General features: G+C 38.6%; 1 protein-coding gene across 1 annotated transcript; it reads right to left on the bottom strand.

The window, feature by feature from the left end:
- Nucleotides 1-33,476: 33,476 nt before the first annotated feature.
- LOC147610493 (uncharacterized) lies at nucleotides 33,477-35,752 on the bottom strand. Its single transcript, XM_086786626.1, has 2 exons — nucleotides 35,453-35,752; nucleotides 33,477-34,074 (listed from the first exon to the last, which is right to left on the bottom strand). The coding sequence occupies exons 1-2, from the start codon at nucleotides 35,573-35,575 to the stop codon at nucleotides 33,568-33,570; spliced, it is 630 nt and encodes a 209-aa protein (XP_086642752.1). The 5' UTR covers nucleotides 35,576-35,752; the 3' UTR covers nucleotides 33,477-33,567.
- Between the last annotated feature and the right edge of the window lie 36,337 nt (nucleotides 35,753-72,089).

Genomic DNA, 72,089 nt, shown 5'->3' with positions numbered 1-72,089 from the left:
GGTAGAGCTGTATTCTATCTAAACCAGATTGTAGAGATAGAGTATTTTGAGATCTAGCTCTACCATGTGGTAGAGCTAGAATTGCAATTGAGGTCTAGCTCTACCATGTGGTGGAGCTAGAATCGGTGAGGTAGAAAGCTTCGGGGTCTAGCTCTACCATGTGGTAGAGCAAGAATGCATCGATCTAGCTGTGTTCCATACACATCAACAAAACCAATTACTCCAAGAAGAGACCTACTTCACACAACAAGAACGAAGAAGCTAGAATTGCATTTGATCTAGCTCTACCACGTGGTATTGCTGTATTCTACCTAGACCACATCATAGGGTTAGAATGCTTTGAGGTCTAGCTCTACCATGTGGTGGAGCTAGAATTGCATTCTTCTAGCTCTATGATTGTTTTTGTTTTTGAGCTGGTAGGGTTAGAATGCTTTGAGGTCTAGCTCTATCATGTGGTAGAGCTAAGCTTTAACGAATGTAACCGGCTGAGGTTGAATGTAACTGTGGTAGAGCTCTATTCTACCTAAACCACATTGTAGAGATAGAATGCTTTGAGGTCTAGCTCTACCATGTGGTGGAGCTAGAATTGCATTTGAGGTCTAGCTCTACTAGGTGGTGGAGCTAAAGTCGTAGAGGTAGAAAGCTTTGAGGTTTAGCTCTACCATGTGGTAGAGCAGAATGCATCAATCTACCTGTGTTCCATACACATACAGAAAACCAATTACTCCAAGAAGAGACCTACTTCACATGACAAGATCCAAGGAGCTAGAATTGCATTTGATCTATCTCTACCATGAGGTAGAGCTGTATTCTACCTAGGCCACATCGTAGAGCTAGAATGCTTTAAGGTCCAGCTCTACCATGTGGTGGAGCTAGAATTGCATTTGAGTTCTAGCTCTACCATGTGGTAGAGCTAGACTTCAACGAGTGTAAACGGCTAGGGTTGAATGTAACTGTGGTAGGGCTGTATTCTACCTAAACCACATTGTAGAGATAGAATGCTTTGAGGTCTAGCTCTACAATGTGGTGGAGTTAGAATTGCATTTGAGGTCTAGCTCTACCATGTGGTGGAGCTAGAATCGTAGAGGTAGAAAGCTTTGAGGTCTAGCTCTACCATGTGGTAGAGCAAGAATGCATCGATCTAGCTGTGTTCTATACACATCAACAAAACCAATTACTCCAAAAAGAGACCTACTTCACATGACAAGAACCAAGGAGCTAGAATTGCATTTGATCTAGCTCTACCACGTGGTAGAGCTGTATTCTACCTAGACCACATCGTAGAGCTAGAATGCTTTGAGGTCCAGCTCCACCATGTGGTGGAGCTAGAATGCATTCTTCTACCTCTACCATGTGGTAGAGCTAGACTTTAATGAATGTAACCGGCTGAGGTTGAATGTGACATTGGTAGAGCTGTATTCTATCTAAACCACATTGTAGAGATAGAGTATTTTGAGATCTAGCTCTACCATGTGGTAGAGCTAGAATTGCAATTGAGGTCTAGCTCTACCATGTGGTGGAGCTAGAATCGGTGAGGTAGAAAGCTTCGAGGTCTAGCTCTACCATGTCGTAGAGCAAGAATGCATCGATCTAGCTGTGTTCCATACACATCAACAAAACCAATTACTCCAAGAAGAGACCTACTTCACACAACAAGAACCAAGGAGCTAGAAATGCATTTGATCTAGCTCTACAATGTGGTATTGCTGTATTCTACCTAGACCACATCGTAGGGTTAGAATGCTTTGAGGTCTAGCTCTACCATGTGGTGGAGCTAGAATTGCATTCTTCTAGCTCTATCATGTGGTAGAGCTAAGCTTTAACGAATGTAACCGGCTGAGGTTGAATGTAACTGTGGTAGAGCTCTATTCTACCTAAACCACATTGTAGAGATAGAATGCTTTGAGGTCTAGCTCTACCATGTGGTGGAGCTAGAATTGCATTTGAGGTCTAGCTCTACTAGGTGGTGGAGCTAAAGTCATAGAGGTAGAAAGCTTTGAGGTCTAGCTCTACCATGTGGTAGAGCAGAATGCATCAATCTACCTGTGTTCCATACACATACAGAAAACCAATTACTCCAAGAAGAGACCTACTTCACATGACAAGATCCAAGGAGCTAGAATTGCATTTGATCTATCTCTGAGGTAGAGCTGTATTCTACCTAGGCCACATCGTAGAGCTAGAATGCTTTAAGGTCCAGCTCTACCATGTGGTGGAGCTAGAATTGCATTTGAGGTCTAGCTCTACCATGTGGTAGAGCTAGACTTCAACGAATGTAACCGGCTAGGGTTGAATGTAACTGTGGTAGAGCTGTATTCTACCTAAACCACATTGTAGAGATAGAATGCTTTGAGGTCTAGCTCTACAATGTAGTGGAGTTAGAATTGCATTTGAGGTCTAGCTCTACCATGTGGTGGAGCTAGAATCGTAGAGGTAGAAAGCTTTGAGGTCTAGCTCTACCATGTGGTAGAGCAAGAATGCATCGATCTAGCTGTATTCCATACACATCAACAAAACCAATTACTCCAAGAAGAGACCTACTTCACACAACAAGAACCAAGGAGCTAGAGATGCATTTGATCTAGCTCTACCACGTGGTAGAAATGTATTCTACCTAGACCACATCAAAGAGCTAGAATGCTTTGAGGTCAAGCTCCACCATGTGGTGGAGCTAGAATGCATTCTTCTAGCTCTACCATGCTGAGGTTGAATGTAACTGTGGTAGAGCTGTATTCTACCTAAACCACATGGTAGAGATAGAATGCTTTGAGGTCTAGCTCTACCATGTGGCGGAGCTAGAATTGCATTTGAGGTCTAGCTCTACCATGTGGTGGAGCTTGTAAGATTCCTCCCCCAACCCCTTTTTGATGTCTAGTATCTTCCCCTGTAATCAACCCTCTACAGAAATATAAAGACCCTGTTGCTAACTATTTTAGCCTAGAGAGAGAAAAATTATTCTAGAGAGAGAATATTCAGATTTTGAATATTTTTGGATAGAAAAATATCTCTTATAATTCAGATGAGTTCCCCTGAAACAGAAATTCAAAAAGAATTTTCCAATGTGCAATTGGAATTAATTGGAAATAGGTATAAAGAACCTTAGTCTAAGGGTCTAGATTTTCAGAAATCTTTAGACTATGGTCCAATTAAGGTTCCTATGGACCAATAGCATCAATCCATGTGTAGGGAGGAGATAAATCCAACTTGTAAAAAGAAAATACCCAAAAATGAGTAAATGCTCACATGAGGTGAAGAGTTGAAAATGTACAAGGTTTATTAGTAAAAAATTATGAGCAATATTAAAAGTATGACATATGTAAGGAAGAGGAGTTCTTTAAAGGAGGTGCATATTTCACATAAGATGAAGAGTTGAAAATGTACAAGGTTTATTAGTAAAAAATTATGAGCAATATTAAAAGTATGATATATGTAAGGAAGAGGAGTTCTTTAAAGGAGGTGCATATTTCACATAAGATGAAGAGTTGAAAATGTACAAGGTTTATTAGTAAAAAATTATGAGCAATATTAAAAGTATGACATATGTAAGGAAGGGGAGTTCTTTAAAGGAGGTGCATATTTCACATAAGATGAAGAGTTGAAAATGTACAAGGTTTATTAGTAAAAAACTATGAGCAATATTAAAAATATGACATATGTAAGGAAGGGGAGTTCTTTAAAGGAGGTGCATATTTCACATGCTTGAATGAGTTTTAAACTCATAAAAATTGAGATATTTCATCTCTCCTCTCTCCTCATTCAAGTCTAGTTCCAAAAAGTTAGCTTAACTGACCTAAAAATGGTCAAATATTGACCAAACTGATTTAGAAAATTCTAGAATCAGTTTGTTTGGTTAGGAGCTCAATTTTTCCTATAAATAGAAGCCTCACCCTTGTTGAAAGATATATAGTGTTCATGCATCGTTACTCTACTCCACCTAAGCCAAGAACTGTGAATTCATTTAATAATTCACTAGTTTTTGGAGCTTCCCTCTTTCTTCAATCCCCATTAGTGGCTCCATCAACATACTTAACCAATTGATTGGTTGGGGGCCTCTACCGTGAACAAAGAATCAAGCAAGTTGTAAGGTAATTAGTGAATATTCATCTTTCTATAATTCCTCAATGTTTCTCTCTTCTCAACCCCTCTCAAGCTTGAGAAGTTTAATTGGTATGGTTTTTTTTAAATGCTATTGAAGTTTGAATAGTAGTGAAGAGTTACATAATTTAATAAATGCTATTGAAGTTAATTTTCATTTATGTTTAAATTCTAATGATTCTTATGTAAATTCTCTCTCTCACTCAAGAAATGGTCATACTCATAACCCATTCTCAATCCAAATCAAGCTTTTCATAAAGCTTTTCCTTAACCCAAGATTAAGCTATGCTTGAGGCCAAATTAATGGCTTTTTCTTATGCTTTTAGTTTATGTATATTGATGATTCAATCCATTATGGATTAAGGATCCAATTAGAGAATCATTTTAATTATTTCCTTAATGATAAGCTTTATCCCTTAGAAAAATTGAGATTTATCAGTCATAGCAGCGGAGCTATGGCAAAATTTTTATAAAAATTATGCATAAAAAATTTTCATTCAAAGCATAAAAAGAGGACTTCCTACCATATTCTAGGAATCATCATCCTAGATTAATTGAAAGAATTTCATTATAATCATGGAGAAATTGAATTTTAATATTATGCATAAAGGATAAATTTTTATATCAAAAGTGTTATTTTTACCATTTTTATTTTCATGCATAGAAGTATGCATAATGGATAAATTTTTATATCAAAAGTGTTACTTTTATCATTTTTATTTCATACATAAAAGTATGCATAAAAGAAAATTTTTATATCAAAAGTGTTACTTTTATCATTTTTAATTTTCATGCATAGAAGTATGCATAAAGGAAAATTTTTGTATCAAAAGTGTTACTTTTATCATTTTTAATTTTCATACATAGAAGTATGCATAAAGGAAAAAATTTTATATCAAAAGTGTTACTTTTATCATATTGGATTTCATGCATATAGGTATGCATAAAAGATATTCTTTTTATACTAAAAGTATGATTTTCCTCATAAATGGATTTTATGCTTAACTTAGATGCATAAGAGAAATTCTTTTATTCTAAAAGTATAATTCCCTACCAAATTGAAATCATGCATAAGAAGATGCATAAAAGATTGATTTTAATTTCGAAAGTGTTAGTCTCCCTAAATGAAATTTATGTATAAATAAATGTGTAGAGAAATCTTATATCAAATAAAAGAATTCTTTTTTTTTTTAAGATATGAAATGTGATAAGATGTGATAAGAGGTGTATGAGATGTGATAAGAATTGATAAGATACGTATGGAAAGTGATAGGATGTGATAAGAGGTGTGATAAGAGGTGATAAGATGCTTATGAAATAAGTTAGGATGTGATAAGATGAATTAAGATGTGTATGGGGGGATGAGGTAAGAAGTGTATGTGATAGGATAAGATGTATATGGGTTGTGATAGGGCGAGAATGGATGTGATGTAAAAGATTAGATGTGAAGGTATATGGGGTTATATAAATGGGAATGTGAAAATGGATGTATGTATGTGGATGTGTGGATATGGAGATGGGAGTGTGGATGTATGAACATGAAAATGGATATATGCATGAAGATGTATATGCATAGATGTAAATGTGGATGTAGATGTGGATGTATAGATGTGAATGGATGTGGATGTATAGATGTGAATGGAAATGTGGATGTATGGATGTGTATGTATGAATGTGGATATGGGATGTGGATGTATAAATGAGGATGTGAAAATGGAGGTAAGCATGTAGATGTGGATGCATGTATGTGAATGTGAATGTAGATGTGAATGTGGAATGTGGATGTATAGATGTGGATGTATGGGAATGTGGATGTGGATGTATGTGAATGTGAATGTAGATGTGAATGTGGAATGTGGATGTATAGATGTGGATGTATGGGAATGTGGATGTGGATGTATGTGAATGTGAATGTAGATGTGGATGTATAGATGTGAATGTGGAATGTGGATGTGGATGTATGTATGTATGTGGATGTAGATGTGGATGTATGGATGTGTATGTATGAATGTGGATATGGGATGTGGATGTATAAATGAGGATGTGAAAATGGAGGTAAGCATGTAGCTGTGGATGCATGGATGTGAATGTGGATGTGGATGTGGATGTGGATATGGATGTGTATGTATGAATGTGGATATGGGATGTGGATGTATAAATGAGGATGTGAAAATGGAGATAAGCATGTAGATGTGGATGTATGGATGTGAATGTGGATGTGGATGTGGATGTATGGATGTGGATATGGATGTGAATATATGATATGTGATGTGAAGGAATCTGAAGTGAAGAGATGGAAAAGGAGGTGATTGGATGAGTACACATATACATGGAATGTGGAATAAGTAATGTGGATTAATGAGGGATAATGTGGAAAAATGAGAGTTAATATAGAAACTGTATTTGTAAACTGTTTGTAAATGCTGTTTGTAAATGGCTGTTTTATGTCAAGAATGCTGGGGAAGCATTTTGACCGTCTTGTGATTAAGGTCGTGGAGACCTAACTGATAAAGTTGCAACTCTGCTGACGGAGAGTCAATGGAGGACGTCTCGCGTAGCAAGGTCGACCGAGGTCTTGACCAGCCTCGGTTCGATTAAAATGGTGAGCTTCCGGTACGGTGGATGAGGGACCAAGGAAGCGGCCTATGAGTGAAGCGCTAGGTCACCTGCGAAGGATCCTAGAGGGTGCTGACCATACGGTGCTCGGGCTCTGGGTCGCCTAGGATACCCACGCGTGCGTCGAGGAAGATATTGGAACAAGGAGTAAGAGTTGTTTTGTGAAACCGGGCATGGATCTGGTTGACTGACCTTGCTGGTCCTCAACGGATGAGTCCATGGCTCTTTTATATGGATCTGTTGGTTGATCTTGCTGATCTTCAACGAGAGTCCATCTTGATAAGTGATTATATTGCCGAGTATTATGGGCTAGGAACTATGGAAACGGCCTCTGTGTGGACAGGTGGTGAGCGTTCTAGTTGCCAATGATGCCATAGATACTCTGATGAAGGAATGATGGGGAATTATGAATCAACTGGATAAATTGGGAGATTGTGATCAGTGGTACTATGGTTTCATTAAAGGATTGTTTTAAAGTTAGCTGATGCTAAGAAAAAGGCAATTTTCATATTGGGTGTGTAAGTGGTATGGCTAGTTTTATGTTTGCATGAAATTCCGGCTAGGGGGCCTTGGAACTCTTTTCCTTGGTACCCGGGACAAAACCTAACCAAATTCCAAATTGGATCCCATCACTACAGTGGTTGGGCGGTTGGCTAACCCATGGGATCGGATGGGGTTAGGCTGGACTGATGGATCCGTAAACCGAGACTCAAATTCTGTTATTACGATGGATGAAGTAAGTCCCGGATAGTAATTGTTCTATGGATAGGAATCAACGGCTGTGCCTCTTGATGGGAAAAAAAGCGTTGATCCCAATGATCCAAGTGCAAGTTTCTTCCTTGATCCGACCGAGTATCTTTATAGGTGCAGTTGGATCAGCGTGATCAGTAATGATCTTGACTACGTTAGAGTAAAAAAATTATCCTGGTGGAATCGCCCGTGCTTTCCGGGTAAGGGAAGTTTTTTCCGGGTTCGGTTTTGGAAAAACCGACGGATTAGTCTCTTGTCCGGATATCCGTGGACGAGGCCCCGAATGTGGGACCCCTGTCCCGTGCGAGAAGTGCTACTTCTGCTGCTAGTACCCGAATCCGTTGCTCGGTGGGAACAGGGGGATCTTACAGTTGGTATCAGAGCATTTGGTTAATAAAGATCAATTGAGAAGACAAATAGGTCAGAAATTTATCAAGAAACACAAAAAGGTTGTAATTGTGTGATATAATTCATACAATTTGATATTCAAATTGAAATTCGTAATTTGGTAATTGGGTCTTCAGATGGAAGTACCGCAATTATATAGAATCCTTGGCTTGCTTGAGGCCTAGACATGATGGTATTTACCTTATAATTCCAAGGACCGTGACTATCCGTATATACCGAGAGTATAACTGCAGCTCTTTACTGACAGTATATACGAGTAAATCTAAGACTTGAAATTATAAGCGTTAATGCTATCTAGATGATGATTTCGAATGTGATTGATATGATTTTTAATTCTGTTTTGAGAATGGATGAATTGATTTGGATTCTGATTGAAAAATTAGTTGAAATATAATGAAACCACAATGAGGGGGAATGGGACGAGTCCCTGTGATGATATTCATAACTAGAATGATGATAATGAATTCAGCAAATCACTATGAGATTAGTGGGTTGTGCTGTCAGATTGCTGCTGTTAATACTTGATCGGTAGATCAAGTTAAGGGATGTCAAATTGAGGACTTGCTTGACTGAATTTCCATGGAGGAATGTTCCGAAGGAAACTTTTCGGTCTAATGGACCATTATCATGTTAAAGATATGAATGATATAATCTGAATGGATTGTTATTTAATGATGAGTTCTATATAAGGGATATTTATCCTAGTGTTCTGTTGGGTTGACCAGAATATAAGGAACCCCAGAACAAAATTGGATCTTAAGAAAAAGAGCTGTCCTCTACCTTGCGAGATGAGGACATCTCGCACTTTTTAAGTGGGGTAAAATGTAAGATTACTCCCCAACCTTCGAGGCATACAGGAGTAAGAATCTCCCTTTCTGATCTTATAATTATTCCCTCTCTAAAATAAAAGAAAGTTCCTGTTTAAAAAAGGAAGACCCTTTTCCTAGAATACTTCTCAGGAGTCACGCCTATTTTAAGGATTCAGAACAATGAGTTCAGAAGTGAAAATCGGTGTTTTGGATACCAAGGTTTTGGTTTTTATTCGAGTACGGCCCAAAAGAAGTTCTTTATCTATTGGGGAGTTTAAGAAGTTATCCCCCAGATATTGTGAGCCTTATATCTGAATTCAATGAAAGTAGGTGACTTAGCCTACAAGCTTCTTTTATCTCTTCATCTCAAAATTCTTAATGCCTTCTATAGAAAAATGTGTCAAACCCAAATCATGGAAAGACGGTAAAACTTCAGTGGCAAGTTACCGTTGGCTTCTAAGTTACGCTAGCTCCTTCCTTTATATAAGTCGTAACTTTTACTTGTCGCTCACAGTAATCTTACTTCCATCGATCTCCTTTCTTTCTTAATCTCCTTCATGGCTTGGCAACAAGAACTAGTTTTATCCATAATGATTCCTCACCTTCAAGACGCAAGTGAATCTGTGAAGAAGGATTTTATAGAGCAGTATGAGCGCTCACTTTTCCCTCACTTGGGAACTTCTGTAGCGCAAACCAAATGGCGGACCTATCAAAACATAACTAGGGTAACACCCTGGGGTCAGCAGCACTTTCGTAACAATGTCCGCTTGGCCATGGTTATTGAAGCTTTGGGTTTGGGTCCCCGATACTACTGCGTCATGAGATCAAGGCATCCTGGGTTTCTGAGCGGGTCTTCTTACTGGCGTGTTTTCTTCCTCATGAGAAGATATGCCTTTACCCCGTTTTTCGCTTGCCTCTCAGAGGTCCTTTTGTTAGAACACCTCATACCACTGAGATAGGTGCAGCAATAACCCACAGAATCATTCCCATAGATGAGTTACCTTATACTTGTGCAGCTTGTGAGGACTGCTTTTGTGACCATATGATGGACGGGCTTATGGAAGTGTAAAGAGTTCCTCTATCTTTACTGTATAAGTTCCGAGAATGAATAAAGTTTAAATCTTGTTCGTATTTTGAATCTTGCTCTCTTTAAGACTTATCTTGGTGGTTAATCTTGATTAAATTTTTTTTTCTAAGTCTCATATTCGTGAATCTTGCGAAATTATCACAAGTTGCGAGATGAGGACATCTCGCGTTTTTTAAGTGGGGTAGAATGTAAGATTCCTCCCCCAACCCCTTTTTGATGTCTAGTATCTTCCCCTGTAATCAACCCTCTTCAGAAATATAAAGACCCTGTTGCTAACTATTTTAGCCTAGAGAGAGAAAAATTATTCTAGAGAGAGAATATTCAGATTTTGAATATTTTTGGATAGAAAAATATCTCTTATAATTCAGATGAGTTCCCCTGAAACAGAAATTCAAAAAGAATTTTCCAATGTGCAATTGGAATTAATTGGAAATAGGTATAAAGAACCTTAGTCTAAGGGTCTAGATTTTCAGAAATCTTTAGACTATGGTCCAATTAAGGTTCCTATGGACCAATAGCATCAATCCATGTGTAGGGAGGAGATAAATCCAACTTGTAAAAAGAAAATACCCAAAAATGAGTAAATGCTCACATGAGGTGAAGAGTTGAAAATGTACAAGGTTTATTAGTAAAAAATTATGAGCAATATTAAAAGTATGACATATGTAAGGAAGAGGAGTTCTTTAAAGGAGGTGCATATTTCACATAAGATGAAGAGTTGAAAATGTACAAGGTTTATTAGTAAAAAATTATGAGCAATATTAAAAGTATGACATATGTAAGGAAGAGGAGTTCTTTAAAGGAGGTGCATATTTCACATAAGATGAAGAGTTGAAAATGTACAAGGTTTATTAGTAAAAAATTATGAGCAATATTAAAAGTATGACATATGTAAGGAAGGGGAGTTCTTTAAAGGAGGTGCATATTTCACATAAGATGAAGAGTTGAAAATGTACAAGGTTTATTAGTAAAAAACTATGAGCAATATTAAAAATATGACATATGTAAGGAAGGGGAGTTCTTTAAAGGAGGTGCATATTTCACATGCTTGAATGAGTTTTAAACTCATAAAAATTGAGATATTTCATCTCTCCTCTCTCCTCATTCAAGTCTAGTTCCAAAAAGTTAGCTTAACTGACCTAAAAATGGTCAAATATTGACCAAACTGATTTAGAAAATTCTAGAATCAGTTTGTTTGGTTAGGAGCTCAATTTTTCCTATAAATAGAAGCCTCACCCTTGTTGAAAGATATATAGTGTTCATGCATCGTTACTCTACTCCACCTAAGCCAAGAACTGTGAATTCATTTAATAATTCACTAGTTTTTGGAGCTTCCCTCTTTCTTCAATCCCCATTAGTGGCTCCATCAACATACTTAACCAATTGATTGGTTGGGGGCCTCTACCGTGAACAAAGAATCAAGCAAGTTGTAAGGTAATTAGTGAATATTCATCTTTCTATAATTCCTCAATGTTTCTCTCTTCTCAACCCCTCTCAAGCTTGAGAAGTTTAATTGGTATGGTTTTTTTTAATGCTATTGAAGTTTGAATAGTAGTGAAGAGTTACATAATTTAATAAATGCTATTGAAGTTAATTTTCATTTATGTTTAAATTCTAATGATTCTTATGTAAATTCTCTCTCTCACTCAAGAAATGGTCATACTCATAACCCATTCTCAATCCAAATCAAGCTTTTCATAAAGCTTTTCCTTAACCCAAGATTAAGCTATGCTTGAGGCCAAATTAATGGCTTTTTCTTATGCTTTTAGTTTATGTATATTGATGATTCAATCCATTATGGATTAAGGATCCAATTAGAGAATCATTTTAATTATTTCCTTAATGATAAGCTTTATCCCTTAGAAAAATTGAGATTTATCAGTCATAGCAGCGGAGCTATGGCAAAATTTTTATAAAAATTATGCATAAAAAATTTTCATTCAAAGCATAAAAAGAGGACTTCCTACCATATTCTAGGAATCATCATCCTAGATTAATTGAAAGAATTTCATTATAATCATGGAGAAATTGAATTTTAATATTATGCATAAAGGATAAATTTTTATATCAAAAGTGTTATTTTTACCATTTTTATTTTCATGCATAGAAGTATGCATAATGGATAAATTTTTATATCAAAAGTGTTACTTTTATCATTTTTATTTCATACATAAAAGTATGCATAAAAGAAAATTTTTATATCAAAAGTGTTACTTTTATCATTTTTAATTTTCATGCATAGAAGTATGCATAAAGGAAAATTTTTGTATCAAAAGTGTTACTTTTATCATTTTTAATTTTCATACATAGAAGTATGCATAAAGGAAAAAATTTTATATCAAAAGTGTTACTTTTATCATATTGGATTTCATGCATATAGGTATGCATAAAAGATATTCTTTTTATACTAAAAGTATGATTTTCCTCATAAATGGATTTTATGCTTAACTTAGATGCATAAGAGAAATTCTTTTATTCTAAAAGTATAATTCCCTACCAAATTGAAATCATGCATAAGAAGATGCATAAAAGATTGATTTTAATTTCGAAAGTGTTAGTCTCCCTAAATGAAATTTATGTATAAATAAATGTGTAGAGAAATCTTATATCAAATAAAAGAATTCTTTTTTTTTTTAAGATATGAAATGTGATAAGATGTGATAAGAGGTGTATGAGATGTGATAAGAATTGATAAGATACGTATGGAAAGTGATAGGATGTGATAAGAGGTGTGATAAGAGGTGATAAGATGCTTATGAAATAAGTTAGGATGTGATAAGATGAATTAAGATGTGTATGGGGGGATGAGGTAAGAAGTGTATGTGATAGGATAAGATGTATATGGGTTGTGATAGGGCGAGAATGGATGTGATGTAAAAGATTAGATGTGAAGGTATATGGGGTTATATAAATGGGAATGTGAAAATGGATGTATGTATGTGGATGTGTGGATATGGAGATGGGAGTGTGGATGTATGAACATGAAAATGGATATATGCATGAAGATGTATATGCATAGATGTAAATGTGGATGTAGATGTGGATGTATAGATGTGAATGGATGTGGATGTATAGATGTGAATGGAAATGTGGATGTATGGATGTGTATGTATGAATGTGGATATGGGATGTGGATGTATAAATGAGGATGTGAAAATGGAGGTAAGCATGTAGATGTGGATGCATGTATGTGAATGTGAATGTAGATGTGAATGTGGAATGTGGATGTATAGATGTGGATGTATGGGAATGTGGATGTGGATGTATGTGAATGTGAATGTAGATGTGAATGTGGAATGTGGATGTATAGATGTGGATGTATGGGAATGTGGATGTGGATGTATGTGAATGTGAATGTAGATATGGATGTATAGATGTGAATGTGGAATGTGGATGTGGATGTATGTATGTATGTGGATGTAGATGTGGATGTATGGATGTGTATGTATGAATGTGGATATGGGATGTGGATGTATAAATGAGGATGTGAAAATGGAGGTAAGCATGTAGATGTGGATGCATGGATGTGAATGTGGATGTGGATGTGGATGTGGATATGGATGTGTATGTATGAATGTGGATATGGGATGTGGATGTATAAATGAGGATGTGAAAATGGAGATAAGCATGTAGATGTGGATGTATGGATGTGAATGTGGATGTGGATGTGGATGTATGGATGTGGATATGGATGTGAATATATGATATGTGATGTGAAGGAATCTGAAGTGAAGAGATGGAAAAGGAGGTGATTGGATGAGTACACATATACATGGAATGTGGAATAAGTAATGTGGATTAATGAGGGATAATGTGGAAAAATGAGAGTTAATATAGAAACTGTATTTGTAAACTGTTTGTAAATGCTGTTTGTAAATGGCTGTTTTATGTCAAGAATGCTGGGGAAGCATTTTGACCGTCTTGTGATTAAGGTCGTGGAGACCTAACTGATAAAGTTGCAACTCTGCTGACGGAGAGTCAATGGAGGACGTCTCGCGTAGCAAGGTCGACCGAGGTCTTGACCAGCCTCGGTTCGATTAAAATGGTGAGCTTCCGGTACGGTGGATGAGGGACCAAGGAAGCGGCCTATGAGTGAAGCGCTAGGTCACCTGCGAAGGATCCTAGAGGGTGCTGACCATACGGTGCTCGGGCTCTGGGTCGCCTAGGATACCCACGCGTGCGTCGAGGAAGATATTGGAACAAGGAGTAAGAGTTGTTTTGTGAAACCGGGCATGGATCTGGTTGACTGACCTTGCTGGTCCTCAACGGATGAGTCCATGGCTCTTTTATATGGATCTGTTGGTTGATCTTGCTGATCTTCAACGAGAGTCCATCTTGATAAGTGATTATATTGCCGAGTATTATGGGCTAGGAACTATGGAAACGGCCTCTGTGTGGACAGGTGGTGAGCGTTCTAGTTGCCAATGATGCCATAGATACTCTGATGAAGGAATGATGGGGAATTATGAATCAACCGGATAAATTGGGAGATTGTGATCAGTGGTACTATGGTTTCATTGAAGGATTGTTTTAAAGTTAGCTGATGCTAAGAAAAAGGCAATTTTCATATTGGGTGTGTAAGTGGTATGGCTAGTTTTATGTTTGCATGAAATTCCGGCTAGGGGGCCTTGGAACTCTTTTCCTTGGTACCCGGGACAAAACCTAACCAAATTCCAAATTGGATCCCATCACTACAGTGGTTGGGCGGTTGGCTAACCCATGGGATCGGATGGGGTTAGGCTGGACTGATGGATCCGTAAATCGAGACTCAAATTCTGTTATTACGATGGATGAAGTAAGTCCCGGATAGTAATTGTTCTATGGATAGGAATCAACGGCTGTGCCTCTTGATGGGGAAAAAAGCGTTGATCCCAATGATCCAAGTGCAAGTTTCTTCCTTGATCCGACCGAGTATCTTTATAGGTGCAGTTGGATCAGCGTGATCAGTAATGATCTTGACTACGTTAGAGTAAAAAAATTATCCTGGTGGAATCGCCCGTGCTTTCCGGGTAAGGGAAGTTTTTTCCGGGTTCGGTTTTGGAAAAACCGACGGATTAGTCTCTTGTCCGGATATCCGTGGACGAGGCCCCGAATGTGGGACCCCTGTCCCATGCGAGAAGTGCTACTTCTGCTGCTAGTACCCGAATCCGTTGCTCGGTGGGAACAGGGGGATCTTACAGAGCTAGAATTGCATTTAAGGTATAAAGCTTTAAGGTATAGCTCTACCATGTGGTAGAGCAAGAATGCATCGATCTAGCTGTGTTCTATACACATCAACAAAACCAATTACTCCAAAAAGAGACCTACTTCACATGACAAGAACCAAGGAGCTAGAATTGCATTTGATCTAGCTCTACCACGTGGTAGAGCTGTATTCTACCTAGACCACATCATAGAGCTAGAATGCTTTGAGGTCCAGCTCCACCATGTGGTGGAGCTAGAATGCATTCTTATACCTCTACCATGTGGTAGAGCTAGACTTTAATTAATGTAACCAGCTGAGGTTGAATGTGACATTGGTAGAGCTGTATTCTATCTAAACCACATTGTAGAGATAGAGTATTTTGAGATCTAGCTCTACCATGTGGTAGAGCTAGAATTGCAATTGAGGTCTAGCTCTACCATGTGGTGGAGCTAGAATCGGTGAGGTAGAAAGCTTCGAGGTCTAGCTCTACCATGTGGTAGAGCAAGAATGCATCGATCTAGCTGTGTTCCATACACATCAACAAAACCAATTACTCCAAGAAGAGACCTACTTCGTACAACAAGAACCAAGGAGCTAGAATTGCATTTGATCTAGCTCTACCACGTGGTAGAAATGTATTCTACCTAGACCACATCAAAGACCTAGAATGCTTTGAGGTCAAGCTCGACCATGTGGTGGAGCTAGAATGCATTCTTCTAGCTCTACCATGTGGTAGAGCTAGACTTCAATGAATGTAACCGGCTGAGGTTGAATGTAACTGTGATAGAGCTGTATTCTATCTAAACCACATTGTAGAGATAGAATGCTTTGAGGTCTAGCTCTACCATGTGGTGAAGCTAGAATTGCATTTGAGGTCTAGCTCTACCATGTGGTGGAGCTGGAATTGCATTTGAGGTATAAAGCTCTAAGGTCTAGCTCTACCATGTGGTAGAGCAAGAATGCATCGATCTAGCTATGTTCTATACACATCAACAAAACCGATTACTCCAAAAAGAGACCTACTTCATATGACAAGAACCAAGGAGCTAGAATTGCATTTGATCTAGCTCTACCACGTGGTAGAGCTGTATTCTACCTAGACCACATCGTAGAGCTAGAATGCTTTGAGGTCCAGCTCCACCATGTGGTGGAGCTAGAATGCATTCTTCTACCTCTACCATGTGGTAGAGCTAGACTTTAATGAATGTAACCGGCTGAGGTTGAATGTGACATTGGTAGAGCTGTATTCTATCTAAACCACATTGTAGAGATAGAGTATTTTGAGATCTAGCTCTACCATGTGGTAGAGCTAGAATTGCAATTGAGGTCTAGCTCTACCATGTGGTGGAGCTAGAATAGGTGAGGTAGAAAGCTTCGAGGTCTAGCTCTACCATGTGGTAGAGCAAGAATGCATCGATCTAGCTGTGTTCCATACACATCAACAAAACCAATTACTCCAAGAAGAGACCTACTTCACACAACAAGAACCAAGGAGCTAGAACTGCATTTGATCTAGCTCTACCACGTGGTATTGCTGTATTCTACCTAGACCAAATCGTAGGGTTAGCATGCTTTGAGGTCTAGCTCTACCATGTGGTTGAGCTAGAATTGCATTCTTCTAGCTCTACCATGTGGTAGAGCTAAGCTTCAACGAATGTAACCGGCTGAGGTTGAATGTAGCTGTGGTAAAGCTGTATTCTACCTAAACCACATTGTAGAGATAGAATGCTTTGAGGTCTAGCTCTACCATGTGGTGGAGCTAGAATTGCATTTGAGGTCTAGCTCTACCAGGTGGTGGAGTTAAAGTCGTAGAGGTAGAAAGCTTTGAGGTCTAGCTCTACCATGTGGTAGAGCAGAATGCATCAATCTACGTGTGTTCCATACACATACACAAAACCAATTACTCCAAGAAGAGACCTACTTCACATGACAAGATCCAAGGAGCTAGAATTGCATTTGATCTAGCTCTACCATGAGGTAGAGCTGTATTCTACCTAGGCCACATCGTAGAGCTAGAATGCTTTAAGGTCCAGCTCTACCATGTGGTGGAGCTAGAATTGCATTTGAGGTCTAGCTCTACCATGTGGTAGAGCTAGACTTCAATGAATGTAACCGGCTAGGGTTGAATGTAACTGTGGTAGAGCTGTATTCTACCTAAACCACATTGTAGAGATAGAATGCTTTGAGGTCTAGCTCTACAATGTGGTGGAGTTAGAATTGCATTTGAGGTCTAGCTCTACCATGTGGTGGAGCTAGAATCGTAGAGGTAGAAAGCTTTGAGGTCTAGCTCTACCATGTGGTAGAGCAAGAATGCATCAATCTAGCTGTGTTCCATACACATCAACAAAACCAATTACTCCAAGAAGAGACCTACTTCACACAACAAGAACCAAGAAGCTAGAATTGCATTTGATCTAGCTCTACCACGTGGTAGAAATGTATTCTACCTAGACCACATCAAAGAGCTAGAATGCTTTGAGGTCAAGCTCCACCATGTGGTGGAGCTAGAATGCATTCTTCTAGTTCTACCATGTGGTAGAGCTAGACTTCAATGAATGTAACTGGCTGAGGTTGAATGTAACTGTGATAGAGCTGTATTCTATCTAAACCACATTGTAGAGATAGAATTCTTTGAGGTCTAGCTCTACCATGTGGTGAAGCTAGAATTGCATTTGAGGTCTAGCTCTACCATGTGGTGAAGCTAGAATTGCATTTGAGGTCTAGCTCTACCATGTGGTGGAGCTAGAATTGCATTTGAGGTATACAGCTTTAAGGTCTAGCTCTACCATGTGGTAGAGCAAGAATGCATCGATCTAGCTGTGTTCTATACACATCAACAAAACCAATTACTCCAAAAAGAGAATTACTTCACATGACAAGAACCAAGGAGCTAGAATTGCATTTGATCTAGCTCTACCATGAGGTAGAGCTGTATTCTACCTAGGCCACATCGTAGAGCTAGAATGCTTTAAGGTCCAGCTCTACCATGTGGTGGAGCTAGAATTGCATTTGAGGTCTAGCTCTACCATGTGGTAGAGCTAGACTTCATCGAATGTAACAGGCTAGGGTTGAATGTAACTGTGGTAGAGCTGTATTCTACCTAAACCACATTGTAGAGATAGAATGCTTTGAGGTCTAGCTCTACAATTTGGTGGAGTTAGAATTGCATTTGAGGTCTAGCTCTACCATGTAGTGGAGCTAGAATCGTAGAGGTAGAAAGCTTTGAGGTCTAGCTCTACCATGTGGTAGAGCAAGAATGCATCGATCTAGCTGTGTTCCATACACATCAACAAAACCAATTACTCCAAGAAGAGACCTACTTCACACAACAAGAACCAAGGAGCTAGAATTGCATTTGATCTAGCTCTACCACGTGGTAGAAATGTATTCTACCTAGACCACATCACAGAGCTAGAATGCTTTGAGGTCAAGCTCCACCATGTGGTGGAGCTAGAATGCATTCTTCTAGCTCTACCATGTGGTAGAGCTAGACTTCAATGAATGTAACTGTTATAGAGCTGTATTCTATCTAAACCACATTGTAGAGATAGAATTCTTTGAGGTCTAGCTCTACCATGTGGTGAAGCTAGAATTGCATTTGAGATCTAGCTCTACCATGTGGTGGAGCTAGAATTGCATTTGAGGTATACAGCTTTAAGGTCTAGCTCTACCATGTGGTAGAGCAAGAATGCATCGATCTAGCTGTGTTCTATACACATCAACAAAACCAATTACTCCAAAAAGAGACCTACTTCACATGACAAGAACCAAGGAGCTAGAATTGCATTTGATCTAGCTCTACCACGTGGTAGAGCTGTATTCTACCTAGACCACATCGTAGAGCTAGAATGCTTTGAGGTCCAGCTCCACCACGTGGTAGAGCTATATTCTACCTAGACCACATCGTAGAGCTAGAATGCTTTGAGGTCCAGCTCCACCATGTGGTGGAGCTAGAATGCATTCTTCTACCTCTACCATGTGGTAGAGCTAGACTTTAATGAATGAGGTTGAATGTGACATTGGTAGAGCTGTATTCTACCTAAACCACATTGTAGAGATAGAGTAATTTGAGATCTAGCTCTACCATGTGGTGGAGCTAGAATTGCAATTGAGGTCTAGCTCTACCATGTGGTGGAGCTAGAATCGTAGAGGTAGAAAGCTTCGAGGTCTAGCTCCACCATGTGGTAGAAGAATGCATCGATCTTGCTGTGTTCCATACACCACCAAAACCAATTACTCCAAGAAGAGACATACTTCACATGACAAGAACCAAGGAGCTATAATTGCATTTGATCTAGCTCTACCACGTGGTAGAGCTGTATTCTACCTAGACCACTTCATAGAACTGAATGCTTTGAGGTCCAGCTCTATCATGTGGTGGTTCTAGAATTGCATTTGAGGTCAGATAGCTCTACCATGTGGTAGAACTGTATTCTATCTAGACTACATCGTAGAGCTAGAATGCTTTGAGGTCCAGCTCCACCATGTGGTGGAGCTAGAATGCATTCTTCTAGCTCTACCATGTGGTAGAGCTAGACTTCAATGAATGTAACCGGCTGAGGTTGAATGTAACTGTGGTAGAGCTAGACCATAAAGCTTTCTACCTCTACGATTCTAGCTCCACCAAATGGTAGAGCTAGACCTCAAGTGCAATTCTAGCTCCACCACATGGTAAAGCTAGAACTCAAAGCATTCTATCTCAATTACTCCATCTTGGAGCTCTCAATACATTTATTAGTCTTGATCTACCACATGGTAGAGCTAGATAAATGCATTCTAGCTGGACTACTTCAAAGTATTCTAGTGCTGGTTTTTCAATGGATATTATCTCTACCAGGTGGCAGAGCAAGATTAATGAATGTATTGACCAGAATGCTATGAAATCTAGCTCTACCATGTGGTGGAGCTAGAATGCATTCTTCTAGCTCTACCATGTGGTAGAGCTAGACTTCAAGGAATGTAACCGGCTGAGGTTGAATGTAACTGTGATAGAGCTGTATTCTATCTAAACCACATTGTAGAGATAGAATGCTTTGAGGTCTAGCTCTACCATGTGGTAAAGCTAGAATTGCATTTGAGGTCTAGCTCTACCATGTGGTGGAACTAGAATTGCATTTGAGGTCTAAAGCTTTAAGGTCGAGCTCTACCATGTGGTAGAGCAAGAATGCATCGATCTAGCTGTGTTCCATACACATCAACAAAACCAATTACTCCAAAAAGAGACCTACTTCACATGACAAGAACCAAGGAACTAGAATTGCATTTGATCTAGCTCTACCACGTGGTAGAGCTGTATTCTACCTAGACCACATCGTAGAGCTAGAATGCTTTGAGGTCCAGCTCCACCATGTGGTGGAGCTAGAATGCATTCTTCTACCTCTACCATGTGGTAGAGCTAGACTTTAATGAATGTAACCGGCTGAGGTTGAATGTGACATTGGTAGAGCTGTATTCTACCTAAACCACATTGTAGAGATAGAGTAATTTGAGATCTAGCTCTACCATGTGGTGGAGCTAGAATTGCAATTGAGGTCTAGCTCTACCATGTGGTGGAGCTAGAATCATTGAGGTAGAAAGCTTCGAGGTCTAGCTCTACCATGTGGTAGAGCAAGAATGCATCAATCTAGCAATGCTCCATTCACATCAACCTGGTAGAGCTAGATAAATGCATCCTAGCTGGACTACTTCAAAGTATTCTAGTGCTGGTTTTTCAATGGATATTATCTCTACCAGGTGGCAAAGCAAGATTAATGAATGTATTGACCAGAATGCTATGAAATCTAGCTCTACCATGTGGTGGAGCTAGAATGCATTCTTCTAGCTCTACCATCATGTGGTAGAGCTACACTTCTATGAATGTAATCGGCTGAGGTTGAATGTAACCGATTGAGGTTGAATGTAACCGGCTGAGGTTGAATGTAACTGTGGTAGAGCTGTATTCTACCTAAACCAAATTGTAGAGATAGAATGCTTTGAGGTCTAGCTCTACCATGTGGTGGAGCAAGAGTCGTAGAGGTAGAAAGCTTTGAGGTCTAGCTCTACCATGTGGTAGAGCAAGAATGCATCGATCTAGCTGTGTTCCATACACATCAACAAAACCAATTACTCCAAGAAGAGCCCTACTTCACACAACAAGAACCAAGGAGCTAGAATTGCATTTGATCTAGCTCTTCCACGTGGTAGAAATGTATTCTAACTAGACCACATCGTAGAGCTCGAATGCTTTAAGGTCAAGCTCCACCATGTCGTGGAGCTAGAATGCATTCTTCTAGCTCTACCATGTGGTAGAGCTAGAATGCATTCTTCTAGCTCTACCATTCTTCTAGCTCTACCATGTGGTAGAGCTAGACTTCAAGGAATGTAACCGGCTGAGGTTGAATGTAACTGTGATAGAGCTGTATTCTATCTAAACCACATTGTAGAGATAGAATGCTTTGAGGTCTAGCTCTACCATGTGGTGAAGCTAGAATTGCATTTGAGGTCTAGCTCTACCATGTGGTGGAGCTAGAATTGCACTTGAGGTCTAAAGCTTTAAGGTCTAGCTCTACCATGTGGTAGAGCAAGAATGCATCCATCTAGCTGTGTTCCATACACATCAACAAAACCAATTACTCCAAAAAGAGACCTACTTCACATGACAAGAACCAAGGAGCTAGAATTGCATTTGATCTAGCTCTACCACGTGGTAGAGCTGTATTCTACCTAGACCACATCGTAGAGCTAGAATGCTTTGAGGTCCAGCTCCACCATGTGGTGGAGCTAGAATGCATTCTTCTACCTCTACCATGTGGTAGAGCTAGACTTTAATTAATGTAACCAGCTGAGGTTGAATGTGACATTGGTAGAGCTGTATTCTATCTAAACCACATTGTAGAGATAGAGTATTTTGAGATCTAGCTCTACCATGTGGTAGATCTAGAATTGCAATTGAGGTCTAGCTCTACCATGTGGTGGAGCTAGAATCGGTGAGGTAGAAAGCTTCGAGGTCTAGCTCTACCATGTGGTAGAGCAAGAATGCATCGATCTAGCAGTGTTCCATACACATCAACAAAACCAATTAATCCAAGAAGAGACATACTTCACATGACAAGAACCAAGGAGCTAGAATTGCATTTGATCTAGCTCTACCACGTGGTAGAGCTGTATTCTACCTAGACTACTTCGTAGAACTGAATGCTTTGAGGTCCAGCTCTATCATGTGGTGGTTCTAGAATTGCATTTGAGGTCAGATAGCTCTACATGTGGTAGAATTGTATTCTATCTAGACTACATCGTAGAGCTAGAATGCTTTGAGGTCCAGCTCCACCATGTGGTGGAGCTAGAATGCATTCTTCTAGCTCTACCATGTGGTAGAGCTAGACTTCAATGAATGTAACCGGCTGAGGTTGAATGTAACTGTGGTAGAGCTAGACCTCAAAGCTTTCTACCTCTACGATTCTAGCTCCACCACATGGTAGAGCTAGACCTTAAATGCAATTCTAGCTCCACCACATGGTAAAGCTAGACCTCAAAACATTCTATCTCTACAATGAGGTTGAGGTAGAAAGCTTTGAGGTCTAGCTCTACCATGTGGTAGAACAAGAGTGCATCGATCTAGCTGTGTTCCATACACATCAACAAAACTAATTACTCCAAGAAGAGACATACTTCACATGACAATAACCAAGGAGCTAGAATTGCATTTGATCTAGCTCTACCACGTGGTAGAGCTGTATTCTACCAAGACCACTTCGTAGAACTGAATGCTTTGAGATCCAGCTCTACCATGTGGTGGTTCTAGAATTGCATTTGAGGTCTAGCTCTACCATGTGGTATAACTCTATTCTATCTAGACTATATCGTAGAGCTAGAATGCTTTGAGGTCCAGCTCTACCATGTGGTGGAGCTAGAATGCATTCTTCTAGCTCTACCATGTGGTAGAGCTAGACTTCAAAGAATGTAACCGGCTGAGGTTTAATGTAACTGTGGTAGAGCTAGACCATAAAGCTTTCTACCTCTACGATTCTAGCTCCACCACATGGTAGAGCTAGACCTCAAAGCATTCTATCTCAATTACTCCATCTTGGAGCACTCAATACATTTATTAGTCTTGCTCTATCACATGGTAGAGCTAGATAAATACATTCTAGCTGGACTACCTCAAAGTATTCTAGTGCTGGTTTTTCAATGGATATTATCTCTACCAGGTGGCAGAGCAAGATTAATGAATGTATTGACCAGAATGCTATGAAATCTAGCTCTACCATGTGGTGGAGCTAGAATGCATTCTTCTAGCTCTACCATGTGGTAGAGCTAGACTTCAATGAATGTAACCGGCTGAGGTTGAATGTAACTAGGTAACTAGGTAGAGATTGAATGTAACTAGATAACTAGGACACTTCTGAGTACTCTTTATTCCAAATTCTACTCCAAGATGAGTTCTACTTCACATGACAAGAACCAAAAAGCTAGATTTGCATTTGATCTAGCTCTACCACGTGGTAGAGCTGTATCCAACCTAGACCACATCGTAGATTGCTTTGAGGTCTAGCTCTACCATGTGGTGGAGCTAGAATTGCATAGATGTGGACATAGAGCAACTTCCCTAGCACAAGTCCGTGTGGTCCGTTCTCTGATGGGGTCCCGGATCCTCAACTTCTAACTGTCCGAATCAAGGTTCTCGAAAAAGATGCAAATGAGAGCTCTCATGCAAAAAGAGCTCTTAATAAATGCGAGCTCTCAATAAATGCGAGCTCTCATGGATAGGGAACTCACATGCATATAGAGATATCATGCAGTGCAAGAGAGCTCGTACACTCAATGCAAATAAATGAAAATAAGAGATCTTATGCATAGAGATCTCTTGCAGCCATGAGATATCTAATGCTCTTATAAAAAACTCCCATAGCACCCTGATGGGTTGCAACATAAAAAAGAGAGCATTGGGTTTAGAGCTTACCACAACTCGATCGGTAGGTGGTGAGGACCTAACACCAAAGCATGGTCAGGACGTGAGGTCAAGAGAATAACACAATAGAGAATTATTTACATACTTTTATTTACTGTGATGCATGTGTTATCGATTATGCATAGAGGGATCTCATGCATATAGATCTAGGATATATCTACGCAAGGTGTGAGAGCTCTCATGCATAGAGAGTTTTCATGCATTGTGAGAGATCTTACATAAAGCTCTCAAGCGTGGATCTCTTCCATGAGAGATCCATGCATATAGATCTCATAAATATAGAGCTAACATTGTGTGATTCATTGTGAGAGCTCCCATGCATATAGATCGCAAATCTCATGCAAAGAGAGCTCTAATGCATATAGATCAGCTATTATCAAGTGCGAGTCATTGTGAGAGCTCTTATGCATAGAGGGCTGTCGTGCATATATATCTCATGCATACGTGCATATATATCTCATCCATAGAGGGTTATCATGCATAGAGGGCTGTCATGCATATATATCTCATGCATGAGAGCTCTTATGCATATCGATGAGCTCTCATGCATATAGAGTTATCATACATGAGATCTTATGCATCGAGCTCTCTTGTATTCTAAGAGGTCTCATGCATGAGATCCCTCTTGCATTGTAAGATCTCTCATGCATTAATAGCTCTCATATGCATAGATCTCTCATATCATGCATGAGAGCTATAGAGATTTTGGTCTTGCACTAGAGCTCTCATGCAAAGAGCTAGGTCTTACATTAAGAGCTCTCATACATAGAGCTCCCATGCATAGAGCTTGGTCTTGCATTAGAGCGTTCATTCATAGAGATAGGTATTACATTAAGATCTCTCATACATAGAGCTCGCATGCATAGAGCTATATCTTGCATTATTATAAGAGTTCCCATGGATAGATCTCATGTATAGAGTGAAAGAGCTCTCATGCATAGAGCGAGGTCTTGCATTCAAAGCTCTCATACATTGATCTCACATGCATAGAGTTAGATCTTGCATTATTATGAGAGCTCTCTTACATACATCTCATGCATAGAGCTATAATATCTTGCATTATTATAAGAGCTCCCATGGATAGATCTCATGTATAGAGCTATAAAAGATCTCATGCATAGAGCGAGGTCTTGCATTAAGAGCTCTCATACATCGAGATCGCATGCATAGAGTTAGATCTTGCATTAATTATTATAAGAGCTCTCATACATAGAGCTATATCTTGCATTATTATAAGAGCTCCCATGGATAGATCTCATGTAAAAAGTAAAAGAGTTCTCATGCATAGTCTCATGCTTAGAGAGTAAGAGCATTAGGAGCTACATCTTGCATTATTATGAGAGCTCTCTTGCATAGATCTCATGCTTAGAGTGTAAGAGCAAGACACAGAGAGCCGTCCGCAGGAAACGATTCGCCCACGAATTGAACCCAGAACAGAGAGCCGTCCGCAGGATACGATAGGGTTGAGGATAAATTCGAGATTTTTATGAAAATAGCGTTGGTACATAAAAATTCGAGATTTTTATGAAAATAGCGTTGGTACATAAAATTAGTATTCAATTTGGTAACATACCAAATTTGAAGTTACAAAATTTTGGTAATTTTCTAGATCTTAAAGTTTCCAAAGATCTCTTCATTTCTCCATACATTTGGGATTAGGCCATCCCATCATGTACACAATTTTGAAATAAAAAATCAAGAGCAAAGATAATTTCATATAATTCTTTTTTTGCTCTTGGATTTACTTAAATTATGAAGATCAATTATTACGAATTTATCTTGACAAATCACCTTGTTTTATCTTCTGAACATGCAATGGCTGTGCAAAATCAATATTGAGGTCCCCGGCTCTTGACGCCTAATCCATAGTTTCCTACTAGACTCATCTATGCTCCTTATGGATCCATACACACGTGTGCGCGCATAGCGGACCGAGATAGCTCGGGACTAGATGTTGTATGAGTTTCAAAAAATTAAAGCTATTTCTATCAATTATTGAGAGAACTGAGAGAACTTGGAAAAAAGAGCAAGATATTATAGTGATTTCTACTTGGTGAACCTCAAGTTATCAATTTGAGCCTTGTTAAGCATGCATCATATAGGCTTATGGAAAAACCGTAATGGTAATTTTTTATAAAAGGTGATTTCTATAATTGATTTAGTGAACCTGGAGCTCCGATTGAAACTAGATAAGTTTAAGAAGGCGAGGGTTAATTTTTTTTTTTGGGATTTATGCTCGTAGGCACTTATTCCAACTCACCGTGCCTATAGGCACTTATTTCAACTCACGGGTTGCAAAAAAGGGTTGTGATAATCCTTGTAAAGCATAGGAATAATTATAACAAAAAGGTGAGGCTTGTGTCGAATATGATGTTTTTGAGGTCATGTGTTGGGCATGGGTCAAGTTGATACGTGGCCCCATCTCACCTTCTAAATCTAGAACCACCAACAAATTTATGCTTATGTGTGTATTAATTGATGATCAAGAGCCTCAGGTTAACAGGTATTGAGACTGAACATTGCCCTAGTTTTGATCATTATTTGGCATAGATATTTATAACTTTTTCAACTTAGTACCTTTTTCAAGCCTCGTTGTAAGGCCCCCGTCCCGAAGGGCGGGGGAATCCTTTTGATAGGCGGTCAAGTCTCGTGTTATTTTCCGATCGACGACACCTCGATCTCATAGAAATACGAGGTTACGAGCAAACGGACGGACCTAACTCTATCTCGCAGGGGAAACGTAGTCATCCTAAAGGAAATTCTAATCCCCAGCACGAGATGTGCGTGGAGATGGAACAAGACCCACACTTGGTTCAAGGAAGCCAACGCCTTTTTCCCCCGTATTCATGAGGCACGGCCGCTGACTCGGTCCCCTAAAACAAGTCTTGTTCGTGACTCTACTATTCCCTAAGTATCGTAGGTTACGACTAGTAGAAAGCTACCCGACTGATCGGGTCCACCCATCCTTAGAATGGTACCGTCAGGGCATCCATTCTCCCACTTTCCACACACTCACCCGTTCAATTGTTTCCTAATTAAGTCCTACCACACTGTGAAACACTTAAAAACAAATTCCTTTGTTAATTAATTACACTTGATTCCTTAAAGAAAGTCTTTCTTAGCACAACATTGAAATCAACGAGCATACTTACAGTGAAAAATATTTACAAAGACCCTGAAACCGGGCCGATATTCCAATCCAAACTCATGTCCAAACCATAACCATAACCACAACTACATCGATAATCTAGAATTCGATCTTCCAGCCTCAACCAGCTGGGTAAACCTCACGGACCGTCTCCCCTCGTCGTCAGCCAGACGATGAGGGCCAAGCCGTCCTGTCACCCCCTCAGGTACTGACGCTTGTACCAAACCCTCTCGCTCTTCGGAGGGGACGTCTCCTCATGAGGTGGGGGTTAAGTCGCCGCACTAGCCTGGACCCACAGAACTAGGCAGCATATATACATCACCCTGATGGTGAAAACCAATTCCCAGTGGCATAGGAGGGGATTGCCCTGGGCCGACTCCCGGCCTCGCTATATCCTCCGCCCGGCTACACAGGCAAGCACGGAGTTAGCTAAGGGGGGGGAGAAGCTGTACCTGCATGTTAGCAATAAACCAACAGTATATCCAATAAAAAGAGACATAGCCTTAATTCAATGAATTCACGCATTAACAAAAACCATCGTTTCGGAAAGACAATGATTCGAAAGCAAGATTACTTTCCTATAACTTTACTTAAGAGTAACCATAAGGTACTTTAGGCCATCTATACTAGGGTTTAACCTTGGTTCCTTTCTTATTATTTCGAGAATCTTTGCATTAAGCTTGATAAGAGAGAATTTTACTTAAAACTTGTTAAATGACCAACCTGGTTATCATTTTCATGCCTATCCACTTCAAGAGGGGCGAAGTCGATTGCAGGGACGCGATTTGCTTCATTCCCTCCTTGGGCAGCGCGCGGTTCTTCAATTCGGCGGCGTTTCGGCGCCATAGGAGCACTAGAGTTTTAAGAGGATAAAGAGAAAACGAGGTGAATATAAGAGGTTGGGAGCGTGGAGAGAAAAGAGAGAATTCTACTGGTTCAAACGGATTCGAAAACGGAGTCCGTTTGGGGTAGGAAAAGCTTGTTGGGCTTATGGGCAGGAACGACCTCTTAGCCTAAGTTTAAGTCGCCGCATATGGGGGGGGGGGGGAATTGAGAGGGTGTCCTTAACCTGGAGAGCTCTTGAGAAGAGTGTACGTCTAGGGAGGCCTAGGGAAGAGCAAGGCAAGGGTTGAAGGAGAGGCACACTTAAAGTCTATTCACACGGGGGGGGGGAGAAGAGTGTAGGACATGTCCTAGAGCTTGAGAGAGAGCTTGCGCGTAGGGGCTTGCTGGGGGCTTGTCTGGAGAAGGGGGCTGGGAGGGTCCTTTTATAGGTGCTGGAGGGTGGACGTCCGGGTACGGGAAGGTGACACCTGGGTGGTGTAGGTGTCCGGGAGAGGGTGTGGGCGTGAGACACCTGGGGGTGGAGGTGTCTCGAGGAGAGAGAAAGTGTGACACATGGGGGTGGAGGTGTCCCCAAGAGAGAGAGAGCGCGACACCTGTGGATAGAGGGTTCTGGGAGGAGGGGGTACGTGTAGGGGTGTGCTGGAGGGTGCGTCTAGGTCGTGTACACGCTTGGGTGTCCCGGGCGGATTGTCGGTTTTTTTCACGGGCGGCGCCCGTGTGGGGCCCACGCCGGCCGCCCGCCGTCGTCCGGGGGGGGTCAAAAAATATTTTTTGACGGAAATGTCCGGCCTTGCCCCGTGACCATGGGGGCGTATTCCGTTCGTTGATTAGACGCCTGGATAGTTACTATTTTTGGTCGGAAGTTCGCAGATTAAAGGCTTAAAAGCTTAATTAAACCCATTCCGGGTACCCGTTTTTAGTTCAGAAAAAACTATTTTAAGCGTAAAATTACGCGTAGATTCCAAATTTGGATTCAGAATTACAAATTTCTAAGCAAAAATGGCTCATTTTCCAAAAATAGAAGTTTTTTGATCGTAAAAATGACAAACTAAGTTATATTTTTCAACTCTGAAGCAAGTACATTGTTAGTTACAATGGGTATGTTACATCCTTCCCTACTAAAAGAACTCGAGATGTCCTCATCTCCGCACGAACTCTGGGTAATTCTTTTGGAGGGTTGACTCTTCCTCCCAAGTGGCATCCTCCTCAGGGTAATCTTTCCATTCCACTAAATGTTCCCTAAGGATTCTATTGCGAAGCACTCTTTCTCTAGAGTCGATGATTCTATTAGGTCTCATTTCAAGGACTCCCTGAGTTGGCATTACAATTTGTTCATCATCAAGAACATGATCAGGATGAGGCACATATGGCTTTAGTAAGCTTACATGGAATACATCATGGATCTTGAGGTGGGTTGGGAGGCGAAGTTTGTAGGCATGTTTCCCCAAACATTTGATGACTTCATAAGGCCCACAATACCTTGGACTCAGTTTCCTAAATTTTCCAAGAGATAGAGAACTTCTCTTTGGCCGCACTCGAAGAAAAACTTTGTCTCCTTGCTGAAAAATTCTGTCAGATCTTTTGGTATCAGCATAATGCTTCTGTCGATCCTGGGCGGCTTTAATATCCTTACGAATAGCTTTGGTTTGTTCTTCCATTTCTTCAAGCATTATCCTGGAGGCTTCAACCTTTAGTGTGGGGTCAGAGAAATTTAAGGGAGACAAACATTCCTGACCATAAAGAGCTTTGAATGGTGACATCCCTATGCTTTGGTGATAGGATGTATTGTAAGAGAATTCCACTAGAGGGAGATACTGAATCCACTTCTTTGGTTCACGCCCACAATAGGCTCTCAGGATGTCTTCTATAACCTGATTAACTCTCTCAGTTTGACCATCTGTTTCTGGGTGGTAAGCTGTACTGAAACAAAGTTGTGTTCCAATAGCCTGGAATAATGATGTCCAGAACTTTGAAGTGAAGTCAGAGTCCCGGTCACTGACTATTCTTTTTGGCAATCCATGAAGCCTAAAGATTTCCTTGATGAAAAGGCGGGCAATATCAGAAGATTTAAATGTCTTCTTTACTGGGATAATATGAGTGACTTTGGTAAGCATATCCACAACTACTAATATAGAATCATACCCTCCTTGTGTTGTGGGAAGACTTGTGACAAAATCCATACTGATACATTCCCACTTCATCTGAGGAATGTCCAGAGGTTGGAGTTTCCCGGGCATTTTGATTCTTTCAGCTTTAATCCTTTGACATGAAAGGCATTGTCTGATGTATTGAAGGATATCTCTCTTCATTCCAGGCCAAAAATAACTTCTCCTTAAGGCATTCAAGGTTTTTGCATAACCTGGATGTCCTGCTACTGGGCTATCATGAGCTTCATACAAGATCATCTTCTTTAGTGCAAGATCTTTGGGGATACATAACCTATGCATGAAGTAGAGGCATTCATCATCGAGGGTGTATCCCTTGATCAATATATTTTCCTTTTCTGTGGGTGCCTCCTTGTGAACCAGACTTACTAGCTTTTGGTAATCAGGGTCATGAAGTGAAACCTGCTTTACCTTCTCTAGGATGGGGTTATTTGGCATAGAGATTGCACTTAGGAAGGATTTGCGACTGAGGGCATCTGCTACAACATTATCCTTTCCAGGACGAAATTTGATATCAAAATCAAACTCTTGCAGAATCTCAATCCACCTCCTTTGCCTCATGTTGAGATTGGGCTGGGTGAAGATCCACTTTAAGCTCTGGTGGTCAGTTACAAGCAGAAACTTACGGCCTAGGAGATAGTGTCTCCATAACTTGAAACAATGAACAACTGCAAGGAGTTCCAAATCATGGGTGGCATAATTGACTTCATAGGATTTAAGCTTACGAGAAGTGTAAGCCACAGGCCTTCCTTCTTGAATTAAGACACCACCAAGTGCAAGGCCACTAGCATCAGTGACAACCTCAAACTCTTTGGTGAAGTCAGGGAGCTTCAGAACTGGTGCTGAGGTGAGGATAGCTTTAAGTTGGCTAAAACTGATTTGGTGGATTGGTAGCCATACTATCTTACATTCCTTCTTGAGGAGATCAGTTAAGGGTGCAGCTATCTTGGCATAATCCTTGATGAATATCCTATACCATCCTGTGATGCCTAGAAACCCACGGATTTCTTTGACTGTCCTAGGGGGTGGCCATTCCAATATATCCTTGACTTTGGCAGGGTCTACTGAGATGCCCTTTGAGGAGACAATGAACCCTAGATATTCAATTTGGGAAGTGAAGAAGGTACATTTGCTTTTCTTGGCATAGAGCTTATGTTCGCGCAGTATTTGCAATACTTTGCGTACATGCTCCACATGTTCCTCTTTTGACTGAGAATAGACCAAGATGTCATCGAAGAAGACAAGGACAAATTCATCCAAGTAGGGTCGGAAGATATCCTGCATCAGGCGGTTGAAGGTGGCGGGAGCATTGGTTAATCCGAATGGCATGACTGTAAATTCATAGTGGCCATAGCGGGTATTGAAAGCGGTTTTAGAGATATCTGATTCCTTGATCCTAATTTGATAGTAGCCAGACCTTAAATCCATCTTGGAGAAAACTTTGGATCCATAAAGTCTGTCAAGAAGTTCGTCGATGCGAGGAATGGGGTATTTGTTTTTGACAGTGACCTTGTTTAGGCCTCGGTAGTCAATACAAAGCCGAAGCGAGCCATCCTTCTTTCTCTGGAAAAGAACAGGCGCTCCCCATGGGGAATTACTAGGGCGAATGAATCCTTGCTCAATAAGCTGCCTAAGTTGTTCCTTGAGCTCTATGGCTTCGGGAAGAGACATTTTGTAAGGTCTCCTTGAAACTGATTCAGCACCAGGGATTAACTCAATCCCATGATCTACTTCTCGAGATGGGGGTAGTTTTGTAAGTTCCTCTGGAAAGATATCTGAAAACTCCTGGAGCCAAGAGGGTTCTAAATCTGGGTTGCTTTCTTCTACCTTGTTGAGTTTGACAAGGAAGATCTGTTGGCCCTTGCGCACTCCCTTAAGAAGACGATTAGCTTTGACCAAATGAAATTTGGGTTTACCTGTTTTTCCCTGGGCTGATACTACCTGTCCTTGACTATTCTTAAAGGTGATGCTTCCTTCAGCACAGTGAATGTCAGCATTGTTTGCAATTAACCAATCCATACCAAGGATTCCATCATAAATCCCTAATGGTAAGCTTCTAAAATACCCATGGGTTGATTCACCATCCAATTCAAATTCAAGATCTCCCACACAATGTCGGGATACTTCTTCTTTTCCACTAGCTAACTCAACAATCATTGCTTGGGCTGGTTTTTGATCTAACTGTAGCTTACGCAAGCATTTTGGAGAAAGAAACGAATGCGTACTACCACAATCAACCAAAAGCTGGAAAGATCTACCTTGATAAGTGGCCGGAGCTTGGATAACAGAAAACTGCTGATTAGGTCCTTGATGTTCTATAGCTGCATGAATGGTGGCTTGCTCTTCTTCTTCCATCTCTAAAGTCGGTTCACCAATCATAGAGCAGACACGGGCAGTCACTCCACGACCTCTACCACGTCCACCACCACCTCGTCCAGCCTGGCGGTTATTAGGAGTCCCACGACCTTGAACTCCCCGGCCGCCTTGTGGAGCAGGAATGACATTAGGATTGAGAGAGAATCTTGCAAGTTTGGGGCATTCATTCCGGAAGTGGCCAACTTCATTGCAATAAAAGCACCTTTGGTCCCCATAGGATTCTGAAGTGGAATTAGCATAACTGCGGGGGACAAAATTATTGGGGTACTGACCAATAGTGTTGTGGCGGAAATTCGATTGGTAATTCCTCTGAAGGCGCCCCCTTGGGTTAGACTCAGGATAGACTCTCTTCTTTGCTTGACCACTCTTTACTTCTTTAGCCAGAGGTTTGGCTCGAGTAAGAGCATCTTGTAAGGTAGTTGGCCTCATTGCTTCAAGGCGAGAATCCAAAGGTTCATTCAGCCCTTGGCAAAATCGGGCCACTTGTTGAGTGATCGACATAGGTGGAGCATATTTGCCAAGTGTGACAAATTTTGAGTAGTATTCCTCCAAGGTTAAGCTAAGCTGCTTGAGGCTGAAGAACTCGTTCATCTTAATAGATTCATGAGATGGGGGAAGATAACGGCCCTTCACAGCTTGCTTAATGTCACTCCAGGTTTGGGTATCTTCAGTGACGCCCTTATCTCGGCACCATTGCTTCCACCAAAGTTTGGCGTCCCCGGTAAGACGGAATCTAGCAAGCATGGATTGATTCCCAATTCCTGTACCAGCAGCCGAAAAGTAATCGTCCATGGCTTCTATCCAAACTTCTGCATCCCTTTCAATCTTTGAACCTGCCCCATTAAATGAGGGAGGTTGCATTTGTTTGAGGAGAAGCTTCTTCTCCTGTGTATCTGTATATAATGCATTGGGAGCAAGAAGTTGACGATCCTGGTTATCAATAAGAAGCTAAATTTAGAATTATGACGCTTAGGCGGTTTAATACACATAAGACAATGAGTGTGAAAATCAAAACTTTTTATTCCAAGCTTTAATATTTACAAGTAAACCAAGCCATTTACAAGTAAACCAAGCCATTTACAAGGATTGGACTAAATCCAATCTTATTTATTTACATGGTAGTCCTCTAGGAAACCTAATAAAGATCTGCGGTGGTAGCATTGAAAAAGTAGGGGGGTTCTCCCATGGTTTCAAGAACTCGATAAGTCTCTGGTAGGGGAGGTAAACCTCGTCTAGAAAGACGGGTAACGGCTACTCTATCAGGGGGTACAACTTGAGTCACCTTATCATAAACCCAACGATTCTGCAGCATGCGATTCCCATCGATAGTGACATAGGTGTTACGAGGAGTGCCAATAAACCAGAACAGGCGAACCATCCGCAACATCTCGGCATATCGGATCCGCCTCAAGTCGTTGGTGAGATTGCCGACGTGCTCAGCTCGAATGATGAAGTAGGTAGATCGACGATGCCAATACTCAGTTCTGTTCCATCCCCTTTCGATGCGAGTGTAAAGAGGAAGGGTTAGCTTGTCTACAATGTGCATCATAGTGTCACGGAACTCGAATTCGGAAGAGCGACAAGCAGTCATGAACATGCATTGGAATACCAGGAAGCGAGAATAGGGATCCATCTCGTCCTCCTGCATCCAGCAGTAACTAGATTAGTTTAACAAGAATTCCTAGAGCAACAAGAGAATACAATATAAAATCTCCCAAGTCTAAACGCGCTCTGATACCACGTGTAAGGCCCCCGTCCCGAAGGGCGGGGGAATCCTTTTGATAGGCGGTCAAGTCTCGTGTTATTTTCCGATCGACGACACCTCGATCTCGTAGAAATACGAGGTTACGAGCAAACGGACGGACCTAACTCTATCTCGCAGGGGAAACGTAGTCATCCTAAAGGAAATTCTAATCCCCAGCACGAGATGTGCGTGGAGATGGAACAAGACCCACACTTGGTTCAAGGAAGCCAACGCCTTTTTCCCCCGTATTCATGAGGCACGGCCGCTGGCTCGGTCCCCTAAAACAAGTCTTGTTCGTGACTCTACTATTCCCTAAGTATCGTAGGTTACGACTAGTAGAAAGCTACCCGACTGATCGGGTCCACCCATCCTTAGAATGGTACCGTCAGGGCATCCATTCTCCCACTTTCCACACACTCACCCGTTCAATTGTTTCCTAATTAAGTCCTACCACACTGTGAAACACTTAAAAACAAATTCCTTTGTTAATTAATTACACTTGATTCCTTAAAGAAAGTCTTTCTTAGCACAACATTGAAATCAACGAGCATACTTACAGTGAAAAATATTTACAAAGACCCTGAAACCGGGCCGATATTCCAATCCAAACTCATGTCCAAACCATAACCATAACCACAACTACATCGATAATCTAGAATTCGATCTTCCAGCCTCAACCAGCTGGGTAAACCTCACGGACCGTCTCCCCTCGTCGTCAGCCAGACGATGAGGGCCAAGCCGTCCTGTCACCCCCTCAGGTACTGACGCTTGTACCAAACCCTCTCGCTCTTCGGAGGGGACGTCTCCTCATGAGGTGGGGGTTAAGTCACCGCACTAGCCTGGACCCACAGAACTAGGCAGCATATATACATCACCCTGATGGTGAAAACCAATTCCCAGTGGCATAGGAGGGGATTGCCCTGGGCCGACTCCCGGCCTCGCTATATCCTCCGCCCGGCTACACAGGCAAGCACGGAGTTAGCTAAGGGGGGGGAGAAGCTGTACCTGCATGTTAGCAATAAACCAACAGTATATCCAATAAAAAGAGACATAGCCTTAATTCAATGAATTCACGCATTAACAAAAACCATCGTTTCGGAAAGACAATGATTCGAAAGCAAGATTACTTTCCTATAACTTTACTTAAGAGTAACCATAAGGTACTTTAGGCCATCTATACTAGGGTTTAACCTTGGTTCCTTTCTTATTATTTCGAGAATCTTTGCATTAAGCTTGATAAGAGAGAATTTTACTTAAAACTTGTTAAATGACCAACCTGGTTATCATTTTCATGCCTATCCACTTCAAGAGGGGCGAAGTCGATTGCAGGGACGCGATTTGCTTCATTCCCTCCTTGGGCAGCGCGCGGTTCTTCAATTCGGCGGCGTTTCGGCGCCATAGGAGCACTAGAGTTTTAAGAGGATAAAGAGAAAACGAGGTGAATATAAGAGGTTGGGAGCGTGGAGAGAAAAGAGAGAATTCTACTGGTTCAAACGGATTCGAAAACGGAGTCCGTTTGGGGTAGGAAAAGCTTGTTGGGCTTATGGGCAGGAACGACCTCTTAGCCTAAGTTTAAGTCGCCGCATAGGGGGGGGGGGGGAATTGAGAGGGTGTCCTTAACCTGGAGAGCTCTTGAGAAGAGTGTACGTCTAGGGAGGCCTAGGGAAGAGCAAGGCAAGGGTTGAAGGAGAGGCACACTTAAAGTCTATTCACACGGGGGGGGGGGGGGGGGAGAAGAGTGTAGGACATGTCCTAGAGCTTGAGAGAGAGCTTGCGCGTAGGGGCTTGCTGGGGGCTTGTCTGGAGAAGGGGGCTGGGAGGGTCCTTTTATAGGTGCTGGAGGGTGGACGTCCGGGTACGGGAAGGTGACACCTGGGTGGTGTAGGTGTCCGGGAGAGGGTGTGGGCGTGAGACACCTGGGGGTGGAGGTGTCTCGAGGAGAGAGAAAGTGTGACACATGGGGGTGGAGGTGTCCCCAAGAGAGAGAGAGCGCGACACCTGTGGATAGAGGGTTCTGGGAGGAGGGGGTACGTGTAGGGGTGTGCTGGAGGGTGCGTCTAGGTCGTGTACACGCTTGGGTGTCCCGGGCGGATTGTCGGTTTTTTTCACGGGCGGCGCCCGTGTGGGGCCCACGCCGGCCGCCCGCCGTCGTCCGGGGGGGTCAAAAAATATTTTTTGACGGAAATGTCCGGCCTTGCCCCGTGACCATGGGGGCGTATTCCGTTCGTTGATTAGACGCCTGGATAGTTACTATTTTTGGTCGGAAGTTCGCAGATTAAAGGCTTAAAAGCTTAATTAAACCCATTCCGGGTACCCGTTTTTAGTTCAGAAAAAACTATTTTAAGCGTAAAATTACGCGTAGATTCCAAATTTGGATTCAGAATTACAAATTTCTAAGCAAAAATGGCTCATTTTCCAAAAATAGAAGTTTTTTGATCGTAAAAATGACAAACTAAGTTATATTTTTCAACTCTGAAGCAAGTACATTGTTATTTACAATGGGTATGTTACACTCGTTAGGTCTTTTTTTAATTGTAATGTGAAAAGACCCTAGTGTTTGTAGAAGTGGCACGTGTGGGAATGGCCCCTTGACTGGACGGATGGGAGAGAGAGGCGAGCGATGGGCCGTGAAGCGCTTATTTAAATAGGATTAAAGCTATTATATTTAAATATGTAGGTTAACTATAGTAACTTAAAGCATGTTTATAGTTTACAATTATACTTTACTTATTTATAGACTTTATATAGCTATATAAATCAAACCTATAATTTATATATAAACCCATATAATTTAAGTTTATAAATAACCTATTTTTAGGAGTAATGGAGTCTGACCTTTTTTCTAGAATCTGATCCTTGGTTCTCATTTTGTGAAGTAGGTCTCTTCTTGAAGTAATTAGTTTTATTGATTTGCATTAGCTCCACCACATGGTAGAGCTAGACCTCAAATAATTCCAGCTCTATGATGTGGTCTAGGTAGAATACAGCTCTACCATGTGGTAGAGCAAGATCAAATGCAATTCTTGCTCTACCACGTGGTAGAGCAAGATCAAATGCAATTCTAGCTCCTTGGTTCTTGTCATGTGAAGTAGGTCTCTCTTGGAGTAATTGGTTTTGTTAATCTGCATAGTACACAGTTAGATCGATGCATTCTAGCTCCACCACATGGTAGAGCTAGATCGATGCATTCTAGCTCCACCACATGGTAGAGCTAGACCTTAAATGCAATTCTAGCTCCACCACATGGTAGAGCTAGATCGATGCATTCTAGATCCACCACATGGTAGAGCTAGACCTTAAATGCAATTCTAGCTCCACCACATGGTAGAGCTAGACCTCAAAGTATTTGATCTAGCTCTACCATGTGGTAGAGCTGTATTCTACCTAGACCACATTGTAGAACTTTAAGGTTTAGCTCTACCATGTGGTGGAGTTAGAATGCATCAATCTAGCTGTACCATAAACCACATTGTAGAGCTAGAATGCCTAGAGGTCTAGCTCTACCATGTGGTGGAGCTAGAATACATTGAGCTAGCTATACTATCTGGTAACTATATCATGTGGTGGAGCTAGAATGCATCAATGTAACTATATCATGTAACAGAGCTAGAGTTCATTGATCTAGCTCTACCATGTGGTAGAGCTATATCAAAATAATCTATCTAGACACCATGGTATCGCTAGAATGCGTTGAAGTCTAACTCCACCACATAGTAGAGATAGTCTTTAATGGGTTCTATCTCTACCATATGATAGAGCTAGTTCTAGCTCTAGTTCTAGCTCGACCACATGGTAGAGCTATACTTCATGGTAGAGTCTGATGTACGTTTCAATCTAAAAAAAATTGCTTGCTAGATTTGATTACTAGTTTAACAAGTCCAACATGATTATGTACAGGATGGATTTCCAATCTGGAGGGAGGGTCTACATGATGTTGAACAATGATTCTGTTGGTATTGGCTGCGTGTGTAGAATTGATCCAAATTCCACTTGTAGTGGAACAAAGATTGGTCAAGGAAATGTGTCATTACTTGTGGAGGAATGCTTGAAGGATGTGGAACTACCATTCCCTACTATGGATACCATTTATCTAAAAAATGCATTATGGAGTAATGTTCGTTGGCCAAAAATGCTTTTAAGGCCTTTCACAAGGGAGCTGGAATTTGGAGAGTGGAGTGAAAGATGTAGTGATGCAGATCAAGAAGAGTCTATGGAACCTCCAATTATAGATGCAATACCGATAACATCTCCAGAACTTGACATGCAAATCCGACAATCTTGGAAGAATGAGATGGTTCTTCTAAAGGATGAGAGCATGATGCAAACTATCAATCAAGGGACTATCTTATATGTGTTTCCATTTGAATGTGTCAACTTTCAACAACTTGGTGATGATTGTGTGGGTGTGGCTATTGAAAGTGCAAATGTATTTCAAACTATGCCGCAAGTGGATAGTATCACCCTAGTTAAATGGCCTATTAAACAGCTGACAATGCTGGATGGGAGCCCATTGCAACGCTATGTTCCGCTTAATGGCATGCATGTTGAACATGCTGATGTATGTAATGAGGATAATGATGGAGATGTAACTAATGAGGTTATTGTTGCCCAAACCTCTGCAAAAAGACGCTACACTTTCATAAACAGGATTCCAAAGCAGAGACCACAACCAGCTTCTGCATTATATATGTCACGTGAATCAGTTCAAAGGATTTCATCCATTGATTGTTGTGCAAAAAAATGTTGTCAGCTAATCGATCGTGATGTACTAATGAGGATACGACAAGACTTTTGGGGACAATCTCAGGAGTCTCGTACAAATTATGTATATGATGTGCTTTCTATAGCTTGGCATCGTGATTCAGCTCAAAAAATTAAATATGAATTTAGGTTAAATGGGGTGATTGTTTGTTGCAGAGCATGGTATGAGATGCATGGTATACCAAAGACATCCTTTTACCGTTACAGGGAAAAGTTTGAGTCCGGTGTGTGTCAATATCTGCATGGAAACACAGGGGTGTTGAGGAGAGGCCTACAACATGCTAGTGAGGCAAGAGCACTACTTGATGAATTTGTGAACATGAACTCCGAGCCTGCGCCACACAAAAGTAGAACAATGCTAGATGGCTCAAGGGAAACCAGGTTGTCAATTCCATCAATATTCAAGCAAGTTGACATTTTAAATGAAATCAACGCAACACTTGAGCAGTTGGGACATGAGAAGAGGATATCAAAGTCATCGTTTAGTAGAATTTGGAATAAAGAGTACCCACAAGTGTCCCTAACAAAGGCAAGTGAGTTCTCCAAGTGCACCTTGTGTAGTGGTCTCAAGGCAAAACTAGAAGCCAAACCTAGTTTAGAAGAAAGAGCAAGGCTCCTCAGTGAAAGAGATATTCACATGCGACAACAACAAAGTTGCAGGAGCTTATACTATGCATGGCGCATATTTTCGGAAACCCAACCACAAAAGTATGTATGCATCATCCATGACAAGATGGATCAAAAGAAAACAGCCATTCCCAGACTACGGGTCCTTCCCAAGGGTGTGGATTCGGGATATAATTTACCAATTGCATTGATTGGTATGATCACTCATGGCCATGCAGAAGGTTATTATGGACACTTTATTTTGAATGGTTTATGGCCATCTGATCCCAATCTAACAATTGGCTCAATTGCAAGTTGTTTACATAACTTAGAGAGGATGGATAAGCATCCTCTTGGTGATCTAGTAACAAATGGGCTTCCAAGGAGTAATGTTTCACTTCTACATGCTTTAAATTCAAGGACAGCTTTAGACAACCACAATATGAGTGATGGTAAAGATCCCATTGTTGAACCATGTATAAATCAGGGAGACACAATGAATTGGGTTTCCTCGTTTTGCAAGTTGCCAGAAAACTTGTTGCTACAACTAGATAATTGTGCTGGAGAAAATAAAAATCGGTACTTATTTGCCTATTTGTCATTGCTTGTTGCACGGGGTGCTTTCAAAACTGTACAGTTGGGATTTCTAATGGTCGGACATACACATGAGGATATAGATGCCATGTTTAGCAGGTTTTCAGAGAAATTAAGAGTGGGGCAAACCTTTACTTTACCACATTTGATGGATACTTTAAGAACCAGCTCAACTTCTTCTCCAGCTCCCTTCTTGCTTACAGAGGTCCCTGACTTCAAGGCATATTGTGATGGCTACATTTGTGATGGGCAAGAAGCACTTATAGGTCACTCCAAACCACTTCTATTCAGGTTCTTCATGGAAGGAGACACACCGGTAATGCAATTTAAGGCACATGTAGCTATTCGTAATTGGAGTGGAAGTATCCGTCTTTGGAAGACAGACAGTGAAGGTAAACCAAGGTTACCAAAAGGAGATCCACCTCTACTACCAATGGCCGAGCATATAAAGATGCATGCAGAAGTAATATTAGGATTGAAGGGTTACATAAAATTTTGGCAGAATCTAAGTAATGGTTCATTTGTGCCAAGATATTATAGGCCCGTCATAGATTATTGGAGTAATGTAATCGAAGAGCTTGGAAAACCAATACAATCAGAGGCAAGAAAGTACACAGATTTTTGGCCAAAATCTGAAGGGTCCCATCAATTAGATGATATGAATGTTGAACAATTGCAGGCACAAAGATTCTTAGGTATTGAAGAACATAATGATCATTATTGTGGGCTTGCACGGGATAAACCAAGGGAGGCATTTAACCCTATGCTACATGTTCAGCAAGGACACTTTGTTATGCTGCACCCAGATGACACAAACATCTATCCAGTTTGGCTTGCTATGGCTGAATCGGATATTGATGATGAGCCTACATCACCAAATTACAAGATACTCTTGATTCAATATTGGGGACCTTGTGCAAGGAAGAAAGGTTTGACAGATACTCAAGCTTATGCTGATTGTTGGAAGGGATATTGGCAAATTAATGAGGCAGAACAACAAGTATGGGAAAATGCTGATGCAATTCTTTGGTCGTGGAGACCAAGGAATCCACCACCATACAAAAGAATCAAGATACCAGAAAAGGAAGCCCGCAAAGCAAAAGCATGCTTAGGCTTGGCCTGTGAGGATGAAGCTCATATTGATGGTTCCTTCAATGAGGAGTAGCATTTGTAGATGCAATATTGACAATGTGGATTTTTAGGTTATAACTCTAATATCCAAAAGAGATGTACTTTTGTACTATCTTCTTTTAAATTATTTTTTATTTTCACTTATTGAATGAAATTTTTCTTTGTGCCTCCTACATTTTTTTGATATAATAATGTTTCTATCTTATTTGTTCAATTGTTTCATAAATTTTGTGCAGTGTACAACTCAATTGGTGCAGGTCCTTGTTGCAAAGAAACAAATACCACTTCTTATTAATGGTGTTTATCAACACCACCTTCCTACATGATTATCAAACTCCTTTCAAAATATAATTATGCACAAATACTAATTATAGTACCACTTTTTTGGTTCGAACCGTGATTATCTCAACACTACCTTCCTCCGTTCTATATTAAGAAATTCCACAATAACTATTCCCACATTAAGTGGGAAATTCCCATAATACATGAAACCTCTCAATTTCAAAATTCCCATAATGCGGGATTTTTCCCATAATACCTAAAACGGTCTTTCCATGCTTCCATACCTTCAAATACAATCTGGTGCCGGACACATACAAAGCAATCGAATGGCTGACACCATCTCTAGCATAACACGCTCCGGACAAGTCTGTGCTTCCACTTCCCTTACCAGCAGATTTTATCTCAAATAAAACTCAGAGCTGACCTAGACTAGTTACATATTTCCTGACACTCTCAGTACTCTGCACAGTATGTACACATTATCAGCCTCTATTTTTGTCCACACAACGCTCATAAATGGACTCCATGGAGCATAAGTATGATCCCACTAGTGGTCAAAGCAGCAAACCTCTCACATTGCCTTTCTTAGAGTGTCAAAGAAGCCGTTGCCTAGGTAGTTTAAAGTGTGTTAATGAAGTTTGCCCGCATTTGAAGAATCACAGGGTGTCAAATACATCACATTTTATTGGAAGTATGCTAAAGGCACCAACCATTAGAAAGAAGTGGCAACAATGCATCTAGGAAGCTCCTTTTTCATTACTACTCAGTTTTGGCGATGTGCATTTCTACATGTAATTGCATCTATTATGTGATGCCCTCCGACGAGAGGATGAGAAAATTAATAATACACATCGACACCCATCAACATAATGTACGTGTACATACATTAAAGGCACTAACTGATACGACAAGGAAAATGGTGTCCAGCGTGCTATGGGTGGATTGCAATGCTGGGGCAAGGAAGGTACAAATGTGTGTGGCAAAATAAATTATAATGGCTGCACTAGTGCAAGAAGGTGGTTTCTCACATTTCATTAGGAAACAAGAGTTCATAAACATTGTAGAGGAGATGGGACCAGTAGTGGAAGACAGCTCTGTTGGTAGGCTAATCTAGTTGCAAAATTAGGTTCAATGTGTAAAAGAGTTATTTAAATTTAGATAAGTAAATTGTGATATTTGAATAATTTTATTTTTAGCTTTCGGAGGTCAATCATTGTAGCCCACCAAGGGCCTTCAAAGGAGAGATTTGGCTTGGACGAACTTTTGAAGCTGAAGCAAGAGTTCACTTACAACTTCTTTCGTGAAAGTAGGTTCCTAGGTCAAGGGTCCTCAAGTGAGAAGTGCTATGTTTTCAAGATGTCCACCATTGAACCTGCTTGAGGGTTTCATTTGGTGAATCAAATGCGACGGACTGGCTCTGGTGATCTGTGACATGAGTGGATACAATTTGACCACACTCGATGAACATCAGATTGGGTGACCATGGCTTGTCATGTATATGATCCAAGGTAGCAAATTTCCAATGTAGAGTATTTAGGTAGTTAGATCTAGCTAGTTGTACAATCTCTTAAATGGCTAGAGTTTTCATGCAGTGTGCAAGATCTTCACAATTACGACATGTCAAATGAAAGAGGAGGATATGGAGGCCCAATGTCTATTCTGGAAATGCATTAATGAAGTGATGGCCAACCATGGTTGCGAGGGAAGATTTCTATGGTTTCATGGCAGACAAGGCTCAGGCTAATTGGAATGCAGTTCTACATGTGTTCAATGGAAGAAAAAACAACATCTTGATAGGGATGGGAGGGGGGATTTTTTTTGCGAGCTTTTTTTGTCGAGCTTTTTGGAGCAATGAACAAGTAGTCCGAGCTTTGGAAAGGACCAAGAACTTACTATCAGCTTTGGAAAGGACCAAGAACTTACTTACATATAAATAACAAGCTTTGAAAGATCAACAGTATAAATTTCAGTCTTTTAAAGATCTAGTCCATAAAAATATTAATTACAAAGTCTTTTGATCCACATCATACTTATTGATATAATTATATATATACATATATCTACCTAAACTCATACACCTCGTACATATACATATACATACATATATACAAGAGCTACCTACGCACTAACATATATACATACATACTTTCTTACTTACTTAAATATAAAACACAATCTTTTAAAGATAAAAAATGTATATATCGATCTTTAAACTTCCAAACCATGACAATCTCGATTACAAAGTCTTTTGATCCACAAATTATAGCATTCTTCTATGTGTCATCCCGACCTATCCTCTAATGAGAAATCTCCCAGACATGCTTTGGCTACCTCTATGTCATTCTCTATCTCCATATAGTGCCTTTTTAACTCTTGGCATGCACGTCCCAAGCCTCCACATCCCACAAAAACATCCAAGACACCATCTCCTTCACTTGAGAAGGTCTCCACTAGCCACCTACAATGAAATGCAATCATAAACGTGCATCTAAGTATTTTGAAAAAGTATCTATGAAAATGAACAGAATGAAAATTGTCTCACCTAAAGAACATAGGAGATCTTTCTGCACCACCTCGAATGTACCACTCCAAGACCATCGTGCATTGGAATGGATGCTTCTTATTCTTCTCAAAAGTAAAATTTTGTTGAGCATTGAATAACTTCTTTGAAACATTTTGCATAAAGGAAAATATTTGAGAGATTATGACTTACCCGTTCTCCATTCTCATACAAATAACTTGATTCCACATGAACAGACATTGTTCGATGCATGACCAATCCAACTTTCTTTTGCATGGAATATATTTTAGGAAGTTGATCCATTAGACTCAAACACACAAACCAACCCTCATCAGCCACACAAACAAACCAACAAAATTGAGTGTGGCACATATCAATGAAGAAGAAACTTGATTCCATGAGGGACACCCATCCGTATCTACATCAACAACCTGTAAACCTGTAGGAAAGTCAGCCCATACGAGGCGAGCCACTGTATCTGAGGGAGCACCTCTATGAGATAGAGCCTTGGGAATCTTCATCAAGAATTCTTCCACACTACATAAAAGATTTATGATGTTTGGTTTTGGTAAGTATAACTTGGAAAACTAATTATATGGTGAAATTATTCTTTTTACCTATCTGAGCCCTCCGAAAGAGTGTGGACATCTACCAGCAATATATGTGAAGAACATCTCTCACGTGCAAGTAAACAAGACAAAAAATGAGATGCATTTCGAAAGCACACACTTCTCAAAATAAATTTGCGATGGAGAGTACTGTTACTTGTCATGTCCATGATGTCATGTTGTCCTGACACCTCCCCCTCTTGAAGATGCTCTGGACAATCTCTCTCTTAATCTTCATTTGTGGGGTCTCCCTCTTGAACATCATGCATAATGTCAAGACGTCTCTTTGTTCGCCTCTCACGTTGCACTTGAGACGATGTAGACGTATGCTCTTGGTGTGATTGTGGCACTCGTGACAGTGGTGTGGATGGTTTTGGGGCCACACGGCGAGGATCCAACTACTGGAGAGATTGGGTCAAGTTTGTTGGCTGTGGGGAAGGAAGGTATTCTAGAGTCTTCTTGAGTTGGGGGCTCTCTTTCAAGCTCAGATTGGTAATTCCTAAATTCTTCAAGAAATTTAGATAGATCAAGATAATTTAGTAAAAAGGTAGAAATCCCTAGACCTTTTTGTATATGTATATGTATGGAGGTTTATATGCATGTATATATATATGTATGTATATGTGTATATGTATGTATATATATATATATATATGTATGTATATGTGTATATGTGTATATATGTATGTATGTATATATATATATATATATATATAACATATATATGTATCTATGTATATGTATATGTATAATATGTATATGTACATGTATATGTATGTGTATATGCATATGCATATGTATATGTATGTAGGTATGTATCTATGTATATGTATGTGTATGTATATGTATGTAGGTATATGTATCTATTTATATGTATATGTATATGTAGGTATGTATATATCAAAACTTAACAACATTTCTTCAAAATCTGATATGCCAAACCTTAACTGTAACATGAACTATATATGTACGTATGTATGTACGTATATGTACAAATTTGCAAAAAATTTGGACAGCATCTCCTTTGCATTTTCTAAAAAATCCCAAAATAAACTTCAAAACTTAACCATGTTTCTTTAAAATCTAACATGCCAAATCTTAAATGTAACATGAACTTTGTATGTATGTAGGAATTTAGTATATAATTTCGTGTATGTATGTAGGTATGTATTTATGTATGCATATGTATATGTACATATATGTTTACATATGTATTTGTATATGTATATATATGTATGTATATGTATCTAATATGTATATGCATATGGATAGTTTATATATATTTATATGTATGTATAGGTATGTATTTGTATAGGTAGGAAGGTTTACATATACATATACATATACAGATACATTTATATGCATATAATTTAGTAGAAAGCAAAAAAGTACCTTTTTCTAGGAGCTCCTCACTTGGAGGCACATGATTTAGAGGATAGTCCAACCACCAAAGGACATCTCTTATATTCCCAATCAGAAACCCCTCTCTCAACCCATTCCTTTGGGTACATTATTTCTGAGGAATTTGGATCTGCCCATTCTTTGATTGCTTCCATCTCTTCGTCCATTAGACCTTGGCCAATGAGTAGCTGGACCCACCTACATATCCAAAATAAAATAAATAGCACTAAAGTTTTTTTTTAATGCGTATATGTATTTTCTGCAAAAATAGAATGGCATTAGAAGATATATACTTGTAGACAAACCTCTTTGCCGCATTCTCCACCTCAGGTTGCTTTTGGCCTTCCTTCACTTTTCCAATCTTTGCCCACACCTCATGGAAGACCCATGGTATGTGTTTCGATCGCTCCTCTTTCACCCATTGCATAAATGGTGGGATGTAGATAACATCATCATATACAAATAAACCCTCCAAAATAGAGTCCGCCTCCCCCCTATTAGCTCTTCCCAATACAACTCTTTCTTCATATGCAGCAATGTCTTTTTGTTATCCCCAAATATCTCCAAAATTACCTTGTCCTTCGCCCTCTCGGTCATAAGCATTTGAAGCAATTCTGTCTTCCTATTTCAACATCATACCAAAGCCATAAGAGATTAGATGTTAAAGTTAGTTTATGTTAAGGGAGGTTTATTGACATGTGACATACCTTCTTTGAGTTGAAATCCGAGATATGGCGAGCGACTGTGTAGAGCTTTTCTTTGGTCAGAGCAACCAATCCCTTCTTAGACCAATCATAGTTATATACGAGTTGAAAGAATGCATCACCATCGGATGGGTTTGCAATTATGAGCATCTTGTACGCTCTATCTCGAAATGTTTGCTCTACAACACGTCTGGCTTTCTCACATTTTGTCCCATATTCTTGCAACCCCATGGCATGTCTATCAATGCATGATATAGCTTGCTTCATCGCATTTTCAAACGATGTCTACGTATAACAAAAAGGACTCATTATCACTCACACGATTAAAAAACATTGATAATCCGTTTATTAATAAAAGATGGGAAATGCAAACACTACCTTCCACACAAGCTGTACCAAGATTGTAGCTGGAGCATTATACCATTGCTCTCCACTTCGTCGCTCCAAACTAAGCTCCATTAAAGCCCACCTCCTTACGTCTTCACCAAGGTAGTCCAATATGGATGATTTGTCTGCCATTCCAAATCGTTGAAACATGAAGATCTCATGTGACAATGTGGGTGTAACACTAGTGTGCACCAATCTATTGTAAAGAGTCACAACAATGAGCCAAGAACTTCACAATGACTTCACAATGTCCGTAATTAAGTAGAGAGAGATCACTTACTCATTTTGAGATCGCAAAGCCAATAGCAATTCTCCTTCTTGCTTCTTGTCCACAACCAAAATTTGACATTTGACCCGGACATGGTGTGAGGGGCTATGAGACGACCAAGCTAGAGAAAACAAAATAAAGATATTACAATATATTACTTTTAATGTTGCATAAAATCACTCTATGGCATTCAAAAGAACATACCTTCGCACACTCGAGACATCCATGCATTCACACGATGATTGCCATTCCAAACAAGAAACTTCTTACCACTGAGATCCTCCCACTCAGTTCCTCTGATTTCATCCTCAAATCTGTCATGTTGTACCACCCAGTATGGTCCCCATTCTTGCAAGTCTATTTGTGTGACCGCAAAATAAATAGAGCTTCCACGACATGTAAGTGAAACTAAAAAAGGAGGAGATGCTTCGACATAGCCATGGAAGTCAAAGGAATCACGAAACACCTCAAGTTGGCTAGAAACTGTACGGATGGCTTCATTTGGAATCAGCCTGCATAAAGGGACCAATGGGGTAGAGGAATTGCGTTGCACAAAAAACCTTAGTGAATACATCACCAAGCAATCCCAATTCGATAGATTTTCCAAGAAGCCTTCTATGGGTCTCCCCTTGACCAGTACTAGATTCAGGCATCTCCGTGTGAGTTGGAGGAGGTGAGCTCATTGAGCCAATTTCGTTCTCCAACACAAGCGCTTCTTCCTCATCATGAACAAGAGAATTATGTGCTTCTGTTTCCTCTCTACTAACAGGAGATACATGTGAGGACACAGGTGTCCACCGTGATTGAGTTTCCTCGCTAAGAGTCAAACAAACACGCCCAGATCTAAGTGAGTATCCCTGTTGTCTGTAAGACACACACACCAAGACCAAGTAAGTATATCTAAAAACATTAAAACATAACCTCAGTAGAATCTTGATTATTCACATCATATACCTTTCTTAGTCTTTGCCTGTTTTTTTCTTGCTTTTCTTGGAGTCATCTCTCTCTCTTTTGCCTTGAATATGATTAGCAAACAGTTTGAGTTGAATGACAGATAGGAGACGAAAGGTCATGAATCTTGCTCTACTCTACTATTGCATGGACGATGACTCCTCCCATCCTGCACATCTCCCCCCTTGCCCTCCACCTCCATCCACCTCGCCCTCCACCTCCATCTCTGCCTCTAATACCGCCGCATCCTCCCCCTCACCATCGCCGTCGCGCCGGCCCTCTCAGCCCCCCTGAATGCTGCGAACAGGCCCTCTCAGCCCTCCATCTCCATCTCCATCTCAGCCCTCCATCTCCATCTTGCACATCTCCCCCCTTGCCCTCCCGTTGCTCCGGCCACTCCAGGCACCTGGCAGAGCTGGGGGATGGTCTGCGCTAGACCGTCCCCCGGCTCCGGGTGCCTGGAGTGGCCGGAGCAACCGGGGGCAAGGGGGGAGATCACGTACTCCTAATTCGCTCTAGTTTATAATCCTTATTCACCTTGGCCTTCCCATACTAGAACAAGCTTATCGATACTCCATAGAGCATTGAAAAAACACAATAACTAATCGGCCACATGACTCGATGCATTGAAGTAATTCTAGTAATAACTAAAAGTAAAAAGAAGGTGACATGAGCTTCATTTTTTGTATGTAAGTTTGGAGACATCTTAAGGAAACTAGAGCCCACCAAGGGTAAAACCAAGGTGGCAACTCATTAAAGATAGTGGTGGTGAGAGGACCAAGCATGACACTAGTAGATAGCTCAAATAAATAATAATAACAAAATGAGGATAGTGAGGAGACAAAAAAGGAAATGATTCCCTAAAGAAATTGTCATTTTTCATGTATTTGTAAAGTTTTACATTATATATGTCGATGTGATGAGGAGGAGGATGAAGATGAGAATGACAATTAGTTTGTTATTATACACTCTATGCCCACCTCTTATTAGCATGCATCTCTTTGATGTATAATACACATTTGTTAGGCCCCCATTATGAGGAGTAGCCATGGTGCATATGTCTTTAGTGGGAACGCTGCTTAGATTCCGATGGGGTCATTATTGTGACTATTGATAATGGTTAGGAGATGGTCAGAAGATGATTAAGGGTATGAGTGTAACTAGGGCCCAGGGTAGCACCCCGGCTAGGGGGTCCCAAGGGGGGTCGCTATGAGGAATATTCCCTAGAATATACCCTTGGATACCAAGTCCATCATTAGTGGTTGGTGATCGGTGGTTAGTGGGCCGTGTTCTTGATATGTGGGTGGTGACCATTTCTATGCAGTGTAACTGCCCTCGTTGTATACGCATCTACCACACAGCCTACAATACTATATATGGACATGGTTGCCACATGAGCTAAGGCATCCAATGTTGAGTCCAATGCTTTTAAATATCCACCCCCTTCTACACTTCGTACATCCTCCATCCAGAGTCTGTCTACATTGCCATCTAAGCTCTACTTGAGAGCGCTCGAGTAGACAGTACCATCACTTGTACCTCTTTGGTATAATCAAGATTTTTTGAATTCTCTCCATTGTGTATCTCTTGCATTGTCTATTGTGCTTTGTCTTGCTATCTCTTTCCAGTGTGCCATATTCTTACATAGTCACTCCTTTAACTTTATTTTGTATATGGCTAAAAGCCTTATTAATATTTTGTAATCGTTTAAACTCCGAGTGAATACATGTTTTTGTCCATTTCTTTCTACTATCTCTTTATTTAAAAAAATGCTAGGATCGACAGCTTTTTTATCAAGGTGGGGCATAGTGGGGAGTTCTCTAAGAACTTCCCAGTCTGCCCCAGCTTTTTTTTTTGCAAGTTTATTTTTTGCTACTGCAAGTCTAGCAACATTATTTCTTTGCTTAGCAATGTTATTTTGCTGCTTTAGCGCTCTTGTAGTAGCAAATATAGCAGCAAAATGACCCGACACTTTCCAAGGCTTGTAGTTATAATAACGCTATTAAAAATGCTTCTATAATGTCATTCTATTATAATGCAAGATCAAACTAATTCTTGAGTTGCCACCCCCATTAAACTTTAAGGGATTACAAAATTTATGGGCCATCTCAAGTATTCAAATGACTCATATTTTTATATGCCATTTATGGTCAACTTCTCTAGGAAGTTTTGATCCTCTTTAAATGGACTAATGAGTGCCAATGACCATATGAGAAACTCAAAAGGGCCCTAGCATGTACTCTAATCTTATGAACACCACATGGAACATTATGTTTCATGTTCACATATACGCACTGGCATTTGTAATTGGATGTGTCTTAGCACAAAACACAACATAGATTTCCCATTGAGTTTCGCTAGTACTTTTCTTGGAGAATCGAGGATTACTTTACCTTGTAAACAAGCCCTGTACAATAGGGAACATCACTGAGTAGTGGTTACTTATCCTCTTGGAACTTAATTTTTTAATCACTCTACTAGGAAAAGATCTACTTATGTAAATGATGATCATTTGTCATGAATTCTTAATGGAGAACCTCCAATTATAATTGATGAAAATTTTCCATACGCTCCATCATTCCAACTTGACTTAGTTCCAAATGAAGTGAGGATATTGCACATTACTTGGCTAAAGGCCTTCCCAACAATAACACAAAAGAAGACATGGCAAAATCTAGACCAATAATATAAAAAAGTAGCACCTTATTAATTGACAGGAGAATGCTTCACAATCTTGGAAAAGATGGAATTATTAGATGGTGCATTCATGAAAATGAATTTGCATTAGTTTTAGAACAAAAACACTGTTGGATTGCAAGAGGACACTTTGCTATAGAACTCTGCACACAAGGATCTTCAAGCAAGACTATGCTAGCCACCTTTAATCAGTGATTCTATATAATTGTAAAAGGATGTGATGAGTGTCAAAGATTCATAACTCTACAAAATAAAGAAAGGATGCCCTTGACACCAATAATTTCTTCACAAATCTTTGAAGAATGGGGAATGGATTTTATTGGTCTTAATAAGTCAAACACCAAAGAGTACTCACACAAGATTCATCATTGTAAAATGGATTGTGTTGGTCCTATAAGTCCAACACCAAATAATACTCAGTCAAGATGCATCATTGTATCAATGTACTATTATAAAAAGTGGGTAGAAGACAAAGCAACACCAAAAGTTGATGCTAGGACCACTGGCAAATTTTTATATGAAAATGTGTTTATACAATTTTGTTGTCCACTAGCAACAGTGATTGATCATGGAACCCATATGATTAATAAAATAATCAAATTTTCTTTCGCTAAATTTCTTGTGGTGGTGCATAACAAAAATTGAAGTACAAAGGACTTGGACCTTTCGGTGACGTTAATATCATGCCTCAAGGTTGGTATAGTAAAACTTTCTACCCTTGGTGAAATAGAGATTGAAGGCCATATAAATGGTAGCAAGGTCAAATGCTATTATGGTCCTCTAACACAAGATAAAACAAAAGAGGCCAAGAAATTCAATGCAAGGCATGAAGCCTTAGCACGGCAAAAGAAATAGTTAAAACCTAGACCTTGTCCACAAACTCAAATTTCAATCCACATGAAACTTTAGATGAAATTGAAAGAAGATCATAAAGCTACATGGCCAGCAATAGTGGATACTGGTGCAAGCTTGAACTTGATGTCATGGGAAACTTACACCTCTCTTGGACATCTTGACTGCTAATGCACAAATAATTGGTATCATCAATGAAAACCATGATGGTCGTGGAAAGCTATGATGTTAAAATTATTATCAAGACTAACTCAATTGTATGTAGATTTTATGTAGCTCTAGAAGGAACAATGAAAGAGTCAATCACCATCAAGAAGGGATGGATTGCACAAAACAATTGCCACATTAATTGGCAAAAATAAACAATGCAACTTTGGAGTTGCCAGAGGGAAAAACAAAAACTTTCTCTGGCAACTTTGGAGTTACCAGAGGGAAAAACAAAACTTTCTCTATTGGAGAGACTGTAGTTTTTCGCTACTCCAAGAAGAAGAGAAAACAACTCCTTTCTTAACTAATGATTCTCATCAACAATCCCCAACCAATAATTTTGTGTTTTAGCAGAAGAACAAGTAAAGGAAAACTCAAAACAACCACTCCTCTCGCCGGGGGGGGGTTCACCTAAAAATATGTAAGTGCAGCACATGAGTTCATCAGGAAGGGTATATTAATTCAAAAAAGTTATAGAATTACATTTAGAGGAGGGGCTTTTAAAACCAATTTTGGAAAAAAACCATAAGTTTACGAAGAAAATAGGGTCATTTTATTCACAAAATTATTTAATTGTAAGGGGTTTTTTAAATGCCTATAAGATTCCTCCCCAACCCCTCAAGATGTCCAGTTTCGACCCCTGTAATCAATCCCCTTTTTAGAATAATAAAAGACCTGTTTTGGCCTGGAGAGAGAAAATATTCTAGAGAGAGGTAACTCAGTTTTTAGCTATCTTTGGATGGAAAAATATCCTTTATTATTAAAATAAATTCTTTGAAATCAGAAGTTTAAAAAGAAATTCCTAAGGTGCATTAGAAATAAATTATAACCTACTCAAAAGACCTTAGCCTAAGGGTCCAGATATTTTGAAAATTTTGGATTAAGGTTCTGAGGGACCAATCAGATTAATCCAAATGTAGGGAGGAGATAAATTGAAGAAATAAAGAAAAACCCCCAAAAATGAGTAAATACTCACATAAGATGAAGAGTGGACTAAGGACCAAAGGAAACATTAAAAAAATAAATTTTTGACACCTCAGAGTGGGGATTCTCCCTCATGAAGGAGGTGCCTTTTTTCTCTTTATTTCTTCCCAATTTTAAATATTTCATCTCTCCTCTTCCTATTTTAAGTCTAGTTTTAAAAAGTAAGTTGAACTAACCTAAAAATGGTCAAAAAAATTACCAAATTGATCTGGAAAATTCTAGAATCAGTTTGCTTGGTTTGAGGCTCACTTTTTCTTATAAATAGAAGCCTCCCCCTTTCTAAAAGCTTAATAGTGTTTATGCACTGTTTCTCTACTCCTACACAGAGCCAATTACATTGAATTCACTTGATAATTCAATTGTTTTTTACTAAATCCTCTACAAAGAAATTGGTGGCCACTCTTGATCCAAACAAGAGTAGAACCCTCAATCCCTCAAGCCAACGGAAAGCTCACAAAACTCCATGTAATCTAAAAATTCTACTTTTTAAATTCAAATCTCTGGTTTTCTGATTTCTTTGCTTTATTTTTAGTTGATTTAAGTGAATCTTGATGTTATGCCTTGATGAAAAGGCTATGGCCTTCTCTTCCTTAAGAATTCAGCCTTTCTTTATCCTAGATTGAGTTACAAATAAACTGATTAAACTTTTCTTATTGTTTACTCTCTAGAAAGTGAAAATTGAGTAGATTAGAGTACTTTACTTCAAATTAGGATTAATTTTAAATTGATATTAGAATGTAAAAATTGAGAAATGGTGAGCCATACAAGGGAGGTTGTGGTAAAATTTTCTTGAATTTTATGGAAAATAAAGTTTATTTTTATGTTATTCTAAAAGAATAAGTCCCACCATTTGTGCATTCTAAAAGAAATATTTTTATTTACTCCATGTACATATTCATCTATGAGTATGCATGGATATCATTGATATTAATTATTGAAATCAATTTCGATGCATATTGGAAATCATTTTATTAAAAGTGTTGTTTTTATTAAAATTCTATGCATAGAAAGATGCATATTGAAATTTTTTATTATAAAAGTTTTGTTTTTATTGAATTTAAATTCTATGCATAGAAAGATGCATATTGGAAATTTTTATTATGAAAGTGTTGTTTTTATTGAATTTAAATTCTATGCATAGAAAGACGCATATTGGAAATCTTTTTATTATAAAAGTGTTGTTTTTATTGAATTTAAATTCTATGCATAGAAAGATGCATACTCAAAATTTTTACTATAAAAGTGTTTTTTTTTTAATTTAATTTCTATGCATGGAAAGATGTATCATAGAAATTTTTTTATTATAAAAGTGAGATTTTCATTGAGTTTAATTTCTATGCATGGAAAGATGCATAATAGAATTTTTTTTATTATAAAAGTGAGATTTTCATTGAATTTAATTTCTATGCATGGAAAGATGCATAATAGAATTTTTTTTATTATAAAAGTGAGATTTTCATTGAATTTAATTTCTATGCATGGAAAGATGCATAATAGAAATTTTTTTATTATAAAAGTGTTATTTTCATTGGATTTAGTTTCTATGCATAGAAAGATGCTTATTAGATTTTTTTTATAAAAGTGTTATTTTCATTGAGTTTAACTTCTATGCATAAAAAGATGCATAAAGAAATTTTTTTTATTTTAAAATTTTTATTCCTATTAAATTGATTTTATGTATAAATAGATGCATAAAAGGATTTTCTTTTATATAAAAGTGTTATTTCCATTGAAGTTGGATTTTATGCATAAATAGATGCATATAGATATTTTTTTATCAAAATTATATTTTCTTCAATTCTATGTTTAATTTCCATGAATAATTGATAAATGAATAAGTAAATACTCTGAGAGAGAAATTTCTATCGTTTCATACTCACTCGAATTGTAAAGAAAAAATTCAAAAAATTTGTCGAAGTTGGAATTTCATATAAATGATTAATTTATTTCTCATCAGAATTTGTGATTAATTTAGAAATCAGTTAAATGAATATTCAATGAATGAAATTCAATAAAATAGTAACTGAAATATCACCCCCTTTTTGAGAAAGATATTTCAAGAAAAACCTTATCAAAATCGAACCTAAAATTAGACTATGACCAAGACCAAACTCTTTCATCAGTTTCGAGGAAAGAAGATGTGACCAGTTCAAGAAAATACACTGAAATCTCCCACCAAATTTGAAACTAAGTTAAGACCCTTTGAATTGATCTAAGGATCAAGGTTACAGAATTCGAGGAATTCTGTTTTGAAATTTAGTATTACGATTATGAAGTTTTGGGGATACTGATTTAAGATATACTCATTGTATTCAAAAGAAAATCAAACTAAAAACTTGCATAGAAACGCTATTTTCTTAAAGAATTGTCTTACGCCAGAATGCTAGAGGGAGCATTTGGTATGTGTTTTTTTTAAGGGAAGTTCAGTTGCAAGCTAGCGGGGAGTGGTAGGATAGCTCACGCGGCAAAGCCTGCCCAGGTCTTGACCCGCCTCGTTATGGTTAAAATGGTACGCTTTCGGTATTATGGACGAGGGCTGACGAAGCGGTCCCTGAGTGAAGTGCCAGGACACCTAAGGAGGATCCTGGAGGGTTCTAATGAGGCGATGCACGGGCTCGCGGTGCCTAGGACACCCATGCGTATGTCGTGGAAGACTGTATGATGGACCAATGATTATTGTAATCTATTGTGCTGGATCTCGTTGGGCTGACCAGCTGGTCTCAACAGAGACTCTAGAGTGATATTGTTTTTTTTAGAAACGAGGATTGGATGGAAATTTTGAGTTATGACATTTGTAATCAATAATTGTTTGTCAATGGATTGTTTTATAAGTTAAAGTTTTAAAAAGAGGAGTGTGTGCATTTCTGTATTTTAAAGCAAACGTTAAGAAAGGCATTCAATTATGGATAGGTGAGTAATTGTCAGGTTCTACCGATTCCAGTGGTTGGGTGGTGGCTAACCCATTGGCCGGATGGGGTTAGGCTGGAATCAGTGGAGTTTTAATAATGAAATTGAATAATAGGAATATGCTTAGAACTCAAGTAGTTAAATAAAAACTTGAAGACTTCTCAAATGAATAGATCAACAGGTGTGCTTGATTCAGTTAGGAAATAAGCGTTGATTTCTTCAAGTTAAGTTTGTACTAGTTTTCCTTTATCTGGTTTAATCAGATGAAGGTTAGTTTAGTCTCTTGACCCCGTTAGAAAATTTGTTAAGGAAATCAAAAGGTTGGAATCATCCCCGTTTTCCAGGTAAGGAAAATTTTCCCGATTTTGGTTTCGGAATGATCACCAGATTAGTCTCGTGTCCAGACATTTGAGGGCGAGGCCCTGAGTGGGAAACCCTACCCCGCAGAAGAAGAAACTACTTCCACTGCTAGCAACCGAGAATCCGATGCGTAAAGGGGGCAGTAGTGGAATCTTATAGAGCTGGTATTAGAGCGCTGTTGTAAACTTATGAAACAGCAGCAAAAATTGCCTAAAATTTTAAAGTAAATCTGCGAAAAAAAATGTTTTCACTTGCTAAGATTATGTTTGAGATGACTTCATAAATTAAAAACTCATAAATTGAATTGGATTTTTAGATGGATACCACAAATCTGTCTAGCATTCCTGGACGTTCCCAGAGTCAGGATATGATCGCCTTTGCCTTCGAAAATCTCATCAACTCTGCTACAACCTGAGAGAGCAGAGTGAGGCTCGCTCGTCACACTTTGAGGATCTATACTTCCTTGATCCAGTAGAGTGACGTCAGTAGATGTGGTTCTCTGGAGAGCGATGTATTAACGTCAATACCAATTAGCTTCAAAGACTGGCAAAATATTTCACTAGCCATGATTTTAATAAGGCTAGGAGTTGTTCATTATGTCCAACTCTTTAATCATTCGCCCCGAAATTTTAGAAATTCTTGCCAAATTTTTACACTTCTAAGCCGCTTTATTCCTAGAAGTAGAACTACAGCACCTTTATCAGTGATGAATCGTGTATATCAAACCATGTCTCCATCGCAGTATCACCTTTTTATGCGTATGCGATTTAGGCTGTGACTTTTGGAGCCGAGACGCTCTATGTATATATCAAAAACTTTTGATAATAAATGATGTTTTCCTACAAAAGATTCTAAATTGTTTTCATGGTTGTGAATATTGGTTAATAAAACTATCAGAGCGAATCTTGTTTTTAAGAATTATGATGGAATATTTAATTGCTTAAGAGATAAATATCAAAAAAATTAAATAGTCATAATTCTGGTGTTGGTGGCGAAGTTAAGTTGACAAAATTTTCATTTTGTCAGAATCATGAGGCGCGCGGCCCTACTAGGTAGTCGGATCCTCTTACCAATGATGAAGCATTAGATTCGGATGTTTGTAAAGCCCTGCACCGATCCCAACCTGGTCCATTTAAGGGTGAAGGGGAATAGTTAGGAGAAACAGTGGAAAAATGGATTGAGGCAATGGAAGAGTACTTTGATGTAAGCGGTTACAATGAGAGGAGCAAGATGGCTGTTGCTAGATTAAAAATTGTGAAAACAGCCAGGGTCCCATGGAGGAACCTTTGCAAGACGAACCATCTCGACCAAAATACCCAGACTTGGTCAAATCTTAAAGCTTACCTCAAAAAGAGGTTCTCTCCTCCTGGCTTCCTAGAAACCAAAATGAATGAGTTCTTGGAATTGAAGCAGGATAGCCAGAGAATTGAAGAATACCGTCAGGCATTTGCCCTTCTCAAATATTCTCCATCTTTGGATGAAGAGATGATGGCCAGATTCATTTGAGGAATGAACGAGCCATTAGACACTTTAGTGAAAAATGCCAAACGAGTCTCAATGGCGGAAGCTGTCAGAATGGCAAAGGACTTTGCCAAGGCATTTGTTGTCAAGGTCCCGCCAAAGCCTGCACCCTCAACCTTTAAAAGGTTCCAAACCCCACCGGGAAGTACTTCAACCTTTCCACCCCCAAAGAGGCAGCAAGGTCCCAATCAGAATCAAGATGCTGGTAGATTCAGAAGCGAAGGAAGACCCTTCCCTCAGAACACTTTCTCATCAGGAGCCCCACCTTTCTAAAGGACTCAGAGGGATCAGCTTAGAAGTAAAAACAGATGTTTTGGATGTCAGGGTTTCAGTCACACCAGCTTAAAGACTACCTGACTCTCCTACCATTATGTTAAGAGGATAGGGAAGTCAAGGACCTAGAATGCAGGGACCAACCCCTTCCTTTCATTCAAAATCAGGGCAATCCCAACAGGAATCTAGCTCTGCCCATCATTTGCCTCTATACAGAGTAATCTCAGAACTCCCTCCCAGAACTGGGGTAACCAAAGAGAAAGAGTTCTTCCCCAATCTGCAAACAGCCAAAGCAGTTATACGATAGCAAAAGTATTGGAGGAGGAAAGAGGACATATTTATGCTGTAATTGAAAACCAAGGGCCAAATCGTCAATTCTCTGTCACCTATACTCCAGCTGAGTATAAGGGTAAGTCATTCAAACTTTTTATTGATTCAGGCAATACTCATTCATTTATTTCACCTAGATGCTTGCATAAGCTAGTCTTAGAATAGAAATCAGGAAAACCTATGCAAGTTGAATTGGCCAGTGGAAAGATCCTTTTTTCGCTCACCATGAGAGAGATCGTATTCAATTTAATCTAGATGGGAATATAACTGACTGTTAGTTCAGAGTCCTACCTTTGGGAGTTTTTGACGGGATCCTTCGAATGGATTGGCTCCACAAAAATCAAGGCGACATTCACTATCATAATGGAACCATTTCCTTCCGTGACCTTCACGGAAACAAAGTTCAAGAAACCTGAATTTCAGGATCCCTAAATCTGCAATTAGTAAAAGCTTCTAAATTACTGAAAGGGCTTAGAAAGAAGCAGCACATTTATGTTATCAAAATGAATCCAGTAGACACAAAGTTAAAGGCTAAAGAATCAGAATGGTTAAGTGATAATGATGATTTATTCCCAACAGAGCTAACAGAGATGCCTCCAATTCGGGAAGTAGATCATGTGATAGAATTGACCCCCAGAGCTCAGCCAGTAGCCTAGCGCACGTACAGAATGCCAGTCTCTGAAGCCATTGAACTCAAGGAATAGCTTAGGCAACTGTTAGAACAAGGGTTTGTAAGACCCAGTGTTTCACCTTGGGGAGCGCCAGTTCTCTTTCAAAAAAAGAAAGATGGAACGCTAAGACTCTGTGTGGATTATAGAGGTCTCAATCAGCTGACAGTTAAGAATAAGTATCCTATCCCCCAGAATTGATGAGCTTCTAGAGAGGCTAAGTGGAGCCCAGATCTTTACAAAGATAGATCTCAAATCAGGGTATTACCAGATCAAGATTAATGAACAAGATATCCCAAAGACAGCCAATACTCGATATGGGCACTATGAATTTACAATCATGTCGTTTGGATTGACAAATGTCCCAACTACATTCAATCGCCTAATGTAGGACATTCTCAGAGAATACTTGGACGATTTTGTTCTTATTTTTTTTAATGATATTCTGATTTACTCAAAGAATGTAGCTGACCATGAAGCTCACGTCCAAAAAGTTCTTGAGATTCTAAGGAAGCACCAACTCTTTGCAAAAAAGAGCAAATGCACTTTCTTTGTCGACCATGTTGAATACTTGGGCTTCCTAGTATATCCAAAGACAAAATTTCTCCAGATTCTACAAAAGTCCAAGCAGTCATAGATTGGCCTCAACCAAAGATAGTGAAAGAAGTGAGAGGATTCTTGGGATTAACTGGTTGGTATAGAATTTTTATACCTAAGTATGCTCTCATAGCTTCCCCCTTGACTAATCTTCTCAAGAAGAATATTCCGTTTCAATGGTCTTCCAGGTGTCAGAGCGCTTTTGATAAGCTAAAGACCACCTTGGTTACCAATCCTGTTCTAAAATTACCAGATTTCTCTCTACCCTTTGAGGTAGTAGGTGATGCTAGTGGTTTTGCCCTGGGAGGTGCACTCATGCAGGAAGGTCATGCAGTGGCCTGTGAATCTTGAAAACTCAGAATGCATCAGAGAAATTATGCTGTCCACGTCTTGGAGCTACTTTCAGTAGTATATGCCTTGAAGTTGTGGAGACATTACCTACTGGGTCAAAGATTCACTTTGATGAGATAGATCATTAGAGCTTAAAGTGGATCTTCACTCAGAAGGATCTCAACATGCGCCAAAGAAGGTGGATGCAGACTCTACAGGAATTTGATTTTATTGCCCCGGTGGCAAAGAAAATGTGGTAGCAGATGCCCTCAGTAGAAAAGCCTCCTTTCTTGCAATCACGGTGGTGTCAAATCCATTGATTAATGAAGCAAGAGAGAAGATCATGCAGGATAGATTCTTTGGCCCTATTGCTACCCTACTTATGCACAAAAGCAAAACTCCTCAGGAGTTGAACCGAGTCGTTCAAGGGTACAGCGTGGATGGTGGAATTATGTATTATAATAGCAAGCTATGCATTCCCAATGATGAGAGAACTAAGGGTCAAATTCTGAATGAAGCCCATGAAAGCTTTATTGCAGGACATCCAGGTTTCATCAAGACCTACATGTCTATAAATAAAAGCTTCTTTTGACTTAGACTAAAAAAGGATGTACTTAATCATGTACGTCAATGCGTGCCTGATTTGTCAGAAAGTCAAAGCAAAGAGAGTAAAATTGATTGGGAAGTTACATCCATTAGACATCCCCTAGATGAAGTGGGAATGTATCAGTATGGATTTTATTACTAGACTACCTTCAGTGCAATCAGGTTACAACTCCATCTTCATGGTAGTTGATAGACTAACCAAAGTTGCCCATCTGATTCCAGTAAAACAAACCTACACTGCAGTGGATGTGGCCAGGGTGTTCCTCAAGGAAATCTTCAGATTGCATGGCCTACCCAGAGGAATAGTAAGTGATCGAGATCCCAAGTTCACGTCAAGATTCTGGACTGCATTTTTCAAAGCAGTAGGAACTTTCTTAGATCTCAGCATAGCTTACCACCCCAAGACTGATGGTCAAACAGAAAGGGTGAACCAAGTAATCGAAGATATACTTCGGTCATGTTGTGTGGCAGGAAACCCAAGAAGTCGCTAAGCTATTTGCACCTAGTCGAGTTCACCTACAATTCCTCTTACCACCAAATCATCGGGATGAGCCCTTTCAAAGCTCTGGTATACAAAAGACTGCCTAATGCTATTAACTTAGTCAGACCCATTGATTAGGGTCGAGATGTCCAGACAGATGCTTGACGACATGGAGCAACAAATGCAGCCAATCCACAAAGATATAAAAGCTTCCCAGGATAGACAGAAGCAGTATGCAGATAAGAAGAGGTCAGACAGAAAATTCGAAGAAGCAGATATGGTCTTCATTCGAGTACGTCCCAAAAGAAGTTCTCTGTCTCTTGGGAAGTACAAGAAGTTATCCCCCAAATACTCTGGGCCATATCTGATTACAAAGAAAGTAGGTGACTTAGCCTATGAACTTCTTCTTCCTCCTCATCTTAAAGTACATAATGTATTTTATGTCAGCCTACTTAAAAATATGTACCAAGCCCGAATCATGTGCTTAATGAACTCTTAACTTCTTCAACAACCCAAGGGCTGATGGAACTCCAACCTGAAGAAATCCTTGATGTTTGAGAGAAGGTTCTTAAGAACAAAATTCTAAGAGAATTATTAGTCAAATGGAAGTTCTATCCTTTTGAAGATGCCACCTGGGAGAGAAAGAAGCCAAACTTTTACGGGATTACCCCCAGTTTGCGAGATGAGGACATCTCGCATTTTTCAAGTGGGAGAGAATGTAAGATTCCTCCCCAGCCCTGCAAGATGTCCAATTTTTTCCCTGTAATCAATCCCCATTTCAGAATAATAAAAGATCTTGTTTCTATTTGTTTTGGCCTAGAGAGAGAAAATGTTCTAGGGAGAGGTAACTCAATTTTTAGATATCTTTGAATGGAAAAATATCCTTTATTATTAAAATAGATTCCCCCGAATCACAACTTTAAAAAGAATTTTCTAAGGTGCATTTGAAATAAATTATAATCTGCTCAAAAGACCTTAGCCTAAGGGTCGAGATTTTTTGAAAATTTTGGATTAAGGTTCTAAGGGACCAATAAGATTAATCCAAATGTAGGGAGGAGATAAATTGAAGAAATAAAGAAAAACCCCCCAAAAATGAGTAAATACTCACATAAGATGAAGAGTGCACTAAGGACCAAAGGAAACATTTAAAAAATAAATTTTTAACACCTCAGAGAGGGGTTTCCCCTCATGAAGTAGGTGCCTTTTTTCTCATTAAATTGCGTCCCGATTTTCAATCAATTAAGTAATATATTTCATCTCTCCTCTCTCCTATTTCAAGTCTAGTTCCAAAAAGTAAGTTGAACTAACCCAAAATGGTCAAAAATTGACCAAACTGATCTGGAAAAATCTAGAGTCAATTTGTTTAGTTTGAGGCTCACTTTTCTCCTATAAATAGAAGCCTCCCCCTTTCTAAAAGCTTAATATGTTTATGCACTGTTTTTCTACTCCTACGCAGAGCCAATTACATTGAATTCACTTGATAATTCAATTGTTTTTGACTAAATCCTCTACAAGGAAATTGGTGGCTACTGTTGATCCAAACAAGAGTAGAACCCTCAATCCCTCAAGCCAAAGGAAATCTCACAAAACTCCATGTAAGCTAAAAATTCTACTTTTTAAATTCAAATCTATGGTTTTCTGATTTCTTTGTTTTTTTTTTAGTTGATTAAAGTGAATCTTGATGTTATGCCTTGATGAAAAGCCTACGCCCTTTACTTCCTTAAGAATTTAGCCTTTCTTTATCCTAGATTGAGTAACAAATAAATTGATTAAACTTTTCTTATTGTTTACTCTCTAAAAAGTCAAAATTGAGTAGATTAGAGTACTTTACTTCAAATTGGGATTAATGTTAAATTGATATTAGAATGTAAAAATTGAGAAATGGCCAGCCATACAAAAGGAGGTTATGGCAAAATTTTCTTGAATTTTGTGGAAAATAAAATTTATTTTTACGTTATCCTAAAAGAATAATTTTCACTGTTTGTGCATTCTAAAAGAAATATTTTTATTTACTCCATGTACATATTCATCTATGAATATGCATGGATATCATTGATATTAATTATTGAAATTAATTTCTATGCATAGAAAGATGCATATTGGAAATCTTTTTATTATAAAAATTTATTTTTATTAAAATTCTATGCATAGAAAGATGCATATTGAAAATTTTTATTATGAAAGTGTTGTTTTTATTGAATTTAAATTCTATGCATAGAAAGATGCATATTGGAAATTTTTATTATAAAAGTGTTATTTTTATTGAATTTAAATTCTATGCATAGAAAGATGCATATTGGAAATTTTTATTATAAAAGTGTTATTTTTATTGAATTTAAATTCTATGCATAGAAAGATGCATATTGGAAATCTTTTTATTATAAAAGTGTTGTTTTTATTGAATTTAAATTCTATGCATAGAAAGATTCATATTGGAAATTTTTTTTATAAAAGTGTTGTTTTTATTGAATTTAATTTCCATGCATGGAAAGATGCATAATAGAAATTTTTATTATAAAAGTGAGATTTTCATTGAATTTAATTTCTATGCATGGAAAGATACATAATATAAATTTTTTTATTATAAAAGTGAGATTTTCATTGAATTTAATTTCTATGCATGGAAAGATGCATAATAGAAATTTCTTTATTATAAAAGTAAGATTTTAATTGAATTTATTTTCTATGCATGGAAAGATGCATAATAGAAATTTTTTATTGTAAAAGTGTTATTTTCATTGAATTTAATTTCTATGCATAGAAAGATGCATATTGGAAATTTTTTTAAAAAGTGTTATTTTCATTGAATATGCATAAAAAGATGCATAAAGAAATTCTTTTTATTTTAAACTTGTTATTCCTATTAAATTGATTTTATGTTTAAATAGATGCATAAAAGGATTTTCTTTTATATAAAAGTGTTATTTCCATTGAAGTTGGATTTTATGCATAAATAGATGCATAAATAAATTTTTATATCGACATTAGATTCTCTTGAATTCTGTTTAATTTTCATGAATAATTGATAAATGAATAAGTAAATACTCAGAGAGAGAAATTTCTATCGTTTCATATTCACTCGGATTATAAAGAAAAAATTCAAAAAATCTATCGAAGTCAGAATTTTAGATAAATGATTAATTTATTCCTCATTAGAATTTATCATTAATTTAGAAATCAGTTAAATGAAGATTCAATGAATGAAATTCAGTAAAATAGTAATTGAAATATCACCCCCTTTTTGAGAAAGATAGTTCAGGAAAAACCTTATCAGAATCGAACCCAGAATCAGACTATGACCAAGACCAAACTCTTTCATTAGTTTCGAGAAAAGAAGATGTGACCAGTTCAAGAAAATACACTCAAATCTCCCACCAAATTTGAAACTAAGTTAACACCCTTCGAATTGATATGAGGATCAAGATTACAGAATTCGAGGAATTTTGTTGTGAAATTCAGTGTTACGATTATGAAGTTTTGGGGATACCCATTGTATTCAAAAGAAAATCAAATTGAAAACTTGCATAGAAACCCTGTTGGTTGGAGAATGGATGCAATAACCAGTCATGTTACAAGCACTAATTTTGGGCAAATTAGGGAAAATTTGTTAAAACCCTTCTGATTGTGGTCTAGCCTAGGCTTGAGCCACAAGCATGCAAATTATCTTGGCTAATTAGAGAGGGAATGATCAATGGTGAGCATTTGAAATTTGGACCACAAATAGAAGAGTTGGATAAGATTGAGATTAATAGATAATTAGGTGATTAATGAAGAGATTAGACTAATGTGAGCTAAGGATAAGCTAATGGTGGAGAGGGGTGGCTCTGATACTGAAAAGAGAGGAACTCTCACCATGTATGGCTAGATTAATCCTAATTACTATGATGATTAAGGAACACTAATCTTATGGTGGGCGTAACCTAATTAACAACATAATGATGATGATACCATCTAAAAAGAGAGGAACCCTCACCATGTATGGTTAGCTTAATCCTAATTATTATGATTAAGAAACACTAATCTTATGGTGGGCACAACCTAATTAACAACATAATGATGATGAAAAGATTATGCTAACTAAGCATAAGACTCAAGCATAATTAGGTTACAAGATTGAGACTTGTACTCATTTAAAGAGGCTTGAGAGCTTGCTTCATTTCTCATTTCTTACCTTCTATATGAGGAGTTACACTCTTTTACATCAATGTGGGATAAGTATCCACTCTTCTCTCTAGCTTACATGTCACCTCAAATCTTAACCACACAATATCCTTGATTTTGGCGGGGTCTACTTAGATTCCGTCTAGGGAGATAATGAACCCTAGATATTTAATTTAATGAGTGAAGAATGTACACTTACTCTTCTTGGCATAGAGTTTATGTTTGTGCAATGTTTATAGCATTACACGTACATGCTCCTCATATTCCTCCACTAAATTGAAATAGATCATAATGTCAGCAAAGAAGAGAAGAATAAAACAAAGCAGTTTTGGAAATATCTACTTCCTTGCTCCTAATCTAATAATATCCATATCTTAATCAAATTCTTGGACACCCATAAACGCTTTCAAGAAATTCTGCATAAGGCTATATGCATAAGAGTTTTAAGTATTTAGGTTTTTTCCTCCTAGATAGCTGGCAAATAACTTGCGGGATGATGTTACACATGAAGGAGGAGTTGATATCCCAACAATATTTGTAAGTATATATTAGCCTCAAATTGTATCTTATCTTTTAATTAAAGAAGGTTATCTTAAATAACAACTTTCTAAAATGCTCATTTGCTTGTAGGTCTATAGCTTGAAATAGTGGACTGCCCCCTACGCAAGATGAATATGATTTTACATTACAATTGGGTTTGGAAGCTCTATTTCTTCAAAGGGTGCAAGACAAAGGATATACTGTTATTACTGGAGGACATGCTTAGCAATCATGGCAAGTAAGTACATTCCTAAACCCTAAATACCTTTTTTTTTGCAAAATTGATTTTCACTTGTAATAGTTGTATTATGCTTTAGGATCATGTAACTAGAAGCTGTGGTGCAAATGTCCAAGCAAGAAGCAATGGAAATGTTAGAAGCGAAGGGGGTGGAGCTACAAGGAACAATAATAATCGCAATGCATGAGATGTAGACCCCTTCAATGTAGCCCCTAGCTCCATAGTTTTTCATTACGCTTTATTTTGTATATGAGCTTTTTGAAATCATACACTTATGTAATCCCACCAAGTATTGTAATTGAATTTCAACATTCTTAAAACTATGAATTGCAATTGTCCTTTTTTTGGTATTTGTCAAGTTTTATTTACATTACACTTATCCATGCATGCCGATGACTAGGACATGAAGTTGTGTTCGTTTTACTGTGTCTACATTAGAAAAAAAGAGCTGGGGACAGACTAGGGAGTCTTGTGGAGACTCCCTAGTCTGTGCCAGCTTTATTTTACTCTACAGCACTTCCGCTATTCAGCAGAAAAATAGAAGTGAAATTTCACTACCCAACAGTAGCAATATTAGTCACAAGGCAGCGAAAAGGCATTGCTACTTTTACTCTGCTGAGTAGCGAACCTATTGCAACAAAAATAGCAACGTGTCTAGCAACAATGAAATGGGCCCGACATCTCCGTACCCATCTAGTTATAAAAGCACTGCTATTTTCGTTTTGTTAAACCCTCATTTTGTTGTAGTGACCTTGTATGTGTGGTCTCTCGAGAGTATATATGTGTGATCTTCTATGTATGGAAGATTACTCACATGTGACCTTGGTACGGGTATCTGGTGACCAGTTTTTACAGATGGATTTACCAAGAAGGATGACATATAGTGTTTGATATTCTTGTGGGATATGGATGCATGGAAGAAAGTACATGAACCTATGATGTGCTTTTGTGTATGTGTCAAAAAAAACAAGGAAATTTATAATAAGTGTCTCAAGAGGGAGTTTCAAAGTTGTGACACACGCCCAGAGCCCTAGCATAAGTAAATAGTTGGGATTGGTTGTCATGTGGACAATGTCTTTTTGGGGCTATTAGTCTAGATTGTTAGTCATGTGGATAATGTCTTTTTTTATTGTTAGTTTGGATTTGGAATATGGGATTGTTATTTTTGGATTCATCTTGTTGTTGAATTAAGCATTGTTCATATGTTGTGTGTCTTATCAATGTCTATTCAAACACACATTATCTTAAATGTTCCTATCATGCATGTTATGAGAATTCTATGTTGTTTTTGTTTTCAATTAGAGCCTGTAAGATTCCTCCCTCCAGCTTTTGAGGTGTAAAGGTGTAAGAACCTTCCCTTCTATTCTTGTAATTATTCCCCTCTCTGAAATAGAAGAAAGATCTTGTTTCACCTTGTTTTGGCCTAGAGAGAGAAAATGCTTAGAGAAAGATAATCAAAAATTGAGATATCTTTGGATATAAAAATCCTCGTAGTGTCTAAAATGGATTCCCCTAAAATAGAAGCTCAAAATGAACTTTCCAATGTGCATTAGGAATTAATTGAAAATGGTATAAGGGACCTTAGTCTAAGGGTCTACATTTTCAGAAATTTTTGAATTATGGTCCAATTAAGGTTTCAATGGGCCAATTGGATTAATCCAAGTGTTGGGATGAGATAAGTCCAAAAGAATAAAAGAAAATACCCAAAAATGAGTAAATTCTCACATAAGATGAAGAATTGACTGAGTACAAGGTTTATTAGTTAAAAATTATGAGATATTACTAAAAATGAGTAATTTCTCACATAAGATGAAGAGTTAACTGAGTACAAGGTTTATTATTTAAAAATTATGAGATATTACTAAAAAAAAGATATTTTGGAATAATGATGCATTTTTGACACCTTGGTAAGGAATGGGGGATTCTTGAGGTAGGCGCCTCTTTCACATGTGTGGAAGAGTTTCTAATTCAAAAAAATTGTGATATTTTTATCTCTCCTCTGTCCTGGATCAAACCAAATAAAAAAGGGAGCCAAACTGGTCCAAATCTTATCCAAATTGAGTCAAACTGAACCTGGAAAATTCTAGAACCCAGTTGTACTTAGTTAGTGGCCTCCCCCACCTATAAATAGACCTTCAATCATTTTTAATAAAATATGGGAGCGATACCATGCCAGTATTATAATAAAATAATTATATTTTCTATTATCTCTTAAAATTTTCTCTCTTGGGAGCTTGGAGCTCTCTCTCTCTACAACAACTCTTGGAGTTGCTCTTCTCCTCTTGGTGGACCAATTGATTGGTCAGGGGCTTCACTGCAATTAGAGAATCAAGCCAGGCTTGGAGGTAATATCAATTATTATGGTTTTTTTCAATTTTCTCAATAACTTTCTTATTCTTAACCCCTCTCAAGCTTGAGAAGCTTTCTAAATGATTGTTTTAATTCAAATAAATCTTTCCCTTAAAGTCTTAATGTTTAATTAAGATAAAGTTAATCTTTATGCTTATTTGTAATACTTTCTTCAAGTAAATCTCTCTCTCTAAAAGAATAGCCATCTTATGGCTAAATCTCTTGAAAAAGGATGCTTCTTAATGATATTCTCTTAATCCAAAGCTAAACTCTAGGCTTGATAAGCTAGAGATTAAGAAAATAATATTTTAATGACTTTCAACTATTAAAATAATGGTAAATTCTTTTAGATTTTTTATGAGTACTTAAAAACTACTCTAATTCATTATAAATGAGAAATGGATTATCCTAACAATTTGGGAAAAGAGGAATGTTGAAATTAGCTTAATCTAGTGGGATAATCATAGTTATGTTTAATTTTATGGTTAAAATTATGATTTAAATTCATAGTTTGATTTTAAGCATAAAAGAGAAACTACTATCATATTTTCATTACAAGCTTTTATTCTTTTAGGAAAAATTGATAATTATCAGTAATAGCAGCAGCGAAGCTATGGAACACCATATTAGTGAAGTTGGGAATTTCCCAATTCCCATTTCTGAATACTTAAAAAAGGGGACATGGATAACATGTTTGTAAGTTTCTCAAAACCCTATCATATGACCTATCGTTGGAAAGCGCTTGAAAAATGGAATCTAAAGAGCTATAAAGCGCTCATTTTGGATTAGTGGTGTTCAAGTTATGGTTAATCCAAACTTTTAACCATGTGTCCCAAACTTGTGGGAAATTCCCATATTCCCCAATATGGTGTTATGGTAAAATTTTCAGAAAATAATACATATCTTATTTTTATGCATAATGCTAAAATATACTTCCTACCATATTCTAGGATTGGACATCCTATGCAAAAAGAATGATTTTCATCATATTCATGAGAAATACATTTTTGTAATTATGCATAATTAATTGACTATGAGAAAAGAGTAAATTTTTAGAAAATTGTTTTTATGCAAAAAGAGGAATTCCCATGATATTTGAGATCCAAGTAATTAAATGGTAAAAGATGAATTTTTGGCATAATTCAAGTTATGAGTATTTATCAAAAGTAAAATTTTGAGCATTATTAATTTTATTGGGAAATATGGGTAGAATTGATTTTTGTAAATCCCATGAATCGTTTACTCGAAAATAAGAATATTGAATATATTTTACTTGAGAAATTCGAGAAAGAATATGAAAATATCCATCGAGAAAACTTGGATAATTCTTATTTAGAAAAGAGAATCTAGAATCCTTGGGAGGATCGAGGATCCAATGAGTAAACAGAAGTTTAGAATTAACTCTCATTAGTGAAGCTTAAGGAATGAAAATACAATACTTAAATGCTCTTTCTGAATTTTTACTATTCAAATCTGATAAGGTTTATTTTCCTTTTTTAAACCTTCAACAACACTCTGATACGTAGATTCAATGGGATCGAGAAAAAGTACCTTTAACAAGGCCAAGCAATTGGCAAAAACTTAGAAAAGTCCTATCACGTATTGAAAGTAGAAAACGATACTTAAAGTGGATGTGATAAGATGTGATGTGGATCTGAATGAATGTAAATGAATATGATGGGATGTAAATGGATGCGATGTGATTAGATGAGATGTGAATGTGATAAGAGGAGATGTGAATTTGATGTGATAAGATATGAATGTGATGTGATGAGATGTTGATGAGATGTGATGTGATGTAAATGGATGTGGATATAAATGGATGTGATGTGAGTGGATGTGATGAGATGTGGATGAGATGTTGATGAGATGTGATGTGATGTAAATGGATGTGGATATAAATGGATGTGGATATAAATGTGAGGAGATGTGGATGAGATATGATGTGATGTAAAAGGATGTGAATGTGAATGTGACAAGATGTGGATGAGATGTAATGAGATGTAAATGGATGTGGATGTGAATGTGATGAGATGTGATGATATGTGAAAGGATGTGATGTGATGAAAATGGATGAGAATGAGATATAATGTGATAAATGTGCATGTGAATGAATGAATGGATGTGGATGAATGTGATGAGCTATGAATGGATGTGGTGTGATATGGACAGATGTGGATGTGATGTAATGTGGACGCAATGAATGTGATGTGATGTGGATGGATGTGAACGAGATGTGATAAGATGAGGATGCATGTGATGAGATGTGAATGAATGTGGGATGTGAATGGGTGTGATGGATGTGAATGGATACGATGAGATGTGAGTGGCTGTGGAGAGATGTGAATGTGATGTAAAGAGATGTGAATGGATGTGATGTGATGTGGATCTGGTTAGATATGAATGGATGAGATATGATGTGGATAGATGAGATGTGATGTGATGTGGACGTGGGTAGATGTGAATGGATGTGATGTGATGTGAATGGATGTGATGGGGATCCGGGTAGATGTGAATGTATGTGATGTGATGACAATGGATGTGATGTGGATCTAGGTAGGTGGGAATGGATGTGATGCGATGTGAATATAATATGATGAGATGTAAATGGATGTGAATATGATGTGATGAGATGTGGATATGAATGAATATAAATGGATGTGATATAATGTGAATGGATGGATGAGATGTAAGGTGGATGAATGTGATGTGATGTGGATCTAGGTAGATGTGAATGGATGAGATGTGATGTGATGTGGATCGGGGTAGATGTGAATGGACGTGACATGATGTGATGTGGATATGGGTAGATGTGAATGGATGAGATGTGATGAGGATGGATGTGACGTGATGTGATGAGGATCTGAATAGATGTAAATGGATGTGATGACATGTGATGTGGATGAATGTGATGTGGATAGATGTGATGTGATGTGGATAGATGTGATGAAATATAATATGATGTGATTGGATGAGAATGGATGAAGGATGATGGGAATAGATGTGATTGGATGTGATTGGATGAGAAGGATGATGGGAATAGATATGACTGGATTAGGAATAAGCAAAGTGAATTCATTTAGAAGAATTCAGAATAATGAGAAATGATGTGGAACAATGTGGAAAGATGAGAGTTCGTTATAAACTGTATTTATGACCTAATTTTAAATGATTGTTGTATGTCAAGAATTCTAGGAAAGCATTTTGACCATCTTGTGAATAAGATCGTGGGGAGACCTAAGTGATAAAGTTGCAATAGCTGACGGAGATTCAATGGAGGACGTCTCACGTAGCAAGGTCAGACTGAGGTCTTCACTAGTCTCAGTTTGATTAAATGGTGAGCCTCCAGTATGGTGGATGAGGGACCAAGGAAGCGGCCTATGAGTGAGACGCTAGGTGACCTGCGAAGGAGCTTAGAGGGTGCTGACCATATGGTGCCAGGCTTGGGGTCGCCGAAGATACCCATGCGTGCGTCGAGGAAGAAAATGAAACAAGGAGTTAGAGTTGTTTTCTGAACGCGGGTATGGATGTGGTTAATTGGTCTTGCTGGTCCTCAATGGATGAGTCCATGACTCTTTTATATGGATCTCTTGGTTGA

The sequence above is a fragment of the Cibotium barometz genome, chromosome 49 (assembly GCF_041138505.1).
Source record: "Cibotium barometz isolate CiBa-2024 chromosome 49, ASM4113850v1, whole genome shotgun sequence".
NCBI lineage: Eukaryota > Viridiplantae > Streptophyta > Polypodiopsida > Cyatheales > Cibotiaceae > Cibotium > Cibotium barometz.
This window is presented reverse-complemented; position numbering and strand designations above follow the sequence as displayed.

Coding starts and splice junctions, on each gene's coding strand:
- LOC147610493 (XM_086786626.1), bottom strand. CDS start 35,575: ATGGCGCCGAAACGCCGCCGAATTGAAGAACCGCGCGCTGCCCAAGGA. Junction 34,075..35,452: donor GGCATGAAAATGATAACCAG/GTTGGTCATTTA, acceptor TGCTGGATGCAG/GAGGACGAGATGGATCCCTA.